This window comes from Saccostrea echinata, unplaced genomic scaffold (genome assembly GCF_033153115.1).
Source record: "Saccostrea echinata isolate AGI-Se365-2 ecotype Australia unplaced genomic scaffold, CSIRO_AGI_Sech_v1 ptg000006l, whole genome shotgun sequence".
Lineage (NCBI taxonomy): Eukaryota > Metazoa > Mollusca > Bivalvia > Ostreida > Ostreidae > Saccostrea > Saccostrea echinata.
Genome location: NW_026889755.1, coordinates 9,206,656 through 9,278,744, shown reverse-complemented (window position 1 = coordinate 9,278,744; position 72,089 = coordinate 9,206,656). Strand labels below are relative to the sequence as shown.

General features: G+C 34.7%; 5 protein-coding genes across 5 annotated transcripts; 1 reads left to right on the top strand and 4 right to left on the bottom strand.

Moving 5' to 3' along the window:
- Positions 1 to 4,781: 4,781 nt before the first annotated feature.
- On the top strand, positions 4,782 to 7,704 carry LOC133180348 (uncharacterized). The gene is made up of 4 exons (XM_061314893.1): positions 4,782 to 4,913; positions 6,688 to 6,879; positions 7,047 to 7,283; positions 7,441 to 7,704. Exons 1-4 carry the CDS (start codon positions 4,782 to 4,784, stop codon positions 7,702 to 7,704), a joined length of 825 nt encoding a protein of 274 aa, XP_061170877.1.
- Positions 7,705 to 28,306: 20,602 nt separating this feature from the next.
- On the bottom strand, positions 28,307 to 29,927 carry LOC133180347 (uncharacterized). Its single transcript, XM_061314892.1, has 2 exons — positions 29,252 to 29,927; positions 28,307 to 29,064 (listed from the first exon to the last, which is right to left on the bottom strand). Exons 1-2 carry the CDS (start codon positions 29,925 to 29,927, stop codon positions 28,307 to 28,309), a joined length of 1,434 nt encoding a protein of 477 aa, XP_061170876.1.
- Positions 29,928 to 33,903: 3,976 nt separating this feature from the next.
- LOC133180345 (probable ATP-dependent DNA helicase RecS) lies at positions 33,904 to 36,067 on the bottom strand. Its single transcript, XM_061314891.1, has 3 exons — positions 35,770 to 36,067; positions 34,771 to 34,924; positions 33,904 to 33,985 (listed from the first exon to the last, which is right to left on the bottom strand). The coding sequence occupies exons 1-3, from the start codon at positions 36,065 to 36,067 to the stop codon at positions 33,904 to 33,906; spliced, it is 534 nt and encodes a 177-aa protein (XP_061170875.1).
- A 27,591-nt stretch (positions 36,068 to 63,658) lies between these two features.
- On the bottom strand, positions 63,659 to 66,078 carry LOC133180508 (uncharacterized). Its single transcript, XM_061315013.1, has 6 exons — positions 65,964 to 66,078; positions 65,395 to 65,527; positions 65,028 to 65,224; positions 64,666 to 64,782; positions 64,478 to 64,573; positions 63,659 to 64,360 (listed from the first exon to the last, which is right to left on the bottom strand). Exons 1-6 carry the CDS (start codon positions 66,012 to 66,014, stop codon positions 64,049 to 64,051), a joined length of 906 nt encoding a protein of 301 aa, XP_061170997.1. The 5' UTR covers positions 66,015 to 66,078; the 3' UTR covers positions 63,659 to 64,048.
- LOC133180344 (uncharacterized) lies at positions 66,014 to 70,652 on the bottom strand. Its single transcript, XM_061314890.1, has 6 exons — positions 70,588 to 70,652; positions 70,221 to 70,500; positions 69,567 to 69,662; positions 66,424 to 66,794; positions 66,122 to 66,212; positions 66,014 to 66,018 (listed from the first exon to the last, which is right to left on the bottom strand). The coding sequence occupies exons 1-6, from the start codon at positions 70,642 to 70,644 to the stop codon at positions 66,014 to 66,016; spliced, it is 900 nt and encodes a 299-aa protein (XP_061170874.1). The 5' UTR covers positions 70,645 to 70,652.
- Between the last annotated feature and the right edge of the window lie 1,437 nt (positions 70,653 to 72,089).

Below are 72,089 nucleotides of genomic sequence, written 5' to 3'. Positions count from 1 at the left end.
TGGTAGTAATGTAGAGTGATTTTATATAAAAAGATATGAATAGAAAATTTGTCTTTATATCATTTGATTAAAAGTATTTTATTCGGAAATTGGGTACCCTATGTAACGAGTTCCATACCTTTACCTTATTATTATACACCCCAATTGTTTTAAAGTCGGATTTAGCGATCCAATGGCCTGTGTTTTTGATGGTACTGTGATTTAAGTTTTGAACTTCTCAATATGCATATTTTGATTGTCAATGTTACACCAAATTGCTCCTACTTCATAGGTGTCAATCCTAGTCAAGCATAGTAATTATTGTGTTATCAAAACGGTTCATTTGTTTTCATTCTTTATTAAACGTTCCTACATAAAAGATTGACTGTCTATAGCAAAGGAAATATCGTTAATGCAAGAATTTCCACTGACCATATTGTGTAGTCTATTTAATATTTAATGTATAAATCTATTCCCTTTTTTTTCTTATGATTAACTTTACGAGTTCTTATTGAGCATTGACACCTTTGCGCCAATATGAATGATCTATGAAATGTTAATAACCGATCATTTACGAATATTAGGTAATTTAAAAAACCCTTGCTAACCCCCTTTTGGGTCATGTGATGGGTACCTGCTACATTTAAACTTATGTAAATGACCGATCGTTTGCGAAAGTTTTAATGCGTAACGCGGACAAAGAAGATGCAAAATGGCTCGGCGGACGATGGTACTGTGCAAATGTTTAATTTTTATTGCATATTTGTTTCCCGGGGTAAAAGTTGTTTTAACAGCAAGGAATATCGCGCATGTTGTAAAGATGCTCCAGGAGAATACGAATGTGGACCTAAATGTTCTTGCATCTCATTGTACACTAAATTTGTCACGCTACACAGTTCAGAGTGTCTCCCGTGATTTTCATGCGTTTGCTTTTCGCATGAAATTGATGCGAAAATCATACAAAAATCATGCAAAAAGTCCCACATACAAATTTCATGCGTATGTCATTACACAATTTTCATACGAAATTCATGCATTTTTCATGTGACCATAATTTCGCACAATATACATGCTAATTTAAATTTATCAGTTTTTAGATCTACTGGTCAGAGACCAGAAGAGCTTATGCGATAGTAAGGTGTCCGTCGTCCGTCCGTCTGTCTGTCTGTCGTCTGTAAACAATTTTTCAAAACGCAACTCCTCCTACAGTTTTGGTCTCATTTCAATATAACTTGGCACACAAGTTAACTACACTAAGATACATAATTCTGTGTATCGGTTTTTGATTTCGATGAACGGTGTTGCCATGGTTACTAAAAATAGAAATTTTTGTGAAATACTTTCAAAATGCTAATCCTCCAACAGTTTTGGTGTGATATAGTATATCTTGGCAAACAAGTAGACTATACTAAGATGCATAATTCAGTGTATCGGTTTATAATTTCAATGAATGGTGTTGCCATGGTTACTAAAAATAGAAATTTCTGTGGAAAGCTTTCAAAACGCTACTTCTCCTACAGTTTTCATTATAACTTGGCAAACAAGTAGACTATACTAAGATACATAATTCTGTATCGGTTTTTGATTTCCATGAATGGTGTTGCCATGATTATTAATAATAGAAAGGACAAGGTATGGTAACGGCCGAATCTGGCCCCTTATTTGATGTAAAAATCAGAACACAGTTAAAATTGCGATAGTTTGTAGTTAAGAACTTGAAATGATGCTTGTTTTAAAATCAGCAATAGTTTTGATTCAAAGCTTACACGGAGGCTACAAGAGGGTGCAGAAGTAGGATATTTTCCCGAATTTCCTCAATTCTGGTGGAATTTCGAGAAATTTGAGATACTTTTCACTTCAGGAATCATAGAGCACAAGCTTGCCTATATGAGATTTTTATACTTAAGATACATTTGATACTAGTGTTTGAAATATAAATTTGGTAGATAGGCAAGATTGTGTTCTATGTTTTCTGAAACACAATGTGCTGTAAAATCTATGAAAATTTGCATAAAAAATGAGAAAATTCTGAAATTAACATTTTCTGACCTTTTGTGTGACCTCTGTGTATCCAATAACTTAGAACCAATACTCATTTTGTGGTAGGGGTGACAACAGGTTTTTATTGATAAATTGTTGCATCATTCTAAAAGACACCCCAAACCAGGGGCCAAAAAGGGGTCTTAGCCTATCTTGTCCTTTCTGTGAAATACACTCAAAACGCTACACCTTCTACAGTTTTGATCTCATTTCATTTCAATATAACTTGGCACACAAGTAGACTACACTAAGATACATAATTCTATGTATCGGTTTTTTGATTTCGATGAATGGTGTTGCTATGGTTACTAAAAATAAAAATTTCTTTCAAAACGCTATCCACCTACATGTTTTGTCTGATTTCAATATAAATTGGCATACAAATAGACTACACCGAGATACATAATTGTCATTATTGCTGTTTGGTTTTGTTGAATGATGTTGCCATGGTTACTTAAGTCGAAATTTCTGTAAAATTATATATTTTAAAAGGCTACTCCTTCTACAGTTTTATTCTGATTGCAATAAATCTTGCCATAAAAACAGTCTAAACCAAGGATCATTATTCTATTTATTTCTGTTGCAAAGTTTCAAGTCCAAAAGCTACTTTTATCTCCCTTTATAAGTACAACCAGTAGAGCTACAGCATAAATATTTTGCGATATTCATACATCATGAGGAAAAACAATGAACAAAAAAAATCGAACATTTCAATGTTTATTTAAATGTATCTGCCACAGTGAGTAATAAACAAAATTGCCAGTCTCTGATGATCCTATTATCGTACTGTTTGGATGTTCCTTATAAATTCATTGACATTAAAGATGGCTGTGTTTAAAGGCAGTTTTTCAGTCTTTTTTAAGGCTTTTCAGGCTTTTGTCCTGACAAGCAGTTCCTACAAAGAATTTCAATCATAAAAATATTACTACCCATTCTGATATTTCAATTGTTTAGGTCAAAGGGGCTTATTCCTAGAATAGGATGTCTTTAAGTACAATAAATCCCATAATATCATCTGAAAGGTCCATGTTTTGTCAACTTGTTTATGTTAAATGGTCCAACATGTATATGCTCTGAGCAAAACAAAAGACCCTGTTTAATAGTACATTCATAACAGCATAAAAGAGGGATATATGTAAGACATCCTACAGTATGTTGTTATTGGAACCAAATGTACAAATGAGATATAATATTTCATTTTAGTTGTGATATTTCGATTGGATTACAATGAATTTAACAGTTATAACAATTCTGAAAAAATGGATTTTTTTTTAAATTGCATAAAATAATAAAAATAAGTGAATACATCAAATGCAAGTTTAGTTATTGCAAGGATTTTTTCATAGTCCTCAAATTAATCCCCAAGAAGATTGAGATACACTGTAGAAGTCGTGTTTACAAATCTCTGCACATGTGTGACAGTCAGAACAGTACACCCAGTAAAAGTAAAATTCACTTTTAACTACTGTCTCAAGATTTAGTAAAGCCTTCAAATAGATGTCGCTTAGCATAAGAAAAGCATTATGTCTTGCAATATGTACAGAACCATTCGATTCACCTGGCCGTGTTACGTTGAACCTGAAATGAAAACGGAATCTGAATTTCGTTGCAAAATGAATATTAACAAGAACCTGCAATATAAACACAAAATATGACAAAATATCTACAGTGCATACATATTCACCGTCGTTTCAGGGGATTAGAGCACAATCATCCAAAAGGAAACTCTGGAACAAGCCACAGGGGGATGCACTTTTTTTTTCTGTGACAGGAAATGTAAGTAAAGCCTGGTTAATTCGGCCAGTCGATTTCGTATTCATCCCAGAATTGGAAATTTTCTAAATTACATAATTTTGGTCCTTTAAATCTTTATTTTGAAAATATATTTCCGCGTCAGAGTCGAACTTTGATGACTACGTGTTATATACTTATTTTACGGAACCAAATGATTTTTTATGGAATGCCCTACGTCACATACTACGTCATCATGCGGCTGGGAAAGGAGACAAGAAAGAGCAGAGTGTTTTCAACTGCATATTTTCTGTAAGTTTGTCATATTTTCATCATTATCATTAACCAGATGGATGTAATATACTTTATTGGCAATATATGCTGACAGCTTAGTAAATAGATATATTGAAATCTTCAACTTCAACGTGGATACTCGCAAAAATCCAATGAGGACACTTATTAGCGAGGACTATGCAATCTGATTAAAATCAGCTGTTATGATACGCTACCGCTTACGAATATCTGTATCAACTCGTTTGGAGGTGACGTCCAGACGACCTTTCCAAGAGCCAGTCAAATTGCCGCTGGCGAGATTCGTCTAATGGAAGATTTCCCATGATTCTTCGCGATAATGTTTACAATAACCAACATGGCTGCCCAGTCGAGTGGCATGGCTACTCCCAGAAAAACGTTAAGTCTGGGGAATATATGCATTTAATGTGGATTTTCTTTTATTCAAGTGTTTATAGACTCAAAGGGGAAAGAGATTACACAGAAGTTTTTCGATTGAAAGCTGAAATTAACAGAAGAGCGAATAAAAAATTATCAATAGTTCGCTTGGGGTAGAGGTCTGTGATCCTGCTGGTGAAACAGGTGTATGTCAAAAGTGTTTCCAGACCGTTGAGAGGCTAAGTAAAATGGAAAAAGAAGTATCCAAACTGAAATGTAAATTAAAATACTCAGCAGAGAACGTAAAAGATAATTTTTTACTTTCTCTTCCGTCACCGAAACGTTCGGTGATAACTAAAAGAATGTTACATAGCCCTGGTATTCCTCAGCTGACCAAGAAAGTGACCTCCCTCCTACCAATTACTTGTGTTCAGCCCATTAGTATTCTACCCTTTTCTGACCTTACTAAAAGAGGACTACCTGTCACCAAGCAAGTAAAGCCACCAGTCCAGAGATCACCCGGAACTTCCTTCACTGATAGGCCTAGTTATACAACCTTACAAGGAGAGAAGTAGGGCCTGAGGTATACTGTACACTGAATTTTCATTCTTTACGTACGTTACATACTTTTTTGGTATTCAATCATTTTCTTTACAATTTAGGTAACAATATGATCATAAGGTTACTTATTATTAAAATTCACTAATAAGGTGAGACTGCAGTAACATTTGTTTTGTCCAATGAACAGAGTGAAAAAAATTAGACCTATATCAATTGATGTCACACATCTGATCATACTGTTCTACAGTATTCCTCAATTTATATGAACTGTTTTCTATTACTGTTTCCAAGTAGTTTTAAAGATGTGCAAGTGTAACAGGCAATGGTATGAATTGACAATTACTATAAAAAGTGTCAGTGATGATTCACTTGTTAAAATGAGGTCCCAGTTACAGTCTGACAGACATAGTTTCCTCCCTGTTACACTTCACTTGATTGTATTACTATTTCATATATTTTTGGATACTAATTTCTGTTAATCATGTTCAAGTTCATTTATTTTTAATATTTGGTTCAGATGACCACACTGGAAGAGGACCGGGTAATAACATTCAAATATAATTATACATATTACCATGTTGTTAAAGAATTTTAAATTTATGCCACTGGATTGAAGATCTTGGGAGCATGCTTGTCCTTTATGAAAATCTACCATTCTCTCCAAAAGTTAAGCAGTTCTAATGAATTACCAACAAAAATTTATGTTATAAATTCAAGTCTGGATAATCTTGTAAAATAATTTTAACATGGTTGGTACATCCATATACTTCATGCAAGCCATATTTGGCATGTTTCATAAGGGAAACTGGCCAACTGCCTAACCACAAATATCTATTCTGACAGTTACATGTACTTATTTACTTCAAAATTTTGTTTAAAAACTTTTGTGTTTCTGACATTTATCATTAAGAATGGCCACCTTAGCTTCAAACATTTCTTGTTTATTTTTCAAATATAATTTTACTTTAAATATTTATCATGATCAATTATGTTCAGTAAAAGAATGATTTATTTTGTAAGTAATCACAACTGTTAATGCATTGATTTTTGCATGCATATATGTTGTGTACACATTTAATGTACACGGCTTTTCTTGGATAAATCGATTGATTGATTATTACTGTTTTACGCCAAGTCGGCAATATTTCAGCCATATTTCGGCGGTAGGAATTTAAGGCCGCTTAATCCGATAGAGACATATATTTTTCTTACACAATAAAAGTACGTGATTACATAAGAAATATATAGAAATAAATTATAAGACTGATTTTATCGGTTGTTACAACAATCCTCACGAGAAAAACATCGATCAAAACCCTCACTGACAAACAGAAGTTCCTGACGGGAAGTTATGAATATTTAAATAGAGAAGACCACGTGACTTCCGATAGCCAAACAAATATGGATGTCGAGGTGAGGAACACGTGAAATTGCTTTCTGATATTTTATATTATTTGCTGGTAATTTGGTATGATGATACGTTTAAACGTGTTAGGATGTTTATATAGTTCAGAGATAAACGGCTGAAAAGATAAAATAATTAGTATTATTTCTTAATAGTTCCATTTCGGAACTTGATGTGGACGCGCGAAATAACAGAGGGGCCCTCAAGGGAAAATTAATATATTTTGTGGAAAAGATTTTAAATAGTCTAATAATTATGATAATGAACATTATTGAACAATTTAGAAAAAAAAAATATTTCAGTCATCATCTTCAACTGCGGGAGATTCCCCTATACGTCGTGGTAGACATGGTAGAGGAAGACCGAGAGGGCGTGGGCAGCGGGGTAGGGGATCGGGTCGAGCGCCACGGGGAAGGAGATGGAGAGGACAATCTGCAGAGAGGAGAGATGTTGTGGCCCTGCAGTTAACACGCAACAGAGTTGATGTAGCAAAGGTTATTATTTTTTTAATCGTAATTATCTGTTTATATAGATAATTATCTGTTTATATAGACATATAAATTATGCAATGTACATATTGCATTCCTCGAAGTATTTTAATTAAGAAAATTTTATCCAGTCAAAACCTCTGACTGATTTTTTTTTCTTTTCTTATTATCAGAGACATGTCCACAGCTTGAATCTTGAGCAGTGCCGAGAAATGTTGGTGCAAATTGCCTCAAGATCCGCAAGTTTCATATTGGATATCATAGAGGAAGCTCATCCAAGACCAGATCCACCTCCACCCCTTCCCGGAGTACCATCTTGGTGCACATGCAGCAGATGTAGGGAGATGCCTACACAAGTGGAGAGAGTCTGTTGCGGAAGATCCCCAGAGCAGTGCACTACTCTTCTGCCTGTATGATTTCATTTATTTATTATTTACTATAGTAATGAGTATGAAGCCTTCTAAAATAAATGTCAAGGTTCTTAAGACTTTGTATACATATATTTTAACTACTTGTTTAGCCTTAATTGATAGTTTCATGCAAGTTAAATATTGCTCTTTTTCTCAGGATTTTCATGTGCTCTGCCTGGATGAGGCAGTGCTTGCCCTTGCCCGCCTGTACCGGGAGGATGTGTTGGCACTTCCGACAGATGAAGATTACAACAGGGCCAATAGACAATCGGCGTATCGACAGTACATTTTATGGACCTATGGTAAACTCGGGACAGGGAATAGGAAAGTTATCCCTAGCTGCATCACCTGGAGGATAAGGGACAAGTATCCAGAAGCATCTGGGCAATACGTTGGATTCATTCCTGGGAGACTCGCTTAAAGTTGACTAGTTGGAATTTAAATAAAGTTTTATTTTGTCATTACATTGAATATGTACAGTTTTTTGTCTCCTTTTCATACAAACTGAAATTTTAATATCCGTATTAATAAAATTTTATTTTGTCATTACTCTGAATATGTATAGTTGTTTCATTTTCATACAAACTGGTATGGTGGCCAAAAATTGATAGTGATGCCGAACGTATTTGCAAGAATTGTTTTGCATGTCAAGTAGTTGGAGGTCCGTCGTCACCTCAACCTTTACGCCGTAAAGTGCTTCCAAATTATCCGTGGCAAGCTACAGCAATCGATCTAATGGGACCTTTTCCAACAAGAGAATCAGTATTGGTGTATGTGGACTAGTACAGCCGTTTCTTTGAAACTTTCATTTTGAAGAACACAGGATCAACCAAAATCATTGAATGTCTGGAGGAAACTTTTGCTCGTAAATATAGTTAATAATGAGGACCTTAGATCACTAATTTTATAAGGTCCTTAATATAGGAAACCCGATCCTTTAACTGGCGTCGTAATTTCATACATATTATGGATTCTGTAGAGGATTACGCCAGACGTTGGGTCAGACATGAAAAAGAAGACCTTGACACCTTGTCAGAATGGACTAAATGTATCAGATGTGTTAAAATCTCCCATCAAACGATTGAAGTGCCGTGTGAAAATCTTCTATCCTTCTGTATTCAATAATTCAGAAGTGAAAAAAAGAACTGGATAGGATCAGAACGTACTGGTCCCTGCTGACAAATCAGGTAACAACATTGTCTTTGTTTGTAAGGCTCTTTATATGAATTGTATTTTAGAGGAATGGGATTTAATTCTACAATTGGTAATCCAACTTATACCCATAGCTCCCTTTGTAAAGAGGAAATTCTTCAAAATCATATGTCAGTTTTGAATATTTTTAATATTTCCAACATCCAAAATGAATTTGACTTACCATATCTATATTGGATTCCGAAACTTCATAAAAATCCTTACAAACAAAGATACATAGCGGGTTCCAGTAACTGTTATACCAAGCCTCTTTCTTTACTCCTCACTAAGATATTAACAGTAGTGAAGGAGAAACTTCAACAGTCCTGTGCAACAATATATCTGAGAAGTTGTGTGAATCAGATGTGGATACTAAAAAATTCCTAGGAACTTTTGGAACATTTGAAATCACACAATTTTAGCAAAACAGCATAAAACTTACGACTTTTCAACTTTATATACAACTATTCCAAGCGGTAAATTAAAGGCCAGACTTTCTGACATTGTTGACAGCTGCTTTTTCAATAAAAATGGAACTCTTAAATTTACTTGCCTTGTCATTGGTCATTTGCAAAGTAACTTTGTTTAAAAAAGCAATCTAATTGTACACACATGTACTCTGAAGTTGACTTTAAAAAGATGCTCGAGTTTCTGATTAACAATATCTATGTGGTTTTTGGAGACCAGGTTTTCCAACAATCTATTGGAATTCCCATGGGTACCAATTGCACCCCGTTATTCGCAGACCTATTTTTGTATTCATATGAAGCAGAATTCAAAATCTTTTACGTGAAAAGAAGAAAACATTTAATGGTATTCAACTCGACATTTAGATATTTCGACGACGTATTGTCAATTAACAATGATTATTTCCATTCTTACGTACAAACAATTTCTAAAACGAGGTAAGTTATTGACAAACATGTTGACGAAACAAGAATATCAGCAGTCTCGTTTAAATCACCATTTCGTAGGTTCTATGGTCGATACAATGACCCTGTCAGCAAATACAATCTTTCATTAAGTCAAATGCTGACTGACTTTTATCATACTAATTATTTTAATTGTTATGCCATTATTTACACACTGAATTCTCAACGTTTTTTTCGTTATTTTCTGATCATGACAAGGAGCACACGGCGGGTATAACCGGTCGGCAAGGGGTCACCTCTCCATGGTACCTGATTCCACCTCTGATGTCTTAGAGGTCCGTGATTGCTCAGCTCCTATTTTGTAATGTTTAATGGATATTTGAACTCGAATACTGTTCGTTATCTCCACATATTTCACACGAAATACAAAGGCTGCTAAACTATGACCAGAGGCAGTGAAACATCCCTTCATGTTGGTCATTTAAGCAATGTCAAGGTCACAGGGATTGAAGTTTAAATTCTTGGCCATAACATAATTATTTAATTGTATATTGAAAATAAAGTAACTGCCAAAGATCATACCGCCCTAATGGTTGATTATGAGCATAAGATACTAGTATGACATTTCTAGATTTTTTATATATATTTCTATGTAAAACTTTGATCCTCTATTGTGGCCCCGCCCTACCCTCGGGGGGTCATGATTTGAACAAATTTGAATCTACACTACCTGAGGATGTTTCCACATGAGTTTCAACTTTCCTGGCCCTTTGGTTCTTGAGAAGAAGATTTTTGAAAGATGCTTTTAATTTTTCACTAATTCTTGGTATTCTCCCCTTGGAAGAGGGCGTGGCCCTTCATTTGAACAATTTTGAACCCCCTTCACCCAAGGATGCTTTGTGGCAAGTTTGTTTGAAATTGGTCCAGTGGTTCTGGAGAAGAAGTCGAAAATGTGAAAAGTTTACAGACAGACGGACTACAAACAAAATGTGATCGCAGCTCTGTTAGGCTTCATAAAGGGGGCGGTGCCTAATTTCTGCGGGAAAAGTTCACTGTGACATCACACAAATATAGCAATTCCTCATAATAACAGAAAATGAAATAATTTGCGAATCTAAACTGCATAAAAGTAATGAACTACATCAAAACTTACCACTGAATTCATTTTTGTCGCTAGTTAAATCCCACACAGCAAGATATAAACAAGTCACTGATCGCAATGCACTTGTCGATATGACGTCATCATGGTAAAGTTTGACGCATTTTATGTGCAGTGAGAGGCGGATCAATAATTTTTTCACTGTGAAAAATGCATTTTATTATTAAACTGGATATTATTTGTAAATCTTAGGTAGACCATTAAGGAGGTTGGATCCTGCCATCAAAAGTAATGAGAATTTTTTATCAAGTATATTTTTATAATTTATACACATAGTTTAATTAAAAATCAAAACAAAAGATGGGGGTCAATGCACTTCTTTTGGCGCTACAGAGCATTTAGTTTGACCTTTTTGCACTGTAAATACGTCTTACACATAAATAAATTTTTAAAGTTTTTCCTCTAATATTTTTTTATTCAAATAAATTATGGGAACAAACACAGTTTTATTTCATGTTGAATAGACACATTAAAATTTGTGACAACGAAAAATTTTTCAAATTACTCCGCATGTTCAATTATTTGACCTTTTTGCACTCAAAAAATTTCATTTTACTGGCATTAAAAATTTAACAAGCCAAAAAATCATTTGAAATTAATTACATTTTATTGAATTTAAAAAGAATAGTTAAAAGTATTTTATATATTCAGAAAAGAAAATAAAAAGTGGAGGTCTGTGATGTTAATTGTTAGATATTATTAAAATAGTGCTAATTTTAAGCTTAAAATAGGGACATTTTTTTTCTTGATTTTCACAATATATTTGCTATATTTATCAAATATAATGATAGAATTCATGACAGTTTATTTGATATATAATTTAGGACCAGTATAAAACAGTTCACTACACAAAATAACTCTGTGTGCAGACTGCATGTAAAAATAGGAATCTAAACTTAACATACTTTAAATACTTCGAAAGAGAAAAAAATGATCATTTTCTTCTAAAAAACCTTCCGCCACAAAATATAGTTCCTCACTTAATGCTTTTGGTATGGAATTTTATCATGAAGTTTTGACTGAATATAGTTTAATTGGCATTGTAGAATTCAAATTTATTGTAAGAATTAAAATTTTATGCAGAATTTTTGAAATATAGGTTAAGATATAAATCTGCTCAAACGCTCAGGAGCGAACCTCGTTAATACAAATCCGAAACACTTGTTTAGTGTCATTATTTAAAAACTATCGAGAGAATGTATTGAATTAATTCTACCGTGTTTTCGTCAACAGGGTGTGCATGTTTCACGCCGAGGTGCCTCATGAAATCGCCTTTTCGCAAGGGCTTACACTTAATAGATCTTGACCATTTTTTGAATACACATAATGGACATATTCCTTAACTTGAAATGTGCTGCTGCTTTCCTGAAATCGATAGCATAACTTAATAAATACATAAAATACTTGGTATAGGTCACACATATTTCGACATTAGCAAGATAACATGAAATTTAACTAATAAAATGCGAATTCTATTTAAAGCAGCAGCACTTTCCATAAACTACAGGTTATGTAGAAACAATCACTTTAATTTTTAATTTTAACTAGGGTATGCCCTTGCGATGTTGAAATTTGTTTGTGACCTACTTACAGTACACATTACATGCATTTATCACGTGACTATCAAATAACGTGACCAAACCAAATTCAGTACAGAGCGAGGTATATAATGTTATTTCAAAGAATGTTAAAGTCATAAGACAATATAGTACCTAGATATAGACAGCGAAATGCAAGCTTATTCAGTCAGACCCCATAACATGTTCTAGGTATTTTATCCACAAAGTTCAAAAGTTTCTTTATGATGTTTTATGTAACACGACCCGACCAATTGGTAAAATTAAGGACTATTTCTATCGTGTTGAGTTTCAGCAATATGCTGGTATGGGTAAATGTTGCTCTTTTAATTTCTAAGCATACTGCTGAAGGAGTTGCAGATTTTATAAATTTATATGTTACATGCAAGAAAGGTGATGACATAGCAGAATTTGTTAACTATCAAACACACAGACATGCTCATACATGTGGGAAGAAGAATCAGGCAATTTGTCGATTCAGGTTCCCATTGCCAGCTTTAGACAAGACAGTGATTTTGCAAGAACTAGGGAAAGAAACAAAGGACTATGAAAAAACTAGAAAAGATTTTAAAACTATTGAATCAGCACTTGAGGAAATTGGGAACAGATGTTCAGATCGATTTTCAGGAGTTTTTGCAATCTTTGAATTTATCTTGTAAGGAATATGTACTGGCTTTAAGGTCAGATATAAAGGAAAGTCAAGCCAAGGTATTTTTGCAAAGGATTACATCAGAAATAAGAGTGAATAATAACATTGAAACTTTGCTTAAATGTTGGGAAGCAAATACGGATATCCAGTATATCCTTTATCCCTATGCATATGCAGCATACATTGTATCTTACATAAAAAAGGGACAAAGAGGAATGTCAAAGTTGCTAAGACGTGCATATGAGGAAGCCAAAAAAATGCCTTTGAGGAAAGCCACAAGAGAGTTTGTATTACCACAAATGTTGAAAGCATAAATTAACATAATTTACATAAATTTGCATAAATTCTGGTTCTACATGAATTTTGCATTAATTAACAAACTTTCCTTCATTTATATAAATTAGCATATATTTGCATAAATTAAGAAATTTACATAAATTAAGTATAAAATTTGCATAAATTAGCATAAAGTTTCGTTGATATACATAAATTTGCACAAATTAGCAGAAAGTTGCGTTGATTTACATAAATTGGCATAAAATGTCCTTAATTTGCATAAATTAGCATATCTTTTCATAAATTAACATCAAATTGCCTTAATTTACATAAAATGCCCTTAATTTGCGTAAATTTAGGTAAATTGTATTACTCTTATTATATTTATGCAAATTAACGTTATTTTATGCAAATATATGCTAATTTCTGCAAAGTAAGGACATTTAATGCTAATTTATGCAAATATATTCTAATTTATGCAAATTATGGAAATTTTTATGCAAAATGGGTAATTTTATGCCAATATACGAGTTTTGTGAATTAAATGAAACTCGGTTCTAAATGACATGCCCAAAAACTCCACATCTATTGAGGCCTTTAATATCAAAAGATACCAAAGACGACTATCTACAATGGAAAAGTACTGCTTAGCAGAATATATAGCATTTTTCACTTCCCAAATAAAGAAGATGGATATTATTTTTTTAAAAAGGATTCAGAAGCAATGTCTTTTGAGTTACCAGAAGATAGTTAGAGCTGGAGACAGTTGACCCTGATGACATTGATGGCAATGAGATATATATAAAGAAAATAGTCTTGAAAATACAAATTATATGGTTGTAAGTGAATGTGAAGTCCACTTTGCAAGGGATGGTTCTATTTTGAAAAGAAAGAAAGTTCCACGCATAATATATTCTGTTAGGTTTAATGAAGATCATGATCAGGAGAATTATAACAGAGAATTAATAATGCTTTGTATTCCATGGAGGAAGGAAAATGCTATCATTAAAGACTGTAATTTCTACAAAGAAAAATACCATTCAGTGTCATTGAGCAATCAGAGAGAAATTTGTACATTCAAATGCAATAAGTATCTCTCAACTTGAATCAGAAGTACGGACATACTAAGAAAATGGTTTTCCTGTTATAGAGCTCCAGCACAATGATGACCAAGATACGTATGATGGAACACAAAATTCAGAGGAATTTGGTTGTTTAAACCCTGGTCCTAATGTTGAACAAAATTATGATTTAGGGGTAGAATTTGAAATTGGTAGAAGACAATTCCCTTGTAATGATGAACAACTTTCAGGGGAAATATTGGATAATGAGTACAGGAATATAATTCAATCCTTAAATCAAAAACAGAAGGAATATTTTTTACCATGTTCTTCATTATATTAAGACTAAGGAACGACCCATTTACAATTTCTTGTCGGGAGGAGCAGGAATTAGAAAAAGTGTTCTTTTGAAAGCTCTTTATCAGGCTTTATTGTAGTTCTACTCTCATAGACCTGGTGAAAACCCAGATAACTGTCAAGTTCTGGTTTGTGCTCCAACAGGGAAAGCAGCCTACAATGTAGGGAGACTTACTGCTCATTCTGTTTTTAATATTCTTGCAGATCAAGGATTTAAATTCAAACCATTAGATATGCAGCAACTGTGTACATACCAGACAAAATGCAAATATCTGAAAGTAATATTTATTGACGAAATTTCAATGGTTAGAAAGAGAATGTTTAATTTCATCAATCTAAGATTGCAGGAAAATAATGGGAAGTACCAATCCATTCGGAGGAGTATCAGTAATAGCTTTTGGAGATTTATTCCAGTTAAAGCCTGTAATGGATTCATGGGTAATTGCCACAGGGAATAATACTGGTGGTGAACTAGAAATTTTAGGTCCAAACTTGTGGAAAGATTTGCTTTCAGTTTTTAAACTCGCTGAAATAATGAGACAAAAGGATGATCTCAGATTTGCACAGTTGTTAAACAGACTTCGAGAAGGAAATCAGATGCCTGATGATATTGAACTTCTAAAAGAAACAGTGATATTGTGTGACAATGAAAGCACAATAAAATTGCCACATTTATTTGCAAAGAAGACACTGGTAGCATTTTACAATGGACGAGTTTTTGATGAGTCACATCCTAGCAAAAAGACTATTGTAGAAGCTATTGATTCAATTTCTGGAGAAATGTCACCAAAAATGAAGACAAAGATATTGTCAAAAATACCATTGGATGCATAAAAAAGAAAAGGATTGTCAAAATATTTACATCTTGCAGAGGACTGAGTGATGGTTTCACTGCTGCATTTTTAAAAAAAATTTTGGTCAGATTTGAAACATTTTATAGTACCTGCCATAAATGATGTATTTCAGAAAAAAGAACTCCCTATTTCTCAAAGACTAGGGATAATTACATGCTTACCAAAAGGTGATAAGACAAAAGAATTTCTGAAAAATTGGCGGCCTATTACACTTTTAAATGTGTTTTATAAACTTATATCAGGTTGTATTAGTTATAGAATAAGATACACCCAGGACAATATTATATCAATTACTCACCTTGGATTTTTAAAAGGAAGATACATAGGTGAAAATACCAGATTTCTTTATGAATCTAGAAATATACCGGGGTTGCTTGTACTTATAGATTTTGAAAAAGCTTTTGATTCAATATCCTGGACCTTTGTTTATAAAGTATTAGAATTTTTTGGATTCGGTAAAAACATTATTGAATTAGTAAAAATTTTAAATACAGAATTTTGTGCATCTGTTCTTCAATGTGGATTTTATCTGAACAGTTTAATATCGAACGCGGATGTCGTCAGGGAGATCCTGTTGGTTCACCTGAATCACTTTTGCAGCATTAGACACAATTGTTTTTTCTCAAAGTTCAAAGGACTTAAAATTAACAGCTCAAAAACAAAAATTGTTTGGATAGGTTTAAAAAAATTCTCTAAGTTTTTTCACCATTCTCGTTGGAAACTTGATTGGGGTTGCACAACTTTCAATTTACTTGGAATTAATTTTTCAGTAGAACTAGATAAAATTATTGATATTAACTATAATGTTCAAATACCAAAACATCAGAGCATTAATTCAACAATGGAGAAGAAGAATTCTTACTCCTATTGGAAGAGCCACCAAAACTTAACCATCTATTTATATCCTTACCAAATCCAAGTAAAGAAACCTTGTCATTATTGAACAGAGAAATATTTGAGTTTATATGGCAATCAAAATGTGATAAAGTAAAAAGAAAAATTATTACTCAAGATTTTTTACAAGGAGGATTAAAAATGTTGGATATAAATAACTTCATTATTGCCTGACGCCACGTGCGTCAGGCAGTATAAGGATTAATATTTCAGGGATCCGAAACTAAGCGATCATTCTTAATGAACTAGATTTTCTGCAAGCTGATTTACATCGGAATTTGTTAACTGCATTTAAACAAATACAGTTTGCAGAAGAAAGAATCATATAACTGTACGAACATGTCCGTGTAGCATTTTTTCTGCGTTTCTAAACTAGTGGATCAGTCCATTTGCCTTCTACGAAAGGGGTGACACAATCATTTCGCGCCAAGTGTCACATGTAAATTATCTTCGCGCCTTTTTCTTGGGTTTTTCTATTGAATGGGTGTGATAACTTCTATGGAAATAAATAAAATTTATTCTTTTAACATGATTCTTAAGCTCCAGATTTTTTATTAACAGTACATTTTATCTCATTTTTTTAAGAGAACACATTGTATATGGACAAGCAACACTAAAGCAATGGATTTGCTGATTATTCTTACTATTTATTCCATAAGTGGACTAGTCTAATCATAAACAAACTCCCTCCACCCAGTCAATGGGACATACCTTCTTGATTCTGTTTTCCACCTAGCCTTTCTTTCAACATTACATTCATTGATGATGTACGTTACAAGGTCAGGTTTTTTAAAAAAGCTTAGAAAGTCAGCGATTAGCATATTATTTCATGCTTTGTGATGAACAAGGGTTTCATTTTAATACAGTGACAAGAGTGTAGGTCAGTACTCGTAGAGGAATGGGCTTCACTCCCATAAGGTTTTAAGTAAAGAATCGGCAAAATGAAGAAGACATCAAGATCTGTTCTGGTTTTCATTTCATAAAAAAGCACATTATTTTAATTATGAGAAAGGTCCTGAAATCGATTGAAATCTATCACTGACCATGAAGAAGTGCGCCCTCTAGTAAGTTAAGAGAGTACATGTAATATGAATTTCTTTAAAACGAATCATCTAGCTATTTTCCCAGAATTATCAGTGGCGGATCCAGGAATTTCATAACGGGAGGGTGCAGTAGAAGGCAGGGTTTTGGGGGGCTGTATTGAAACCCCAGAGGGTCCAGAGCAAAGCTCTGATGGGGGTTCGGGGGTGACGAAATCTTACAAATAAGAGGTGTTTTTTCCTTGATTTTAGGATAATGAACTAATAATAATGAAGTTCTACATATAAAAAATTCAAACGGGGGGGGGGGGGGGCACGCCCGGTGCGCATGTGCTGGATTGATTATAATCTACGCTAGCGCACTTGCACTTTCATCTCAACGTAACTAGTCAGCCCGTGCGCTAACTAATAAATGACCAAATAGTGGAATGTCTTAGATATTCGTTAATCTGTAGTATTTGGTTATGAAATTTGAGAAAGTCAACTTGTATAATGAAGTATCGCAACTATGTCGCTCCTTGATGATGGAAACGTGTTTAGCACCTCTCCTGCATATACGTTCCATAGATATTGATTGATTAGTCAGGCAAGCTTTTTGAAAAGCTATTACTTGTCTCTCTTAAGTGCTCCTGGATGAAAAGATTAACAAAAAGCAATCAACCATGGATTGATATCTTTTTGGCAATAAATGGTAAAAACATATTGACTAAACCTTCTATGCCCCCGGATCGAAAGATCCCGGGGGTATATTGTTTTTGTCCTGTCTGTCTGCTTGTCTGTCTGTTGTCAACTTTAACCTTGCCCTTAACTTTTGATTGGTTGGAACTATGACTTTCATATTTCACACGTGTATTCCTTGTGACGAGACCTTTCTTTGGGTACCATCATATTTGACCTTTTGACCTTGGAGTTTGACCCACTTTTGCAAAATTTTATGAGACTTTAACCTTGGCCATAACTTCTGAACACATGGTGCTTGGGGTTTCAAATTTCACATGTGTATTCTTTGTGACAAGGCCTTCCTTTGGATATCAACATCTTTGACCTTTTGACCTTGGAGTTTGACCTACTTTTGAAAAACTTTAACCTTAGCCATAACTTTTGAATGGTTGTTGCTAGGGCTTTCATGCTTCACCTTTTGACCTTGGAGTTTGACCTACTTTTGAAAAACTTTAACCTTAGCCATAACTTTTGAATGGTTGGTGCTAGGGCTTTCATACTTCACATATGTAATCCTTCTGACAAGACCTTCCTTTGGATACCAACCACTTTGACCCTTTGACCTTGACATAGGAGTTTGACCTACTTTCGAAAAATTGAACCTTGGTCATAACTTTTGAGTGTTTGGTGCTACGGCTTTTATACTTCACATATGTAATCCTTGTGTAATCCTTGTGACAAGACCTGACCTTGACGTTTTACTTACTTTTAAAAAACTTTAACCTTCGCAATAACTTTTGAACAGTTGCAGCTAGGGCTTTCAAATTTCACAGGTATACTCCTCGAGACAAGACCTTTCATTGGGTACCAAAAGTTTTTTATCTTTTGGCCTGGATTTGGACTTGCATTTGAGAAACTTTAACCTTTGCCATAAGCTGCCATACGGGGGCATCAGTGTTTCACAAACACAACTTGTTGATTTTGGTGAAGAGTTTGTATCTTGTTTGATTGTAAAAAATAATGATTGTTGGAAAGATGTGTTTAATTCATGGCTATTTTACATGAACACACTCAATAACAATTCATATATGAAAACTAAGTATCTGAATTTACCTGTCTGGTATAATCCCAATATAAGAAATGGGAAATAAAATAATGTTTATAAAGACCTAGTATTTAAATGGTGTCAAAAGTGTTTGTGATTTCTTAAACAATGAAGGAAATTTTTTACCTCTCATTGACTTTGAAAATAGATTTCATTTGTTTAATGTTTGCATTATGCATTACAACAGTATTATCTGTGCTATATCCAGGTATTTAAAAACAATGTCTATAGACAAATCATCTGTTACGAGACAACGTACACCTTTTATTCCTTTTTATTCTGAAAATATTATTGTTTACGAGAGGTGTACAAAAATAATTTACAGAAATTTGAATAATAACCTTGCCACTCCTACATCAATATTTAGATGGAACCAGGAACTCTCAGTGTTTTGGAATCTGATATTTGTGTTCAAGATGTTTTTAAGGCTTTTTTTAGAACATCTATGGATACTTCTTTTCAATGGTTACAATATAGAATCCTTCATACAATCCTTCCAGTGAAATATTATTTGAAGAAAATAAATATTTTATCTGACGACCACTGTGCTTTTTGTAAACAGGAGATAGAAACAATGCAACATATAATTTTGAATTGCACAAAAATCTCTTCATTATGGAGTAATCTTTGTATGCACATTTTTACAAAAACTTCTAAAAGAGTTGGGTTTAACATGTGTAATATTATTTTTGGTGAAACTCCATTATCCTATCATAACAGGGTGATGAATTTTATTATTCTACATAGAAAGCAATATATATTTTCCTGCCTGAAGCAAAACAAATTACCTATGATTAATGGGCTGCAACATTATTTAACTCTTAAGTACAAAATAAAAAAAAAATGCATATCAATTCAAAAATTTGAAATGAACAATTTTGAAAACTTATGGTCACCTTGGATTAATATTTTTCAGTTATAAACATTTATTAAAGCACCAACAATAATTATTTTTTTCAAATGGAATATTTGTATCTCACTGTTATTAATTTTCTTTTATTTCATTCTTGTTTAAAGTCAGAAGGGGAAGTGTGAATGTGTGAGAGAATGTGAGCAAAAATTTCAGCATGTTTCTTGATATGTCTCTTTTTCAAATAAAAAAAAAAGTAATTAACTATTTAACACTGGTATTAAAAGTATTAATCAATTACCACTGAACTCTTCTTTGCATTCAACGAAGATTTTTTAGCCAAATTGCCATTAGTATTGAATTAAATGGGTGTAAAATGTAGGCGGGAATCGATAGTTAGCATGCGTGATTCTTACTAGAAGACAATTTCCACTTACATTGGCTACTGCTAAAGCAGTTCTTAAAGACCAAGGTTGTACATTTTCCAGTGCTGTTATCCATTTAGCCCCCCCCCCCCCCAAAAAGAACACATGTACTATGTAGGCTTAAGTAGAGTACAAAATTTGTCCTCGCTTTACTTCCTTGATTTTTCCGAAGAAAACATACAAGTTTCTAATGGCGTTGAAGAGGAAATTTGCAGATTGCAAAATCATGCAAAAATAGCTTTTTCAATCTCTTTGCTGTATAACGGCAAAGGATTTAAAATTATTTATCATAATACACAATTATCATAATAAGCATATTGCTGATCTTAAAAATGACTTCACTTTAAAGGATGTAGATGTCCTGGGATTGTCTGAGACACGGTTAAAGACAGAGGGAAGTTCAGCATTATATAACATATCTGATTACAAATTGTTCCGATGTGATGGCATAGGTGGTAATGCTGAAGAGAGACCATACCATGGAATAGCCGTCTATCACTAACTTTCAATGGCTTTCAAAATTTTGTCAAATTTTGGAATAGGTAGTTTGTGGGAGTGTTGTTTACAAAGGTAGTGCTTTGTGGCTGTGTTTTCTTTACTGTCCTCCAAAAGATGCAACCCTGCAGACATTTAAAAAAAATCTTTGAAGAGTTGTTCCATAAGTGTGGGAAGTTCAAAGATCCTATAATTGTTATGGGTGATTTTAATAGAAATCTGAAAGATGATAAGTCTTTTGTTGAATATTTGAATCAAAAGTATTCATTCAGACAGCTTGTGCAGGAGAATACTACCGATTATGATACTTTACTGGACCAAATTTATACAAACGTAAATCCTGAATATATATTTGATGTGGGCACTTTGGAAGCATATTACTCTGACCATAATAAGCCCATTTATATAATTCTTTCACAATGACATATTTTTTTTAAATGTTTGTCATTCTTTAGAAATTCATTCAAGTATATGCTAGTAAGTAAAGTTTCTTTTTTTTAAGCAAATTATTTTCGTTAACCTTTACATGTAAGTAAGGCATGCGTATTAAGATACTGTTTGCATTACAGATACCAACATTACAAACCTTGTTGAAGATGAAAAGGGAAGGTCATTACGTCCTACAATCAGTGGAAAAGTATGTAGCGTGTCCAGAGAGAAAGATTACATCAATGCAAATAGGGAAGAAAAGAAATTTGTGATCCTAGGTGTAGCTGATGCTACAATGGCCGTAAAGTGTACACTTCTGACCTAACCAAAATGAAGGACCTGGAGGAAGGAAAATCTGCAATGTTGTTCAACATCATCATCAAGGGTGAGAATGCCATAACTTTGACATCAAAATCAAGAGTATTAAGGATTGGGCCTGATACTGTGTCTCAAGAAATCGAAAATATGGCAAAAGAGATGGCCAATCCCCCAGCCTCTGCAGGGGTGACTCTGAAAGAGGTGGAGAAATTACCCGGGGACAGGTTGTTGCTGTAAGTGTGTTATGTTTACTTTTTTTGTATCAATGTTTTTTCCTTATAAAAAATTTACTTTTATTCACATATGGCTTATCACAATCACCTGATAGCACAACAACCAAATTAATTGGTTGACCATTGATACTAGTTATAAATAATTGCATTCTACAACTACCGTCAAGGGAAAAACAAATTTAAACACTGCCTTTATAGTTTTAAGCTCACCTGAGCCGAAGGTGTTTCAATGTCATATTTTACAAGTTTTCATTGATTTGTGGGTTAGATCATGAGATTTCCCTTTTAAAGTCTCAACTGTTTATTAGATATTACTTATAAAATGTGTTACCAGTTTTCGAAGAATCTACATGTTCTTTACTGTAATACTTCATTACATGTTATATTGTATAAGTATGTTGTGACAAGTAAGGAATGCATTTTTTTTATTTACTATTTGCGTGGCTGAAATATGATTGAGTTAATATTTCGGTTCTTCTTTCTGATTGGTTAAGGATGCAAGGCAGCTATAAGTCAACGTTTTTTTTTGTTTTGTATTTTTGTTCTAAAATTAAAATTTGTTTAAAGGAGAAGTTGAAAATTTTTCATTCACTTCCTTTTCTAATCAATTTTGTAGAATAATTTACATGTGAGTGTGTCATTGTTAGTAAACAGAATTTAGTGGTAGCCCTAACAAAAAAGTACTATAGTTAACTATAGTTTACTATAGTTAACTATAGTTTACTCTAGTATCAAAGTTTTTTCACTATAGTAAATCAAAGTATTTTTACTATGGATTTCAGATCGTTATATTTTTTGTTCTTCAATTCATACATGCACATTTTTTATTTTAAATTGAAATATTATTTGTATATTCACAGATTATTTCCAACTTTTACATTACTGTTTTCGAATTTTAGAGATTTTAAGCTTTGAAATCTAAAACAAAGTTAAAGATTAGAGATTCATAGTAAATCAAAGTTTTCACTATTGTTAACTATACTAAATTTTTGTAAGGGAGTGTTCTAAATAAGTTTCATGAAGTCTTAGTTTTGAGCAATATATTCCATTAAGTGGTCCACCTAAAATCATCACAAGATCAATTCCCATATATTAAAAATGCTTATTTGACTAGAAAGGATAATATGTTGATTTCGATAACTGAACAGTTATCCAGTAATATTTAAACTTCTGAATACCACTCAAATTTTAGACGACAAATGTTTCCTTATTATAAAACTTGTTAAGAAAATTTCCCTTTTTGATAATTGTAAGATTTAGTCATGAGCATGTTTGTTTTTTTTTAATTTGTTGTATTGAGTACTGAGTAGTTGTATCAGATGTAATTTTTATTTCATATTGAGCAGTAAAAGGATAAGGCATATTTATGCTGTTTTGTCTTAAACTTGATTTTAAAAAGTTCAAACAAATATTTTATTATAAAGCATAGCTTGAAGCCAAATATTTTTTGTAAACTATGAATACACTTGCAATATTAGCTAGTCCTTTTGAAAAATCTAGTCATAAACTTGTATTTTCTGTTGTTGAACATTGTATTGAGTATTGTAGCAGATTTTGTTATTGACTGCTTTCAGTAGGAAATAGAATTATAGGTATCTTTCTAGTATAGCTCCTTGGATTGTAGTTTTCATCTTTATTTGTTTGTTTTTAATTTTTAAAAAAATGTTTTATTTTATTTTTAATGTGAAATGGTATAGTGATTTTCTGGGGGGGGGGGGGGGGGGGGGGGGCAACTGCAAGTTCTCTTTCTTAAGGTCAGACGACACGTTCCTTAATTTGTATCTCTTTGTATTTGTGATTTCTAAAGTACACTAAAAATTGTGACATTGGCAATTCAAAAGATTACCCCAAAGGATTATATAAGCAATATGCCCGATAAGGTACCTAATTTTTTTGGGAGGAAACTTCTTCACGTAGCAATACTTCAGTGACAAATTCTTGGGGAAAATTATATATTTTCGAGGAAGGTGTCATCTGACCTTAACTGCCAGTTTCAGTTTCAGTTGTACAAGTTTATATTGTATTTCTTGCATTAAAAGAATAAAAATAATCTTTCATATCTTTTCATCATTAACTTTGATATATTTAATGTGTAAATGTTGAAGTTTCAACATTTTCAACTGTTGCAATTAAATGTGTGGCCCTGTTGAAGACATGAATAGTTTAATGAATGAGGTTTACATGTATGATGTGGTCAAAAAGTAGGGGGATAAAAAGGTTAATATATTACAATTCGTCTGCAACAAATTCAATGTCAAAGAAACAACCAGGTCATCTTTAAAATAAAAATGTTTGCTTGCCCTCTCCATCTTAGGATAAAAAATTGGGTTAGTAGGGGGGAAATTTCTTTAATTCAGAAACACTTCCGAACCTGAAATTAAAAAGTTATAATGGGATGATAAAACTTCAGAATGAATAAAAAAAAAGTTTTCTGGAAGTTATAAATCTTTTCACTCAGTTGATGGGGAAAGGGTAACCACACTATTCTTTGAAGATGCAGCATCTTGCAATATTTCTTTTAGGAAGTAGTTGGGATGGACCAAGGTATTTTCCAAACCATACTTAGGATGTTGAAATTGGTGCTAAATTAAAAAGTGAAATCCTAGTATTAAGAATCTATACTTATAAATTTTGCAAATAAACTCCGAAACGGGTGCACCAGAGTTCTTACTTACTCCTCTAACAATACACTAGATACAAGCTGATGTCCGTAAACTATATTTAGATTTCACTCGCATAGTAAGTATCGTACATTAAATTTAAAGTCTACTTTCATTTTCTATAAACAGCCATGAAATAGCTAAAACGTGAGTACGGTGGCGTTTCCGGTTGGCGGATCTAAGTTACTGGCAGTTTTTAATGAAACTGACAACAAGCAATCGTTTATTTATTACATATAACGTCATCACTGAATTATTCAATCAAAACTCGATTTAAATGATATAAAAGAAATAAGTTGTGATAACCGATTAAAAAGGGAAATGTGCAAAATATTTTCGTCATTCACCGATCTTTATATTGACGGAAGCTTCTAGAACATCATATAGCATCGAGCCCGATGTTAAGAAAAAAAAAACGAGGCGATTATAGCTACATGACCATAAAAAAACCTTTTGTGTAAATGGTCATAATTGAAATAATGGTAAATCACTGATAACACTATAAGTTGTGAATATAATTATATATCGAAAGACTATTACATATACATGTATGTAGTAGGTTTTCCTAATAAATTTATCGGTAAAATTTGTATATATTCCTTACTGAGAGCATCGTGGCAACGAACCCCAAGTACAATTTGTACTTCGTAATAAACTTGCTTACATGAAAAGAGAATATTAATGAATAAGGTATTGTTCAACTACTTAAAGATGTAAAATTTTGCGCTTTACTCAATACACATTTAATTTCTGAATACAATCTTTTATAGCTGCTATAATGTAGCCCTCTCCTTTTTTTGAGGGGTGGGGTGGGGGGTGGGGTCAGAGAGAGAGAGAGAGAGAGAGAGGCCAGAAAATATCAGATAAAAAAAAATCAGAGAGGGCTACATTACTGTAGCTTAGTCTTTTGTATCAAATACTCGGCCTATTCATAGGGCATTAAAATCTTATTTTTACATAGGTACTTGGTTCTTGGTTTATAAAATATGTATGTACCTTATTGATAGGTAAAAAAGTAAAGTACACTTTTACATATCAATAAGGTACAAACATATTTATAAACCAAGACCCAAGACCCCCCCCCCCCCAATCAATTTATTAGTAAAATGTGCATATTCGTTGCTTTTATCCTTGACGGAAATGAAATAAGAGCATCTGAAGTACAATATCCATAACATAGTATAACAGGTTTCACAATAAACGTCAATTAATGAAATTGCTTTTTTTAAAGTCTAAAAAATCAAAAACAAAAAAATAAACACAAAAAAACGGGGGGGGGGGGTAGGTAAATCTACTTCATGCGGGATTTTGAACAAAGTATTTGTTCCTGCTATAAGCCTATAGGCTGTCAGTAGAGAACTACAATATATTTTCTGTCGGTAGTGGTATAAATTGAATTTCCCGCGCTTGCGCGGGATTTCATCTAGTCGTTTCCTATGACTGTAAGATTCTCAATAACACTTGTGCACAGTTGCCATCTTTAATACACAACGCATGACGTCACAGTTACAAGGACAATAATACAGTTCACATGACAAGCGGCATAACTCTGTAAATCTTGCTACATCTCCCTTTTTTAAGATATTTGTGCGTTTACAGTTTTACAAATCAGAGAATCCTACTGCTAAATAAATATACTGTAAATTTGAAATGTCCGAATTTAGAGTTCTGTGTATTTCAGTTACTCATAACATGATAACAGTAAAACATTTCTAAAACAAATCCGCCGCCTTTCAAAACATCACTGGACACATGAATTAACTTTAAACAGAAAAAAGAGTTTGGAAACGTCCGTACATGTAGACTAACACAACAATGAAATTATTACAAGCGTTAAGTTTGGTATCTTGCCGGTAACACTGACGCTCTTCCCGACCTTGTGAATCGGACTTTGGGATTTGAAATTTTCACATTTTCATTATTTTCACATATTTTGACACTTTCACTGCCTTTACTGGCTGACAGAACTCTTAACTACCGAAAACACTCCTCGAATCTGTATGCGTTGAATCTGCCTGCATTGGTGGAATGATCACTACTTCGTCTTCTTCCTCCCTAGAATTTTCTGGAACACTCCTTTCCTTGTTTTCACTAAATCCTTGTGATTTCTCCTGAATATGCGGTTTCCTGATTTTACTATGTATGATCTTGGTTCCTCGCATTGTTTGACGACTTGTCCTGGATTCCATGAAATTGATGATGATTGATGTGAACGAATTCTAATTACGTCTCCTTTTGATAATGGTGTTCTTTCTTTGGTATTTCTATCATAGTAGTGTTTTTGCTTCTGCTGTTTAAATGGTAGATTTTTCCTGACGGATTTCCCAGGGAAGTTGTTGGGTGTGTAGACTGACGATTTGGCTGGAATGAAAGATCTGGTTCTGCGACCCATCAGACGTTGCACAGGTGAAAGTCCCACACCAGGAAGTGGTGTATTGCGAAGCTCTAAAAGAGATAAATACGGATCTTGATGGTCTTCAATGGCCTTTTTCAGAAGTTTTTTGGCTGTCTGTACGGTCCTCTCTGCTAGTCCATTGCTCTGGGGGTACCTTGGAGATGATGTGATGTGCTTGAAACCGAAGTCTCTAGCAAAAGCTTGAAATTCGTAGCTTGAATACTCTGGTCCGTTGTCGCTAACGAGTTTTTCTGGAATTCCATATCTAGCAAAGTTTTGCAGGAGACATTTGATAACTGTCAGACTTTTGGTATCCTGTAACATTGACAGTTCGAAGAACTTAGAGAAGTAGTCAACAAGTACTAGGTAAGAGTCTCCATTCAAGTAGAAGAGATCAGTGGCAAATTTTTGCCATGGTCGGTTAGGCACTTCATGTTGTAAGAGTGGTTGTTTCTGCTGTTTATTTCTGTGTTTATTGCAAATTTTACACTGTTCTACAAGGTCTTTAATTTGTTGACTCATCCCAGGCCATTTAAGTAATTCTCGTGCTCTGCTTAAGCTTTTTTCAATTCCCATGTGGCTTAGATGAATTCTTTTCAGCATTTCATGACGCAGAGATAATGGAGTAATGATTCTATCTCCCTTGAACACAAGTCCGTCAGATATGTTGATCTCATCTCTGAAGTTCCAATACAGATTTAACTCCGGATCAATTTTCTGTTTGGATTCTGGCTAACCATTAATCACGGTTTTCATCAGTTTCCCAAGTATTTCGTCCTTTGCAGTTTCAGCCTGGAAACGTTCCACATTTTCACATGTCATCGGTTTGTTCTCGAGTATATGAACCTCAAAGTCATCTTCTGATTCATCGTTTCTTAATGCTGCGCGACTAAGAGTATCGGCAATGTAAAGTGTTTCTCCCGGTAAGTACTTTACTCTCAAGTCATATTTCTGGATTCTTAACATCATTCTCTGCAACCTCGGTGGTGCATTGGATAATGGCTTTTTGTAAAGACTTTCCAGTGGTTTGTGGTCCGTTTCTATGTCCACTACTTTCCCATACACGTAATCATGAAATTTAATGAGTCCAAACACAATAGCGAGTAGCTCTTTTTCAATTTGAGCATAGTTCTGTTCAGCTGAATTTAAGGATCTCGACGCATAAGCTATCGGTTGATTTCCTTGTAGAAGACATGCTCCCAGTCCTACAGAAGAAGCATCTGCTGAAATTTTTACTGGTGCTGACACGTCATAGTATTTGAGAACAGGTGCACTTGTAATTGCACATTTCAACTCCTCCAACGCTTGTTGGTGTGTCTGTGTCCAATGCCATTCAACATTCTTTTCTAGAAGTTGACGCAATGGTCTGTTCACTGTTGACATATTGGGCATGAATTTTCCTAAATAGCTAATCATTCCCAGGAATCTTTGTAGGTCTTTCTTGTTTTCCGGACTCTTCATCTCAATTATCGCTTGAACTTTACTTTGACAAGGCTTCAATCCATCGGGTCCAAACACATGACCTACGAATTTGACTTCTGGCTGAGTTTACATTTTTGTCTGTTGAACCTCAAGTTAACTTCTTGTGCTCTTGTTAACACAGCTGAAAGTCTCTGATCATGTTCTTGATTCCGTCCATAAATCAAAATGTCATCAGCTATAGTACTACACCCATCAATGTCGGAAAAGATTTGCGATATTGATCTCTGAAAAATTTCCGGCGCACTAGAAATTCCGAAGGGTAGACGTTCAAACTTGTATCGCCCGTAAGGAGTATTAAATGTTGTCACCCAAGTGCTCCTCTCTGACAACTTGATTTGGCAAAATCCTGAGGCAGCATCAAGAGTACTGAAAACTTTTGCATCTTTTAGCGTTGCGGCTACCGGTACCTCCTCAACTGTTTTCAGCGGATATGTTCCCGTTGAATTCCGCGATTCAAGTCCCTTGGGTCCAAACAAATTCTTTACTTTTTCATTGGGTTTTTCTACAATGACGATCGGATTAACCCATGTTGTTGGTTTTTCTACTTTCGTGATGACTTTCTCACTAACCATCCTGTCTAACTCTTCCTTGACTTTCGGTGTTAAAGCTTGTGCAGTTCTTCGTGGAGGGTGAACTTTAGGTGTAACGTTTGGATTCACTTTAATGTCATATTCTCCTGGCAAACATCCGATTCCAGAAAATAAGTGTTGGTATTCCTTGATGACACTGTCAGTACTCGCAGTACTTTGATTTTCATCGACCAGATTTACACGTTGGACAAGCTTCAAATCCAGACAAGCTTGTAAGCCAAGTAAGGTACAACATCATGATCCACAACATGAACTACAACATCATAATACTTCTGTTTGTATTCTAACGCAACGTGAGCCTTGTCAATAGTTTTGACTTCATCCTTGGAGTATGAGATTAATCGCGACTTCAATTTGCTAATATCCTTGATTCCTACTTCTCCGTGATCACATTACACTGTGCCCCTGTATCTATCTTGAAGTCAACGGAAATGTCATTGATTTTCATTCGAACCATCCAGTCCTGTTCCCTATCCTTGTTCGTGGTCTCGATCCCGTATGCTAGGAATTCGTCACCTGACAGTGAATCTCTGTCTGCATCCGAATCGGACTCATGCTGGAGCATGTGTACACGGTCTCCCCAACTTTTACACATTTTTTTTTCGAAATGATTCATTTTCCCACATTTTCTGCACTCCTCGCCGTACGCTGGACAGTTTCCTCGAGCATGAGAAGTTCCACAGCGCTTACATTTTCCTTGCCGTGGTTTGCTTTTGTCTCTATCACGTGTCAGTTTGTTGTTATTATGACGCGAATTTCCTCTGCCACGCCTGAACCCGCCATGTGCTCCTTGCGCGCCCACGTGATTTATAGCTTTCTCATCTGCGATATTTTTAATTTGTGATTCACTGGCTTCATTAGCACGACAAATGTCTATAGCCCTCTGTAATGTAAGGTTTTCTTCTCTCAACAGTCTCTTTTTTACAGAGTCACTCTTGATCCCGCATACGACCCGATCTCTGATAAGAGAATCTTGCAAATTTTCAAACTCGCAACTAGCAGCTCTTTGTTTTAGATCAGTAACATATGTATCTATGCGCTCACCTTCTTTCTGTACCCTGGTGTTGAACATGTGCCGCTCATATGTAATGTTCTTCCTCGGGTTGCAAATAAGCATCGAATTTCTCACAAATGTCCGCGACTTTTTCTTTATCTTCGTCATCCCAGGTAAACGTATTATAAACCTCAATGGCTTCAGCGTCAACCACGTGGAGTAAGGTCATAGCCTGCACTTTATCATCTTTCTCCGCCGTTCCGGACGCTATATTATATATGTCAAATTGCTGCTTAAATCGCCTCCAATTCTCCTTTAAGTTTCCGTTTAAGGTCAGATGACACCTTCCTCAAAATATATAATTTTCCCCAAGAATTTGTCACTGAAGTATTGCTACGTGAAGCAAAAAAATGAGGTACCTTATCGGGCAAGATACCAGAGTATGATATTGCTTATATAATCCTTTTGGGGTAATCTTTTGAATTGCCAATGTCACAATTTTTAGTGTACTTTAGAAATCACAAATAACCAAGAGATACAAATTAAGGAACGTGTCGTCTGACCTTAAGTTGAGTGCGGCTGGAGGGTTTAACCGGTCCATTTTTCTTCTGACACCATGTATGGTTCTCAATAACACTTGTGCACAGTTGCCATCTTTTAAGACACAACGCATGACGTCACAATTACAAGGACAATGATACAGTTCACATGACAAGCGGCATAACTCTGTAAATCTTGTTACAATGACCTTTGAGAAATGAAACTCAGATTTGCCCCTAGCACTTTATATATACCCAGGAATACGCTTAATTAACGTATGTAACAAACTGTTCTCAATAATTTTGTTTTTTCACTTGTGCCGATGGTATTTTCGTGCAACAATTAGGAAAATTTATGAATGTCCGTCACTTAATTAACACAGTAATGTGACATCACAAATATGCCTTTTCTCAATAACTTTTAAAACTGTCTTCACAAATTTACTGCACAAGTATACATGAATTCCAAATTGAAATAAAAATCTAGCTCAAAATGTACATGTAATAGCGTATTTCTAATGCATATTAAGCATTCCGACAGCCTTAACATAGCCGCGTAAACAGTCTACCAACTGACTCAACTTTCTGTTGTTGGACCATTGTCGTCTAACGGTTGTTCTTTCAAATTGCAAGATGAAAGCCTCCAAACTTGGCTAGTCAGTTCCTTTGAAGATAGCCATCTTCGGTGCATTTGGACATTTGCTTCGTGATCTCCAAGGTCACCATTACTAAGTCTAACACTTGTGACGCCTGAGGGACTGTAGAACTCGGCTGTGTCCATATGCGATGATTGATTGATTCTATGTCCCATTAGAGAATTTATCACTCATATACAGACGTCACCATATACCGGTAAAGGGCTTCAAAGTTTGACCTTTACTCGGCACTCAGGGCCATTGAGCAGTGAGGGTTCTTTATCGTGCCAACGTCTGCCATAAACGGGACCTCGGTTTTTAAGGTCTCATCCGAAGGACCCGCAACTTTCACTTCAAAGTGCCGAGCGCATGGCGGAGAACAGTTGCTACCCATTTTTCATCGACTTATGTCAGTCGCGGCCGAGATTCGAACTCACGACCTCCTGATCACGGAGCGAGCGCTCTACCGACTGAGCTACCGTCAACGGTCCCATATCCGATGAAGAAGTGGATCTAAATCTATATTTGTGCCGTGTCTTTCTCTTAGATGATTTGTTCTGGCTGTGTGCAGCTACGGGAGCCATTGACCCCACAGTAGTGCTTGCTGTATTGGACACTTCTGGGGCTGTTGACGCTACACTGGTAATCGGCGTTGTTGACATGACTGGATGAACATCAGAAATTTGCTGTGTGCTATCATTCAATTCATACTGATTGCCCGTGGTGTGCAGATTTCCATAAGATGGTTCAAATGGAGTCCAATCATCATTCAACATACTACTCGTTGGCTTTAGAGGAGACATGGCATCCAAAGCTTTGAGAAATGGCACAACCTTCTCAGAGGTACTGTAATAGTTGTACTTTTCTTCTGGTAATTCATGTTTGTCCTATACTCGGCACTTACGGCCATTGAGCAGTGAGGGATCTTTTTCGTGCCAGCACCTACTGCGACACGGGACCTCGGTTTATACGGTCTCATCTGAAGGACCGGTCTCCACATCTCACAGTGGAATTCGAACCCGCGACGTAAGGATCAACTCCTTACGCCGCGACTCTAGAGCAGACGCTCTATCCACTGCGCCACGCGGGCGACTCCAGGGTTAGTGTTTCTCTTCTTATAATTTCTTTTTCCTTTTTTAAATTATATTACTTTCCATCTTTAAGTATAATATTGATTGATTGATTGTATGTTGTTTAACGTCCCTCTCGAGAATTCTTCACTCAAATGGCGACGCCACCATTACCGGTGGAGAGCTGCAAATTTTGTCCTATACTCGGCTTTTACGGCCATTAAGGAGTGAGGGATCTTTTTCGTGCCAGCACCTACAGCGACACCCGACATCGGTTTATACGGTCTCATCCGAAGGATCGGTCTCCACGTCCCACAGTGGGATTCGAACCCGCGACGTAAGGATCAATTCCTTACGTCGCGACTCTAGAGCAGACGCTCTAACCACTGCGCCACGCGGGCGACTCCTGTTATAGTCAAAGAAAATGAAAATAAAGAGAAGGAGTAAGTACTCATACAAACATCCTCACCCATTTATTGCTTCCTTCCTTGTAGATCTCATAAAGATACAGTGAGTTTATTCTCTCTCTCTTACTAGATCTCTCTCTTTCTCTCTGTCACAAACTTTAAAACTTTCATTTCTTACATGTTTCAAGTTTTATTTTTATGCAAGATTCTCTGAAATAATATTTTTTTATTATAATTGTTTTCTTCCTTGTAGATCCATTGAAAAGGACAGGGAAATGATCCAGTAAGTTTATTCTCTCTATCTCTCTCTTCCTTTCTCTGATTCTGTCTCAAACTTTAAACTTACATTTCTTACATGACTCAGATTTCATTTTCATACATGTTCTTTTTTTTCGCTTCAAATACTTTTTTTTTCATTCTTGCTCTCTTCCTTGTAGATCTGATGAAATGGAAAACAAACCAGTAAGTTAACTCTCTCTCTCTCTCTTTCATTTATTACATTTTGCAAATTCCGTTTCTGTGTACCTTCTTATTTTTATTTTAGATACACCCAGCTTTGAAATTGAAGAGAGTTGGTGTAAAAAAAATTAAAATAAATTGATTGAAGAGGTGTGAAGTTAATTTGGGCCCGGCTTTTAAAAAGTAGTACAGATAAATGGTGTTATCAAAAACAGTGTCATCACTATCAGCATCACTGAGGTCGGAATCAAAATGGATATCTTCAATGTCCTCCTCAACACATTTCTCTAACATCAGTTTAAATTTACTACAATTGCCACAGTTGCAGCATTTTTTACAGAAATCACAACATGAGTGCTTTGCCAATTCACCAATTACAGTAAGTTCAGTAGTTGAAACAAAGTTTGTCATAATAGCCTGGTAAGCCATTCTCCTGCATTTGCTTGATTTTACTACCGTCTTCACTTCTTCATCCATATTTTGGTATTGATAAGAGTGATGAAGAATAACTGCAACAGAGTCTTTACCATCTCGTCCAACTCGACCACATTCTTGGAGCAAGTACACCAGGGTTGGTGGGGGTCCATACAAAACAACACTATGACATTCCACAACATCTACACCCATTCCCAAGGCACCTGTCGCGACAACAACTCTCAACATGAAATCTTCTTTTTGAGTCAGTTGACGAATTACTCTAAGTTTTGTCTCGTTAGTTGTCTCTGAATGGAACATTTCTATGTGTCTTGACAGTTCTGGAACTTATGTAATTGTAAATGAGAGAAACATCCTTTATGGAATTACAATACACAAGTGTCCTTGGAAATTTCTCTTTGTATTTCAAAAGTCCTTCAACCAGCCAAAACATTGATGACTCCACATTGTGTTCAATTTTTTTAAATATGTACTTAATATTTGCTTTATTTGGAGACACAGAAACAAAGTTAGGACATTCTGTCATGTTCAACACTTTCAAAATCTTCTTCATTTTTTGTGTACAAGTTGCACTTAATGCCAACATAGCTGCTGTCGGGAACAAGGATCTAAGTTCACCTATATGTCTGAACCACCTTCTAAAGGCTTCCTCTTCTTTTTTGTCAACTGTACCCCTGAAACATAATATATATATATATATATATATATATATATATATATATATATATATATATATATATATATATATATAAAGAAGTCTGAGCCAAAACTCACTAGTAATACCCCCGCTGTAATGTGACTGAATAGTCACTACTAGTAAGTGAGAAAACTGAGACGAAAAATTGTTATGTGCATGGTACGGACAGTCATGCACAGATATTAAAAAAGGAAGTTGACATCTGATTCATAGAAAAATGTATCCCACCATATGGCATGCCTTAACAAAAAAAACTGTTCTAAAATTTCAAGCATCTATGAGTACTTGCTGAGAAAACTGTGATGAAAAACTTGTTACGGACAGACACACAAACAGACAGACACACAAGGTAAAACAGTATACCCCCCTCTCCTTCAGAGCATGGATATAATTATAGAGAATTAAAATGCTTAGTTTAAATTGGGCATGTGCCCCGGTGCATGGGCACTATTACTTTAATTTGTAATACCGGTATACTAGTATCGGTACTTGTATATAAATATTATCAGTAAGTGGCTTGTCACTTATTCATAGAAGCAGCAACATAAAATTAAATACTTATTCACCATTTACTTGTAATAAATATGGTTAACATTTCACTCAATCAGTATTTGTATAATTTCTTAATTAAGAACACTCTATTAAAAACTTTGTTTTTCTTTTATATCATATTACTTACCATGTAGCAATGGTGTGAAATTCATCTATGACTATGACTTTCACATTCAAAGATTGTATAGCCTCTCTGCATGTTTCACTTCCGACTAAGAGTTCTGGGGATGCAAATACCACATCAATGTTGTGTGCTTTCAGATCAAAGTCAGCTTTGCTACCTGCAAAATTGAAAATTCAGCATTCTCATTTTCCAAATTCTGTTAGGCCAAAAAAATAATAGTCTTGTTTCCTGCTACCTGACCGACCCTAATTTTTTGCACCCGACCCTAAAGTTTTTTTTTCAGTGTAGGAAAAAATTTTGGGAATTTCATGTTCCAAAACTGAAAAAAATATATCCTCAAGTGGTATTTCATGAAATTGTATGTTTTAAATATGGACTTTCGTAAAATACCACTTGAGTTGTGCATCAAAAGACATGAAATTTAATTTTTAAAAATAATATTGACCTATGAGATGTTTAAATTGGTTTTGTATTAATTCATATCCAAAAAATACAGTTGGAAAAAAATAAAATAAAAAAAATATATAAATAATTTTCTACCTACCTACCCTTTTTTTTCCAGGCTGGTAGCAGGAAACAGGACTATTATTATTTTTTTTTTTTTGGTCTTGCTATATATATAAATAAATGTAGTGTACAAAACATGTTTGAACATAAATATTATATGTATATTTATCTCTGCAACATGGCAAGGTTTTACGCGTTTGGATTTCAATGTTATACAAAATACAGGCGTTTCCATGTGACGTGTCAAACAGTAATAGAAAAAACTACAGTGGCCGGGAAAGGTTATGTGTACGTTCTGTAAATGTATTTTTTAAAATTTACATCAATATCAGCATGTCATGGTTTTCGACAGTATCATGATGGGTAATATGACTTATTTTCAACTGTAAATAACAGCTGAATAACACTGCGTTAGTTTTCGATGGACATGCTATGTTCTGTAGCAGGTCAATCTGGATCCCAAGCAAAGATGTCGGATGGTTTTAAATGACTCACCTATATATTCAGCGGATACAAACTGAATCTTCTGTATCCGCTGCACCTTATCCTCCATAAGAGCAATGAGGGGACAGCACACCAAAACGACAGCTTTCTCGTCTCCTTGTTGGTGATATATAGGTGCAAAGATTTGGTATGGTAGTGATTTTCCATATCCAGTTGGCAAAACAGCCACGCAATCTTCGCCTCTAAGAAGATAATCTAATAACTGACGCTGTTCTTTTTTCAGTTCCTTAATATTAAACTTGGAGAGAACGCTTCCGATAATGTTTTCAATATCTCTGCACGTGGCCATGCTTGTGTTCTTGTTTACCTCCAATTTTGAAGAGCTATACCCGCTCGTAAAACAGATAAAAGCACTTTTATGATTGGTTGATATTTTTTGATCGCATGCAAATGTAGAGGTCGTGTGAAGATGACCTCCTTGCGATGCCTGTCAGACCCTGACGAGTGAAAGGAGAAGGGGGGCTGGTTTTAATCAGACTGCTATATGTACAAATTGTACTGGACATGTTTATTTTTTAACCATTGATTTCATTTTCCAAGTCGGTAAGAGGATATTAAGAGAAAATGTGCTTCCCTCCACTCATTCTTAATGACTAAGATTTATCTTAATATGATCTTACTATGACTTGAACAAGTGTCATACATTAAAACTACAGAGGCATTAAACCAAATAAAAAAAAAAATTATTACATAGCGAAAGTACAAAGATACAAATGTAATTTCATACTTTTTAATTCCAACTGAAAATGGAAATAACAAATGACAAATAAGTTAAAAATTTGTCTGTATGAGTGTATCATACAAATCGACTTCACCATTTTTTAATCTAGGCGAAGAAAGTTAAATTGTTCATTTAATTGTCGTTGTGAAAATGATAACAGTCACTTTGACGGTATTTTTTGGTTCGTACTTGCATGTGCGTTTATGAACAGGAAAATATACATTAGGTGTTTTTTTTTTGGCATTTTGTTGGGTCAAACAACATCTGATAAAAAAGACGACGTAGAGTTCGACAACTTTGTTCGGAATAACTAATTCGTTTTTTGTTTAGTCTTGCCTCCTTATATTTCGACTGAAAATTTCAATTTTCTAGGTCTGCAAGACCTCTTTGGATTTCTAAAAAAAAAATTAGAAAATCTTTAATCTTGCAAACTCGGCACCATACAGTGTAGAGGAAGTTCCTGCCATCAATTCATCCTCTTTGGAACAGCGTTGCTGCTCTACGAGGAATTGTTTATTATACCAGAGAAAGGGTCGTACACACTGAGAAAAATTTCTACAGTAAATACATGTACTTAGATTTACTATGGAACTTTAGAATTTTTTAAAAAGATATTGAGCCTTGATATTTGATAGAATATATGATGCAATTGTTTGAAATAATAGGTAAATGTACATGATATATATTCCTAAATTTTAATATACGAAAATTGCATGTAGGAAAAAAAAAAATAAATAAATAAATAAATAAACGTAACTATCTGAAATTCATATTAAAAATGCTTTCATAAACTGTAATTAAACTGATTTACTATAGTGAAAACTTTGATAGTATAGTTAACTGAAGTTTACTATAGTACTTTTTTATTAGGGCACAGTGCAGGCCAGGAAATTGTTCGATAGGCAAGCGCAAGCGACCACAATTCTGTCGAATGGCTGTAAAAATATGCTTTAACATTGGCAGACCACTATATTGTCAAATTTTTTGTAGTTTGAATGAAATTTTTCAATTGTCTCGCTTTGCACCATTTGACGCCAATCTGAAAGGTGGACAAAGGCTTCGGACTGATCTGCTCCGAAGTTCCTTTTTTTAATTCCCGCTTAAAATGGTTCCAGCAGTGGAAATCCTGCATTTGTGGAAAGTATCTTGGCATTGCTTTTGTTAAGGTTTGCTCCCTTTTTCTTCTGAATTGATTCCTGTTGGTCGTTAAAAGAGGCACTCTTTTTGATAAAAATTCAAACAGTCTGTTGTGAAACTTTTGTAGTTTTCTTTCATGCATTAAAGAAGTTAACGGTATCCACGGCTTTCCATTCAAAACACATACCAGAAAAATTAATGGAGAGACGTAAAAATCGCCCAAGTTGATTGTAGTTCATATTGTAGTGTCATACACTAGACTTAGTGGGGTATTACATTTTAGCGATTCTACAAACATGTTTATGATGGCAAACATGAAAACGGTAATTAAATCAGGAAATACTGCAATCTCAAAAACAAAGCCTTCGAAATGATACGCGAGCTGCATCATATTGTATATGTCATCCTTACTCATTGTCTGATTGGATTCAGATATGGCCTGGTGGTTTTGAGATTTCTTGGGTTTATAACACCTTGATACTCTCCAAAAAAATGCCTTAGATGTCTTAAGTTAATTTATGACTGATTTGGATTGATTGAGTGTATGTTGTTTTACGTCCCATTCGAGAATTTTTCACTCATATACAGACGTCACCATATACCGGTGAAGGGCTTCAAATTTTGACCTTTACTCGGCACTTACGGCCATTGAGCAGTGAGGGATCTTTATCGTGCCAACGCCTGCCGTGAAACGGGGCCTCGGTTTTTAAGGTCTCATCCGAAGGACCCGCAACTTTCACTTCAAAGTGCCGAGCGCATGGCGGAGGAACAGTTGCTACCCATTTTTTATCGACTTAGGTCTGTCGCGGCCGAGATTCGAACTCACGACCTCCCGATCACGGAGTGGGCGCTCTACCGACTGAGCTACCGTGAACGGTATGACTGATTTGGATGTTATTCATATTCTAATGGATTATTTACCTTAGCATTATCATGAGGATTTAAAACATGGATTTTTTCATCGCCAGCACAGGCGTCAGGCATTCTTCTAGGACCCTTATCAATATAATAAGCAGTCCTCTTAAATTCGTTTGAGGTGTTTAGTTTTGCGCGTCCTTTGCCAGCCTTGAACCAGATAAACGTATGTAATAATTGTTCGTTTAAAGACCTATCCTGCACTCATCTTTCAATTGTTTATTTTTGCCAATTAAGTGCCATTGGTACTGATCGCATGACAAGTCTTTGTATGCTTTACATTGAAAATCATATTCCCCGGCTCGTGGCTTGACAAGAGGTTCATCTGCACCAAACTGTGGTCTGGATTCAGAGAAATCTTAATTATTTCAGATTAACTGAGACTGTCTTTGGAGTATGGAATGCAGTCGCTGTCAAACAGTTTGATGCCTTTGGTAACTAGATGGACATAAGCGATGTTCCAAATCCTGAAACGAAGGGGAAAATTGTTAAGTCGTTGAAAAGACCTAATTCATAAAAAAAAAAAAACATGTGGAGATACTCCAAAAATCATTCTTTTAATTGGTAAAAACTTTGAGATAAAATCTAATTCTTACAAGATGCTGGCTTCAATATGCGAAAATGTCTCGAATTTATATTTTACATCTAGAATACGATTTGGCGTTCACGGTAGCTCAGTCGGTAGAGCGCTCGCTCCGTGATCGGGAGGTCGTGAGTTCGAATCTCGGCCGCGACTGACCTAAGTCGATAAAAATGGGTAACAACTGTTCCTTCGCCATGCGCTAGGTACTTTGAAGTGAAAGTTGTGGGTCCTTCGGATGAGACCTTAAAAAATGAGGCCCCTCGTCACGGCAGGCGGTGGCACGATAAAGATCCCTCACTGATCAATTGCCCTAGGTTCCGAGTTTAAGGTCAGAATTTGAAGCCCTTCATCTGTATATGATGACGTCTCAATATGAGTGAAAAATTCTCGAATGGGCCGTAAAACAACATACAATCGCGTAAGGTGAGAGCGTATCAGGAACCCTTTACAGTCAACAGCAATGCTCTCGCACAACTTGCAGGTCTTGGTTAGAGCGAAACGAATGTCCAAGCACATACCCTCTGAGATCGCGCATGAAAAACTTTTTTCCCCAGACGTTGTCATCAACTCATCTCTCCGAACAAAAAGATACTACTACCCTCCCTTCTGGCCCTCTCTAACCATTTTACTCTTACATGATTTGGAATCCCTCAAATCCGTAACCAGTTAATACTACTGAACAATTGTGTCGCAGATGGTGCTTTTAGATGATCCATCTTCGAAAAGTGCAGGATCTTTCACAAGTCTCTTTGGGTCAATTAAACTTCCTGATGATATAGTGCTTCTCAAAAATTTGATATAATGTTCATAATTACATAAGTATATTGGCTCCTTTTTGCCTCTAATTTCTCTGTTTTCATTTTCATGTCGCCTATATCTTCCTATTTCCGTAAAACCTAGCATTTTCTGATTTGATCAGAATTCTAGTATGTAATTTGTTGTATACATATAAACTGTTTTATTTTTTGCCTTGAAGGTTTGTTATTCATTTACAATTTCATATTACTGGGAGATAAACTTGGTTGGTACGAGATCAAATCTACCGAGAAGCCCCTTGGGATCCACCTTATTTGATCACATGACCAAGTTCTTTTCCCAGAGAACTTATGAACCTTTCGTTTTGCTAGGTCACACGAGTTTACTCAGGTGACCAATATATTGCAATCTGTTTTCGTCCGTCGGCGTGAGTCGTCCGTCGTGCGTTAACATTTAAACATTTTCAGCTCCGTCTCTGAAACCGCTGAACCAATTTCAACCAATTTTGGCATATAGCATCTATTGGTGTAGTGGAGTAAAAATAATAAAATTCATGGCTCCTGCCCCCCTAGGGCCTTAGGGATGGGGCTAAAATCATCAATATGAATGCAATGATTAAAAATCATCTTTACTCCTGGACATTTATTTAACTGCATTGCAACTAACGTTGAACAATGTCCTGTGACGGCACAATATACATACAATAGAAAGGGAAAGTCATAAATCAAAATTGCGCGAGAAACATCTGAAAAGATTGTGAGAGTTACAATAATTAAGTAATCAGATCATACATATTTAAAATAGACTCTAAACGGTGTAAAGTAAATTACTACATATAAACATAAACATGAAAAGTGAAATAGAATGGACACACATGCAAAACTGCTCATTAATATTATTTAAGGACAATAGTGCTCCCTTTTGTTTATACCAAATGGTATACAAGTATTTTACTTTTTCTTCTATAGATCCTCTCTATATTTCCGATAAATGTCATTATTGTACAGTTTTTCAATACCTATAATGCTGTAATCATTTAATGTGTGAAATTCGGAGTAAAAAAGGGGAGCCACGGGTCATTGGTTTCTCTTCTAATGAGTGGGAGATTTAACACGTCTTTGGTATAAAGTCCCACCAATTTCTCCCACATACACAATCTTGTTACATTTTTTTTTTTACAAAAAACTCCATATACAACATTGCAAGATTAACAATTAATATAATTTTTGACGTGATATATGTTTCCCTTTTTGTCCTGAGATTGGCTTAATTGTTTTAATAATATATTCGCAAAGAATACGTTTCTTAGCACCACACGGCTCACACAAATTGTCTTTCTTAAAAAATAAATTATTTTGCTTTTTATGAACCAAAATGTCTTTTAAATTGTTGTCTCTTCTAAAGGCAACATGGGTTTGTGTTTGAAAGCGCTCCTGAGATGATAAGAAATTTTTAAAGTATTGTGAATATTTTGAAGTCCGTTTGAGTAAGCAAGTACTTAGAGAACACGATCACGTTTATTCTTATATCTCAAGAGATCCGAACGGTTAAGTTTATCCACTTTTAAAAGTTGTTTTTCCTCTTCGTTGTTTGAATAGTCGCGTTTTCTTAAGTTCGTTTTCACCTTTGCCCGTTTATGACGATATCCATTCTCTCTGAAGCATATTCGACGTGATCGTAGGCCAAGGCCGAACGGAATTTTTTCGTTTTGTAGATTCGGGATGGCTGGTTGTTTTTGTTGAGATACATGTGTTTGCCAGTAGGTTTGCTGTACATGTCTGTTGAAAGAAATCCCTCTTCGAGAGAGATTTGAAATTCTATTTTTATTTTTGAAACACGCAAGTCGAGTTGAATGTTGGGGTGTATACTATTGGCAGTTGCATGAGAGTTGTGTAGTTCAACTTCTGTCCCCGTCCAGATTCCAAAAATGTCATCAATGCACCTCAGGTAAAAAAATGGTTGTTGTGTACAATTTTCAAAAAGAATGCGTTCCTTTTCTCCCATATAAACACAGGCGTAGTTTCGTCCAAGTTTTGATCCTATAGCAGTGCCTTCACTTTGCATGTAATACTTGTTGTTAAAGCTAAAATTATTATTATCTAGGACAGCATCCATCACTTCCAATATACTGTTGGTGACAATTTTTTTTTTCTGTCGTTCATTTAAAACTTTTTTCATGACTTCTCTAGCTTCTTTTCTTGGTATACTTGGGTATAGTGCTTTAACACCCATACAGAACAATATAGAATCCGGCAATGGTTGATTTAGGCTGGAGAGTTTCTTTAAGAAATCGGTTGGATCCTGTATGTAACTCTACTGAACAAGCGTCTTCATGCAGGAGATCTACTTTCAGCAGCCAGCATATTACTGTCAGGGAATAATTATCAGAAGATTGTCCTTTTTTCAAAATTCTTGAGATTACCATTTGTATGTCCTACAACATATAGCAAGATACAAAAGACCTACTTAATTTCACCTGGGGATGAGTACTGGTGCAATCAGCAGGAAGATATATTAGCAGAATTTAGAGGGAGACCTATTGCAATTCTTGGTAATCATTCATTCTTATTTACATGTACATCCAACATAAAAATTTCTTTCTTTTTTTAAAACTATTCTGCTTCACATTTCAGCATTAAAATGATTTTTATGTTTTAATAAGAAAAAAAAAATTTTTTTTTTTTTGACAGGAAATGGACGAATGGACAGTCCGGGTCAAAATGCCCAATACTGTACATACACGTTTATGGAGAATACTACTAAAAGAATTCTGTTATCAGTCATTCTACTAAAACATGACCAATTAAGATTTTTTATGTTGCTTGCAAATTTACCGTTGTAATATCTTAGTTATAAATTTAAAGGTCGATTTCAACTCTAAGACTTAAATTACACACATGGTAAATATTCACCGATATATATGCAGTTAAAGTTTTGATATGAACATAATGTAATGATGAAAAACATATTCAACTGCAAATCTTAATGCCGTTCCATTTTTATACAAATTTCAAGATGAAAGTTTCAGCCGTAAAATCGTTCCGAATAGAGTGCAATGAATGTCAAAAAATGTCTTTTATCCTATATGAAAAGAAATCAAACCACTTCTCGCAAAGAAATTAATAGATCTCCTTTCATGCGAATTAATAAGTATGTCGCTTAAAATCGATTAACTTCCGTAACGATTTTGTTTTAAATTTCACGCATAGAATTCAGATTTTAAAAAGAACTGAAAGTAACCACCGTAACCTTTTATCATCGATTCTAGTTGCGAATCAGCTATTTTACACGATTACATATTCGACATAACAAAATGAATTAGACAAAAGCAGTTGTCTCTCTTAAAAATTTAACTTCCGTAATGGTAATTCAGGAAAGTTTTTGCATTTAAGGTATAAAATTTTTGATTATTTTGGGAGCGAAATGCTTCATACTTTTGTTTAATATCCTAAAACAAACTTTGATTTTAACTATTGAAGAGCATTTTAACTTTTATTGCTAGTAATTAACGTCCGTAACGAATAACTTCCGTAACGATATTTTTCCCAAAAATTTAAATTTGGATTCATGCGAAACTTCATGAATCATACTTATGCGTTCTTTACTGAACACCAGAAACGAAAAATTGGTCAAATTCAGCTTTATTTAAAAAAAAAAGGCTTGATCAAGCATTAACTTCCGTAACATTACCTAAAAATCAATGGTATCTTGAAATTGTTGTAAAAAGTTAACGATACCAGATTAGTGGACAATTCTTTGTTTTCTAGTTCACTGATAGGTCCTTTAGAGAATTATTATGTTGACTTTGCTATTTGAAACAATTTTTTTTCATGTATTTATTACTCTGATTTAGTCCATTTTATCGTAGAATGACTGTTATAACTATGGACAAAAGAATGACCGATCGGAAGAGTACTGATCTAGAAAAGGCATGTTTTGTCAAAGGATTAGTTTCTTCTTCAAAATGACATTCACGCGGCAAGGATAAGGTTGTTCGTAAAATATCAAACTGTTGAACAAAAAATGGTGAAATCAGGTAATGTATCATGTTGTAAATTTTGAATTTACTAGGGGGAGGTAAATGCAAAATTTACAACATGATAACTGTTTAATGTAGCAAGATTTTCTGATGATTCAAGAAGCACTTAATCATTTGTTTTCCTTCTGCTTACCTTGACTTCCACAATTGTGTTTGAAGGAATTGTGTATGATTTTGAGGCATAACCTGCGTTTGTTTGAATTGGACAGACATCACTACCCAGGTTAACAGACTGGTGTTGGTATCAAAATTTAGCACTACTTTGTTAGTCTGCATGAAGTCTACACCCAATATGAAAGAATGATATAGGTTTTTTATAACATGCACAGGAAATTTATTAACATTGCCCTGAAATGAGATGGGTAGCACTATTTTTCCTAACACCTTGAGCGTTTGCCCTGAGACACCTTTTATGAACAAAAATTCAGGTGAGTCTAACTTTGTATCTGAAAAAATTGTTTTGCTCAAAAATGACTGAAATACTAGCACCTGTGTCTATCAATGCAAAAGTTTTTGTACCAAAAATTGAGATTTTCACAGTATTTTTCTGTACTGTTTGACTAAAATTAACAGATGCACATTTATGTTTAGGGTTAACTTTTTGTTTAGACACTTTAAGGCTCTTATCCTGAAATGGTACATTGGTAGCACTGTTGTTTCATTTTGTAAATTTGCCATTGAGCCCACTCTCAGAAAGACCTCGAGCAGGCTCGAGTCCCTATTGTTTCAGGCTGAGGCTTTCTTAAGTAAATATTCTTTACATATTTTTTTTCAGATGACCAATCTTACCACACTGGTAACATTTTTCATTCTTAGCACTATTAGATCTAGAAAGACATGACTTACCACATCCGATGCAGTCTCTCTTATGGGGGTCTCGCTCATTCTTTGGAATTGTGGTTGTTGTTTCTGTGGTGGTTGTTGACTGCGTTGTTGGGTGGTTGGCTGGGGACGTCTGGTTGTGTGCCGCCACAGGAGTTTCCATCATCATCTGAAGAGGCTATCGCGACGTTCACCGAGGCGTTGATGAAAGGATATAATAATTTTATTGTCTAAAACATATGACCTTACTGATATGTAATTTTTAAAAAAAAAGAATTTGTTAGTATTTTTTAGAAAAACAATTTGTCCTGACTTGAAGTGATTAAAACGCATGAAATATAAAATATTTTAACATACCCAAATTTTTGGTGGTGGGTGTTTCAGTGGTAGAGATGTCCTTGCCCATGTATAATGAAGTAATAGAAATTCTGTGGGTTTCTGCTGTTGAAGTGTCTAAAAATGATGAAAGGATATAAAAAGGTTTTATTGTTTAAAACATATGACCTTACTGATATGTAATATTTTCTTCAAAACGAGTTCTTAATATTTTTTTTAGAAAAAACACTTTGTTCTGACTTGAAGAAGTGATTAAAACACAAAATATTTTAAACATACCCAAATTTTCAGTGGTGGGAGTTTTAGCGGTAAATGTGTCCTTGCCCGCGTGTGATGAAGTCTTAAGAATACTGTGGGTTTCTAAAAAATGATGAAAGCATATGACCTTACTGATATGCCATTTTTTCAAGAGTTGTTAATCATTTTTTAGAAAAAGCATTTTGTTCATACTTGAAGAAATGATTAAAACACATAAGATATAAAAACTTACCCAAATTTTCGGTGGTGGGTTTTTTAGTGATAGGAGTGTCCCTCTCCCTGTGTGACGATGGAGTTTTAACTATAATGGTAGTGTGGATGACGGATGTTTTACCTAGATTAATAAAATATGATACTATACTTATCTAGATTAATCAAAAATATGATAGCAGACTTTTTTCTCCTTAAAAGGTGCTATGTTTAGACCCTTCATTTGCGTAAGTTTAGTAATTATACAGAATACATTTAGTTATACAGTTGTCTTCACTTAAAATCATGGCATGGGTCTATAATGCTACAGTGTGTTACGTAATAATAGTCATATGTATATAGGCTGTATACTAACCTGTATTCTCCACATGGTCCTTTTTGTATGGTTCTAAAAAATATAAAAAAAGTTCTGACTTGTAGATTGATGTTAAAGGGACATCGAGCCGGATCATATATCATTATAAGAATTGATTGATTGATTGTATGCTGTTTTACGTCCAATTCGAGAATTTTTCACTCATATACAGACGTCACCATATACCGGTGAAGGGCTTCAAATTTTGACCTTTACTCGGCACTTACGGCCATTGAGCAGTGAGGGATCTTTATCGTGTCAACGCCTGCCGTGACACGGGGCCACGGTTTTTAAGGTCTCATCCGAAGGACCCGCAACTTTCACTTCAAAGTGCCGAGGAACAGTTGCTACCCATTTTTTATCGACTCAGGTCAGTCGCGGCCGACATTCGAAAACTCGCGACCTCCCGATCACGGAGCGAGCGCTCTACAGACTAAACTACCGTGAAAGGTCCATTATAAGGAAAAAAAATTATCGATCTCTCAACCCATTTGAGACGTAAAACAATGTATATACCCGGTTTGTTTGGAACTCACGGTCAGCGTGGAGAAAGTTCGTGAAGTTTTTGTGACGGACTGTAAGATCAACAGGGTCACGGTGACCGGAAACACCAATATCTACACAATATCCATAAAGGATTTGAACGGACGAAACGCAGCACAGTTAAGGCTGCAGTAAGGAGGCGGGGCGTAATTTATACGGTAAATGCTTACTATGACATCACACAAAAATATAAGTTCTTCAAATTAACACAAAATGAAATGATTTGCTATTTTAAACTGTTGAATAGCTTTAAACTTCATCAACACTAACTAGTGCATGCATTATTGTCGTTGGATAAATCTCACACAGTAATATATAAACAATTCACTGATTGCAATGCACATGTCAATGTGACGTCATATCGTAAAATTTGACGCAGTTTGTATGCAGTAAGAGGCGGATCAAGTAATATTTATACAATGAAAAATGTATTTTGTAATTAAATAAAACATAAATTGTAGATATATAAAAGGCCATTAACTTGGATGCGATGTCTATTTTATGATTTTATTCATGTACTTCCCGTACATTCCCTAGACAAGCGATACTGCCGTATATTTGTATGCAGATTCATTGAAGGGTAGTAGAAGGGTCGTAATAAATCGATATATTGCAAGGGCATACCCTCAATGAATTATGACAAGCTTTTTCACATAAACTCAAGAAGTATGAAGATATTTGAAAAGTGCTGCGAACCTGTTGAAATCTTGCAAATGAATTAATTATATCTATATTTAATGTACTTGACCAGCAAAATATTCAACACACGGTCTAACAAATGTAATTTTAGCAATTAGATAGTAGAATCTATATAGGTTCGCAGCACTTTTCACAAGCTACGAAGAGTGTTGAAAATAATTATATGTTAAACTTAGATTTTTAACTCGGTTATGCCCTTGCAATATTAGAATTTATAGATGACCTCAATACTTCAGGTATATTTGCTAAAATCACGTGACTGCCACATCACGTGACAAGTCTAAATAAGAAATCTAATCGTCCTCAACATGTAGTTTTCAACCACATTGCATTTGTCCGATAATAGTAAAGTCCTAAAAAGAAACGCCCATCCTTGTAAAGAATGTATTTTCTATCTAAAAAATTCGCCGATATTTCCATTTGGCACCTTAACTGTACTGCGAAGTGGACGACCTTAAAAGGGCCGTTTATTGCCTACTCGTAAGAGCGACTCTTGACTGTTTTGCTTATTGAAAGCATGAAGAGGACCATTCCCGCCTCGTTGAAGTGTGTTTCATCGGGAAGGTAATGCCTGGGAAATTTGACGTCTATTCTGATATAGTTTCTGCCAAGGATTTTCTTCATCTTATTGTTGACAGTCCTCCGTCTTGTGTCAAACTCCTCTCGCTGCATAGATATTCGAAATTTTCCTCTAGAAACAATCTCTGTGAAGAAAATCTCAGATTGCCGGGGACTAAAGTCTTGAATTTGGTGAAAAAGGCTAGTCTTTAATTGGTGGAAAAGGCTTGTCAGACAGCCAATGACTGTAGACGGCTCGGCTCCACAGGAAATGTCGTTTCCCCCTAAACACCCGAGTACGATGTCCGGGCTGTACCTCAACATCTTGGAGATGAGATTTGGACAGGGTTGAGAGGCCGTCATGCCACCAACTCCAAACCACCCTACTTCAAATGGCATAACAAAGTCTGTCAAGTTTGAAGCTCGCTTCATAGGAGGAACCGAATATGGCGACTCTCATGGTGGCTATAAAATAAAATTGCAAGGTTCAAAATATTTGTCGGTTTGATAAAAAGCTAATTTACCTACCGGGTATGGAAAATCTCTCCCATATCAACTCTATTTACCAGGAATACGTGTTCTTGGTGATTATTGGAGTAAGAAGAACAGCAAAGTCAAAGTTTGTTGCCCATTAACTTCTATAATGGAGGACCAAGTGAATAAGTTGAAACAAATAACACTTGTTTCTGCAGGATATTTAGGTATATTTCTAATTAAATAAATAGGATTGTCACTAACTTTTACAATAATTATGTCGCCCCGAAAGAAGTCGGGCGACATATTGCTATTGTACGCATAAAAACCTTGTCCGGGATTTCTCTCGCAGATGGCTGGGACAATCTTCCTGAAACTTTCCACAAAAGACGATCACTAGCTGTACTTGTGCAGTGAAGACTTTCAGTTTCAAAATGGCTACCGTTGCCATGGAAACGTGCGAAAAGTGACGAATTTTGTCCGGGAGTGTTCTCTCTGGATCCTTGATTATTCATCATGAAATTTTTAAGAAATGATGATCAGCAATTGTAGTTTAGTAATTGTAGTTGTGTGATTCGCATTTAAAATTTTCAGATTGTCGATTGTTGCCATGGAAACACAGGAAAAGTGAAAATTCTTTAACTTCTTTCTCAGTAACTGCTCAAGCAATCATTTTTAAAACCTTAATGGATGATTCCTTGCATTGTGTCAAAGCGGTTTATATTTAAAAAAAAAACTGGAATTGGCCGCACACAGTTACCATAGAAACAAAACAGAAACAAGATGTGTTTGTGAAACACTGATGCCCCCGTATGGCAGCTTAAGGCGAAGGTTAAAGTTTCTCAAATGCAAGTCAAAATCCAGGCCAAAAGATAAATAATATGTTGGTACCCAAAGAAAGGTCTTGTCTCGAGGAATATACCTGTGAAATTTGAAAGACCTAGCCGCAACTGTTCAAAAGTTAGGGCGAAGGTTAAAGTTTTTTTAAAAGTAAGTAAAACCTCAAGGTGAAAGTGGTTGGTATGCAAAGGAAGGTCATGTCACAAGGATTGCATATGTGAAGTATGAAAGCCCTAGCACCAACCATTCAAAAGTTATGGCCAAGGTTTAAGTTTTTCAAAAGTAGGCGTAGGTCAAACTCCTATGTCAAGTTCAAAGGGTCAAAGTGGTTGGTATCCAAAGGAAGGTTATGCCACAAGGATAGCATATGGGAAGTATGAAATCCATAGCATCAACCATTCAAAAGTTATGGCCAAGGTTAAAGTTTTTCAAAAGTAGGTCAAACTCCAAGGTCAAAGGGTCATACTGGTTGGTGTCCAAAGGAAGGTCTTGTCACAAAGAATTACATATGTGCAGTATGAAAGCCCTAGCTCCAACCATTCAAAAGTTATGGCCCAAGGTTAAAGTTTATCAAAAGTAGGTCAAACTCCAAGGTCAAAAGGTCATAGTGGTTGCTGTCCACAGGAAGGTCTTGTCACAATGATTACATATATGAATTATGAAAGCCCTAGCTCCAACCATTTAAAAGTTATGGCCAAGGTTAAAGTTTTTCAAAAGTAGGTCAAACTCCAAGGTCAAGGTTAAAAGGTCAAAGTTGTTGGTATCAAAAGGAAGCCTTGTCACAAAGAATATACATGTGAAGTTTGAAAGCCCAAGCACCAACTGTTCAGAAGTTATGGCCAAGGTTAAAGTCTCATAAAATTTTGCAAAAGTGGGTCAAACTCCAAGGTCAAGGTCAAATATGATGGTACCCAAAGAAAGGTCTTGTCACAAGGAATACACATGTGAAATATGAAAGTCATAGCTCCAACCAATCAAAAGTTATCGGCAAGGTTAAAGTTGACAACAGACAGACAAACAGACAGACAGGACAAAAACAATATACCCCCGGGATCTTTCGATCCAGGGGTATAAAAAAGTATTATGCTCACATATGTTCTCAGAGGTGGCTTGAACAATCTCAATAAAACTTTACAGAAATTATAATTAGAAACTTTAGGTGTGCAATCCACATTCAAATTTTTCTAAATCCCTACCATTGCCATGGAAACGGACGAAAAGTGAAAATTCTTTAATTTCTATTTTCTCAGTAACAACGCAAGCAATATTTTGGAAACTTTAACAGTTTATTCTTACTACTGGATCAAATTGTTTTCCGCAAAAAAATTGGAGCAGGTCCATCTCTTCAGCCACTGGATCGAAGTCGTATTTTGGTTCACCGTAGTTTTGTACTCGAGCGTTCTCGTAGATGGCTTTGAAAATCTTCATGAAACTTTACAGAAATAAAAATCACCAACCCTAGTTGTGCATGGGATATTTTATTTTTGCAAAGTTTGTCGCTGAGGCCAGGTAAGGAACAAATGATTTAAGAAAAGTCGCGGTCACGTGAGCATCGTATGCTATCAGTAGTTTCTTTTCATCAAAGTACTGAAAGGACTGATACGAGTTGATGGTTATCCAAGCTTAGCTAATGGGTATTGCTATAGTGATGAAAAATGAAATGTCTATTTAGAAACAGAAATTTAAATTTCCATTTGATTTCTGATGTCAATTTCATGACATGATGCAATGTATTTTAAAATCCAATTAACAGATAATACTTTTTGAAATTATAAGAAAACGATATTTCTTTCTTTTTACAATATAATTATACAAGTTATACATTTATTGAACATCGCTACCGTATTTTCAGAAATGAAATGAACTTGCACAACTATCATAAAATATATTAAGACCACAATTTTGGATATTCCTTATAGCGTATGCAGCTAGTATGTTTTTGATAAGTGTCGTTTTTCTCTGATAATTTTTTTCTTGAGTAATGCTTTATTTTCACATGCAGTTTTCAAATAAAATTCTGTTAACTAATAAATGTAAAGTCAAAGAAGTTATTGTACATTTTTACTACCCTGCCCCTTACACACACACACACGCGTGCCTCACCCAGAATAACAACAACATAAAATATTTCTCTTAACCCGGAATCGCCCTCTGATCGACTTTAAATCTACTAAAGACCCAAAATAAATTTTCATGAAAATGTGCCTGCCTTTGACTCAATTAGTTCTAATTTCTGTACAGATGAACAGAGATACAAAATTTACTTTTTGCAAATCAAGTTTCCCTAATATATGAGTTTACATGCCGCTGCCGTGATGCTTTTTCTGTTGCATGCGTGTAAATCATATTTACGATTATTTCATCTTAATATAAACCATTGTATTAGTTAAATTACTTCCGGTATCAGTAGTGACTAAAAACTAGCGACATTATTCCTTCAATACAATCCGATTCTCCGGATATGTTAGTATTAGTTACATGTATAAACACCTGTGTTCTAATGTATTTCATGTTCATCAATCAGAAATAAAACAAAAAAGAGGTTTTTGAGGAAATCAAAATTTTTATTAATCACCAATCCTGCCTGTCAAAACTATTATCTCCGCACAACAATCCTCCACAATCCAAGAGTCGGTAGTCCAATCCCAGCAACTGGACCATGTGCTTTAAAAAACTTTAAGACAATTTCTAATACATGTGTAAAGCCAGTTCGGGGCGACATACGCTATTGCTTGCAACAGCAGACTTTCTAGTTTTTCTTTCTTTTCAGAGTGATGGCTGTACACAGTCAGACAAATAAGAAATTTCTTTAAAATAGTGTTGCAATTTCATTCTTGTAAGTTTTTAAATTATTCCTTTGGAAGACTGAAATTGAGATTTAATAGTTGTATTTTATCAACATGACCAATTGGTCTACTTCACATACATTTTACATGACTGGATCACTCATTTACTAGACTGTCTCGGTCGGACATGTCTTCGTGTCCAACTCTGAAAAGTGTTTACAAGGTTTTTTTTTTTTGCTTTGTTTGTTTGTTTGCATTTGATGTGTTCAACAGTTTAGGGCCAATTGCCCAAATGGGTTTCAAGGAATGCAACTCAGTGCATTAATACTACATGCAGTTTATTTTTAAATGTAGAGCATTTATAATGTAGGGTCAGTGAAGCACAGTTTACACTGCTTTCTATTTTACTTTTATCGGCCCAGAAGTTGACGCGTGTACAGTCGTTGGTTAACCATGTTCGAGAAAAGTCATAGCAATTATACCAGCCACACATGGAAGTAGCTGTTAGTAGATGTAGAGTAGTTTCCTCAAAACATAGGTTCTCTGGTATTCGTGCGTTTATTAAAAACAACCCTGCTCCCTTCGGAATAAAGCTTTGGGCAGCAGCTTCTAATATGTCTGTCTACGACTTTTTTGTTTATCTTGTTAAAAAGAACACCATATTTACCGATCGAACAAAAGGTATTGGAAATAATGTAGCTTTTAGATTGTGTGAATTCCTTCTTGACCAAGAGTATTGACTTTGTATCGATTGTTATCCATCTATAGAATTTGGCAAAGAATTGTTTTCAAAGAAAGTTTACCTTGTTAGTGTACCGAAATCAAATAGTTTATTATGAACTTACGGACATAAAAAATTGGAAAAGAGTAGCAACCTGTGGTGGCATGCAGAGTTGATGAAGTAGTATTTGTTCAGTGGAATGACTGTAGCTGATACTTTTAATGTCGCCATTACACCAGAGTTCAGCTACCACTGTTTGTGAACGCACTATGAAATCTAGATTAACCTGGAAAAGAAAAAAACCTGTAGTAGGTTAGATAATAATGAATGACCGGGAGCTGTTGAACTTTCAGACAAGTTACTGTAGATTCCTTGTTTTACGCGAGTGCTTAATATCGCGAAATGGCCCTTAGACAACAAATCGCGAGAAGTATAATTCGCGAGTGGTCGCTTAATCAAGAGTTTTTACATGGATTTCAGCACCATAAAAATTAAAGCGAGTAATTTTATTTCGCGAGTGGTTCTTCTCGCGTAATTACGCGATAATTAATTCCTCGCGTATCTTTAGGAATCTACAGTAACAAATAAATAGCTACCTTAATCATCGGTAAAAATGTTTGTTTTTTCATGTACTTGATATAATAGTTGTTCATTTTTACATTCCTTTTCCACTTTGCAAAACGCATAAAAGTCAGTTTACAAATTATTCTTCAGGTTTGGACAACTTGAATTCCGTGAATCACTTGCTTTGTCACTCATGAGTTTTATTCTTATATATATTAATTGATTGTATGTTGTATAATGTCTCATTGAAGAATTTTTCACTCATAAAGAGACGTTACCGTATGCCGGTGAAGGGCTTCAAACCTATTCCTATACTCGGCACTTTGGGCCGTTGAGCATCCTGCCAACGGCTGTGACACAGAAATAGTGTGCCGGCTCCCTACAATGGACACATTTGGTGAAGGTTTTCATCACGTTCTCAATTGTAGAACGTCAGATTACCGGACAGTCGCATGGACCTTTATTGCCGCGAAGTCAGAAAGACCAGTCGTTTTTCACGTGAATATTTATAGCATCAGGCGCTTAGACGGCTCGTTACCATACCAAACCGATACAATGTATATTGTATATTTCATGTAAATAAACACCTGTATTTTAACACTTTAAATATATATATATATATATATATATATATATATATATATATATATATATATATATATATGATTTTTCTGTTTATTTTTAAAGCAATTCTCAATATTGAGAAAAGTTGAATATTTTCTTTATAGATGACGGAACGTTAAGCACCGGGTATTCTGACGGTGATCTGTCTGGGATGTCATTCAGTAACTCAGACAGAGACGATCAAGGAGAAGAGGAAACTTCTGTTGCCTCAGAATGAGAGTGTTCTGTAGCTTTGTATTATTTTTTTTTACTTTATCTTGAATTATATTAGTAGGAATTAGGTGGTCGAAGAGACTTGCCTGGATTATTCAAAACCGTCTATTGAGCGATATCAACGCTTCATTTAAGCGGAATGTTTCCGGCAAGGGAACTTAAGGACTGGGATGATGCTGGTCCTTAAGGGCTGTGCGGACGACCCTATGGACCGCTTGCCCATTCAGGACTGTCAAACGTTGTTGGACGGGATGTTTGTTTCCATGTTAGTGCCGGTGTATCTCCGTAGTTTCTCCGAGATGACCGAGGTACGGTTGTCCGGAGTACCATACCGTCCGATCGACTGTTGGTTGAGTCGGACAGCCCTGACCGACCTTTGTGGGTTAGAGTACCGGATGGACCCTAAGCACGTCAGGACAGTTTATCAGCAAAAAAGCTTCAACCAGGGGAGAGGATGTCGCCCTGCTTGCAGGGAGAGTTTAAAAGGATTGAAATTTTTATATAATTTTCCAAATCTTGCTCGGTTTTCTTTAGAGCTGAAATATACGACTTTATGTCTATTTTTAAGGAGGCATTCTTGTCTGGTTTCTGTACATGTCTAAATAAAACATTCAAAGTACATTTCCTTAAATGTCTTGTACATTTAGGTGCAAGTAATTTTTCTTTCCCCCTGATAATTGTATAATTTTAAATAGATGGTAAACCAAGATTGAAATCTAACAGGGACTATAATTTTGGTAGAGCGAAGGCGTATGAAAAATCTCCTTTGTTGTTTATCAAAATTACTACAGAACAATGATTTTAATGATTTTTTTTTCTAAACAATGAAAGACTTTTAGAAGTTTTCTATTGTAACTAAATAATAATGGACTAAAATTTTAAAATATATCAAAACGATATGATTTTCCAAGCAAACTTCAATCATGTTAGCTTTTGAAAGCTTCCAATCCAAGCAATAGAAAGTGTTTTTCTCGTAAGTAAACGGTCAAAACTTTTTGTTTTTGTATCAGTTTGTATCTTTATATGACTACTTTACGATATGTGAAAATAAGAAAAATTTAAATATTAGATGCATATAATAATGACTCATAATCTCTAAAAATTTGAGAAATAAGAGGAAATTCAATATCTATTTCAGTTAAAACATTTATGTTAATTTGGTAATATCACCTGATAGACCTTATATGGTAAAATGTTTTTATGTAAAAAGAAAAACATTTTATCTTTTGAAATAGGAGAAGGCACCCACATAATTGGTAACAGTAATATTTTTATTCTTAATGTTAAGGAATGACTTTGACCTGACCTTTTAAAACAAAACGGCCACATTTCATCTAATTGATACACTCACTTGGTGATACTGTTCTCTTGAATCTTTGAAAATTTCATTAATTTTTAAATGTAAGAAACATGAAACAGATCTCTCCTTAAATGCATTTCAAAGTGTTCTCATCCCATTAATAACTATTCGCAAGTAACTATTTGAATTAAAAAAAACCCAAAAACTTCCTACCTATTTTTTTTCTATGCCGAGTCGGCAGAGGGCAACATGACGTGGCCCTTCGTCAATGGTCTCTGGACTGCTGAATGGATTATTACACTTTCTGTCTGCTAGTCGGTTTAAATATAAATACATAGAATAACATGTTAAAACACAAGGCATCCTCAAGTTGAACTGCCTACTTGGTACTTCAAACATTTTCTGACAGAGACAAAACCTTAATAAAGTGGAGATTTTAAGGTGTCCTGCTCCCTACAAAGGAGACTGCTAGTTTAACGACTGTCACCACGGCTTCCTGAACGGTTTCTGGCCCGTCCTTGGAGTTGTTACAGTTACATGTATACATGCAGTATCTGAGAGAGATAAAGACTTTGGCAATGACCGGGGCAGCTTAACTTGTTCATATTTATAATTTGTATTTTTGTTGTTGTTGTTTGCTTTATAATTTTTTTTTTTTTTTTGATTTGTTATTTATTTTTAATATAATTTCTTGGCACAATTTTCAACAAGTATATGTTTTACATATTGGTTGGGTGGATTAAACTTTTTCTGGGATTTTGACGCTGTAGATTTATTTTTTTTCTGATATATTTGGTTTTATCAATTTGAAAAAGATTTATACTTATTTTCTTTTATTCTACAGATGACGGAACTTTAAACACCGGGTTTTCTGACGTTGATCTGTCTGGGATGTCATTCAGTAACTCCGACAAAGACAACAAAGGAGAGGAGGAAACTTCTGTAGCCTCAGAACGAGACTGTTCTGTAGCTTTGTAATAATCTTTTTAAATATCTTATATGTAACAGCACTTTAGACACTAGAGATATTCGCTATAATTTTCTTTGATGAACAACACTACCCCAGACACAAATAAAGATGTGTATAGTTGGGAAGTGTCGTTGAGACGTCATAACTTAATTTTGCAGGGCTGTCAATTTTAGATCAATATTCGACACTGATTATGGCCTTTGAACAGTGGTAAACCTTTTCATATCATATACCTAGTAGATACATGCGTTTTGGACTAGGTGAGACAGCGTCTCGGAACAAGGGCTGTCTCGCCTTCAAATTTCAGTCCATTATTTTTGTTTATTTTTGTGAATAAAGAGTAACATTTATAGTAAAATGTTAAAGAAAAATATTTTGTTTATTAAAATTAGGTCAAATCTTTAAAAGTAATTTATTTATGCTAGAATATAGAGAACATTGTTTTTAAAAAGTGCATCAACTGATAGTACTTGTGACGTAAGAGAGGTAACTCTTGTTTACCGAGAACATCAACACAATAATGATTTGAAAAGAAATGGACGTTTATTTTCTTTGACAGTAAGACAATAGAAAGTTTTCTCTTTAAGTGTCATTTTAATGTAGTATATATTTGAAGCAAAACGAGCAGTCACTATCTCAAATCTGTAACAGTTCGTAGAAATTCTTGTAACCCGGTTCGATTCAAAGTGAAAGTAAAGCTATCTAAAAGTTTGGGATCCTTTCTAAGGAAAGGTGACTGAATGGGGTTTAATCAATAAGCATCAGGTTCCACTGGAAACATCGATCGAAAATAATGAAAGATAACTCTAATCGTACAACATTTTGTTGGAAAAATTAAATCCCTTTATATCTGTTCTTTTATTTGCTTTGGTTTTAGATATACGGGACGTACTTCAGTACCTCAGACAGAGATAACAACAGGAGGGGAGGTAACTGTGCTAGACAGAGATAACGACAGGAAGGAGGTAACTGTGCTGCTTACTTACCTCAGACAGAGATAACGACAGAAGGGGAGGTAACTATAGAGGAGGATGGTGGTTTAACAACTGTCACGACAGCTTCCTCAATGGTCTCTGGTCTACGGAATCCTTGATCAGACTTTGGTGAAGAGTTAAAAACTAATGATGCCTCTAAGACGCTTGAGTTTAAGTAATATTTTACTTTTTCCTGAGGAGAGAGTATGAAAAACACATGGAGATATCGGTGTGATCAAGTGTTTAGAAAAAGCAGCACCCCCATGTTGACTATCAAAACTATACAGAGCAAGTCATAAAGAAACTTTAGGGTTTAAAATATCAAAGCTTCAATTCATTCTAGCAGAAATGCTATCATCCTTCAATTAAAATTATAGAGTCAACAACTACCAGGTTACCTCAGAGTTTGATTCTAAGCCTTCAAGGGAAGAGGGGATCAGAACGTCACTACCAGCTCTAACCGTTGCTTCTGAGTCCTCAAGGGAGGAGGGGATCATATCTTCAGCACCACCTCAGACCGTTGCTTCTACGACTTCTAACAATTCTAAAAGTGTTGGGATGATAAAACAATCGGCATCCTGACAAAGATCAGGAATATGTCTCTGTATACTATTGATACAGTTTGTTCAACGTCCCTCTCGAGAATTTTTCAAGGCATATGGAGACGCCACCACTTGCCGGTGGAAGGCTGCAAATTTATACCTATACTCTGCACTCAGGGCCATTGAGTGTGAGGGATCTTTAACCTGCCAACACCTACTGCGACAAGGGACCTCAGTGTGTATGGTTTCATCCGAAGGACCAGTCTCCACTTCCCGCAGTGGATTCGAAACGCGACGTAAAGATCAGCTCCTTACTCCGCGACTCTAGACAAGACTCTCTAACCACTGCGCCACACGGGCGACCTATAAATAGACATCACCAGAGGTTGAGGAAGTTGTGCCGCATTACATGAAAGGGGGTTGTTGATTTTACAGCTGTTACACCGCCTTTCTTAATGGCGCCTGGTCTCCGAATACTGGCTCAGTCCATAGTCTCCTACAGTAAGGAATCGGACATCTTTGAAGATATTCATGACTATGTGCATTTATGATGGGTTGATCACAGAGTATGACGGCCTTGTTCAGTTTGGGGCGTATGTGTACTTTAGACGGAAAAAACTACAGGTGTGGAGGAAAATATAACCGTCTTCCATTTCATCTAATAATTTTTATCAGAATTCAACATGTCTTCTTTTAAGAAAAAGATAGCAATTGGTCATCTTTCATGGCTAAGTGGTTCTGGAGAAGAAGATTTTTTAAAGATTTTTTCTAAGTATTTCTTTGTAAAATACAGATCCTCCATTGTAACCCCTGGTGATTATGGTTTTAACAACCTTGAGTCTATACAATCTGAGGATGTTTCCATATAAGTTTCATTTTACTTGGTCCAGTGGTTCTTGAGTTGAAGATTTTTAAATGATACCATTACTTTTTCACTAATTCTTAATTATCTCTCCTTGGAAGAATGCATTGGCACTTCATTTGAACAAACTTGAATTATCTTTACCCAAGGTTACTTTGTGGCAAGTTTGGTGGAAAATGGCCCAGTAGTTCTTGAGAAGAAGTGGAAAAATGTGAAAAGTTTACGCACAACGCACGACGACGGACGTAAACAGACAGCAATTGGTCACCTGAGTAACTGAGGTGATTTAATATAAGCCATTAGAGAATCTGACGGTTTCCAGGTTCAAGAACATCATTACTAGTGCACTAAACATGGACCTAAGAAATGGTAAGGGCACGGACTTTAGGAGGTTATATTCCACAACCTCCCTTGCGACCCCAGCCAACCCGCCCTTTACTACAACACCGACAGCCCCTCCACCTGTAAGAAAACAGGGTCTGATGGATCGAAACATCTTCGCCAGTTTACACAACTCTACAACTCAATTATCTCCCCGTTGGTACCAGCGCGGCCAACTACCGCGGGAGGGTATCTTTCGTCTGCTTCGTTTAATATTCCAGCCGCAACAGCGACTTCACACACTCTGCCACCAATGACTTCACGCACAGTCCCCAGTGTAATAAAACTTGCGCCATACAATCCTAAAGAACTTGCCACACAGTGGTGGCACTTTTTATGCAACTAGTGGCTTATTTTAATATGACGGAATCTGCTTCTCTTGTCGCAATTCCTTTCTACCTTTATACAATACCAACACAGTGGTACTTTCAATTGTCAGAAAGAATAAAATCTTCGTTGTCTTATTGAAAAAAAAAATACATGGTCGAATTATGATGAAATTTATTAGATGACATGGAAATGGAAAGAGGGCAAATAAAGGCAAACAGAACCTTTTATACTCGCAATCCGTTTCATTGATACCCTGTTTCTCTCTAGGTATCTTAATCTTCTTTAATTCCACCAGGTACTCTAGAATCATGCCATCAAGATTAACTATTGTTTATCGTTATGTTGTATAGGATTCCATACTTTATCTACATGAACTTAGTATCATTATTTAAAGTTAAATTTTCTGTCTTCTTTTAAGGTATATTTGCTTGTTGCATAACAATATCATTTTTTATTACGTGCATTCCTTTACTTTATTATAATGTTTTCTGTGTTCTTTTGTGATATATGCTATTATAATCATGGTAGTTATATTTGAATTTCAGATTATTCTGTGTAATTATCTCTTTCCATTTCATCAAATAAATTTTATCATAATTCAACCTGTCTTCTTTTAAGGTACGAGATACTGGAGTCACGAGGATTACTACTCAAAGTTTGTGAACACCCTAACCATGCTAAATAAACTAAGCCATACTCTAAACTCAAACCCCACCTGCTACCACAAAGAAACAACATAATAATCCTAAAAAAAACTATCCCTTGTCGATAACTCACACCCGCCATGAGACCTAAGTATTGATCAGGAAGACCGAGTAATCCGTAGAGAAAAAAACAGGTTAAAATACACAAGAACCAGGAATAGCAAGGACCTGCAAAGGCGTGACCATTTTAATGCAACTTCTTGTCAAGCCCCACCAATCGCATACGGATTCAATAGGAACCCCAGAATTTGCCCAAAAGCTCTCTAAAAGGCAGAGTACTATCTTGGTACGCATCGAGCAGCTAGGTGTGCAACAAGTAATTATTATCCACAGATTCAGGAAGTACATGATACATTTACTTGGCTTGGAACAACTTTAACATGAGAGGGCCAGAAGTCGCATCATTATATTCTTTAAGGACATACGCAACGTACCTTACCTACTGATAATTTTTCAAGATATTCTTAATTTAAGATTATAGTGCCATCAGATGTTCGTCGACAAAAAATCAGCATGCATTACCAGGGGTTTTGAAAAGATATCAATTGATGAAAATTCTTGTATAATTCAAAGAAAAATACACAAAAATTACTAAACACATATTTTTTGATGTTTTGTTTATCCAAACTTGTTTTAGAAGAAGTGTACAACAGCTTACATAGACATACAAATGTAGCACACAATTCCTTTAAGTATTGGAACTCTTCAACTCCAGGGAAAAAGACAATAAAGTTCAAACTACGTTGCGTATGTCCTTAAGATGTATACCATCAAACAGCATTAGTTTCCCATTTACCACCTTTTAAAGGTCACCAACAGCAGTTCTTAGTCGTTTTCCATGGTTATCAACATCCATCAGATCGGTACCAGGTCTGATCGTTGATTACATCCAACATGATCAGTGATGACAGCATGAACCATTTTGTGAAAGAATTCGCCATCAGTTTGTTGACATAATACAGACAATCAGCATGTCTAAGGAGTGTCCAACCATGTGCAGGCATTCTCGTTGACCTTAAATGGGTTCAAGTCCCGGCAACCTTTCTTTTTTCCAAATATTCAATAATGCAAGGCTTTAAATGCACATGTACTTTCAAATCAGATCGTTCTAAGCTTTTAAAACATAACGGATTTCCTTCCTTAAACAAAGGAAATGATTAACGAATCTCCCCCGCACGACTTGGCCAATATTTCAACGAGTAGAAAAATGTTAGATTGATCATAACAATGTCGGTTGTATGTTCGTTCGCCCTTGACGCCGTTCGCTCAAATTCTCGTTCGCCCAGAGTCCGACCGCCCAAAAGTTCCGTTCGCCCTATTTAATTTGCAGAAAGTTAAATAATGAACAAATGGAATTTTTAATAAATTTTATGTACATTGGTACATAAATTGCACATAGACAACAGACGTATGCATATGGTCACACTTCGAATTTCATTTTCCTTCTTCTTATATATCATTTTTAGATCATAGGTTTGGATTTTAATTATCAATATTCAAAGGTAAAACCTTGCCCATCCGCTACTCAGCTCCATAATGGGCCTATTAACGTCTCAGTCTTTTGTTTTCAATACATAACGGAGATTGTAAAAGAAAAAATAATTAAAAAAAAAACGGATATGGACCTCCAAATTACAGTGACATTATTAAGTATAATCAAATCAATTAAGGTCAGACGATATGTTCCTCAAATGTCTGTTTTGTTTACCTTCGAATTATGTGGAAAATATTCAAAGTTTTAATTACCTTCTGATTTCTAAACTAGTTTCTAATTGTCTTTAAAAAAATGAAACACCAAAAAATGTGTTATTGGCTAATTAAGTTTCTTAGAAAAGGATTTAAGAGTAAAAACATCCTCTGGTATCTTGCACAAATGCCTGGTAAGGTACCTCAATTTTTTGCGAGTAAACATGCTAAAGTAGCAATACCACAATGACAAAATCTTAGAAAAAATTATATATTATTGAGGAACATATCGTCTGTCCTTAAGCGTGTAAAGGCATAATCCTGTTATTAGCATCGTGATGCTAATAATTATTGACGTTTTTTTACGTAACGTCAGAAGCGTTAAAAGTTGTTAAATATAAATATTTAATGATTTTCAATGGTTGAAAATAAAATTTAGATAAAAATAAATAATAAACTTGTAATCGCGATGCTAATTACAGGAGTATATATAGAGAGACGAGACACATTTACATACCTGTAAACTTATTAGCATCGCGATGCCAACAACAGGAGTATATATAGAGAGACGAGACGCATTTCTATACCTCAAAACTTATTAGCATCGCAATGCTAATAACAGGAGTATATATAGAGACGACGTTTCCAAATATCAAGATAATAAGCTCCACAAAGGGAAGTATTCCCGGGAAAAAGGGTTTCTTTGGGGGACTTCATCAGAACAAATGGGGCTTGGAGTTTTTTGGGGGTATCACTCTAAAAATGGCACATCTTACTAAGGTAAAATGCCCAAAACTTATTAGCATCGCGATGCTAATAACAGGAGTATATATAGAGAGACGAGACACATTTACATACCTGTAAACTTATTAGCATCGCGATGCCAATAACAGGAGTATATATAGAGAGACGAGACACATTTACATACCTCAAAACTTATTCGCATCGCGATGTCAATAACAGAAGTATATATAGAGAGACGACATTCACATAAATACCTCAAAACTTATTAGAATTGCGATTCTAATACTAGGGCTATTATACACAGAGAGAATTTTACAAAATAAAGATATGATGAAGAAAAAAAATTGTTTCTCTTGTAGTGAATTTAAGTATTTTTAAAAACATGTACACTGTAAAAATCGTGTTTAGATGTTGAACACTTTTCTTAACACATTTGTGAAACACAGTTTTTCACATGTTCTAAATCTAAACATGTTTCCCACTTCAACATGTTATTTAAAGTGCTTAGAGTCTAAACGTGTTAGAAGTCCATGTGTTTAGGAATTAAACACCTAAACCCTTTCTTCATGTTCTAGTTTTAAACATGTTTAGATTCTAAACACAAAAGAGGTATCCTTGCTCTGCATGAGAATATATACTGTTGCATTCATTATTTGTCCAAAAATCCTGAAAATTCATGTAAATGTCGTCCTTGTTCATTACTGTATATACATGTCATCCCAGAAGCATTACAGTTACAAAAAAAATCAATAAGAATATACTTCATTAATCTAATTTATTAATCAAACTAATCTATTGATATCAAATCCATGCATCACTCAAAAACATATGTTATTCTAATACTAAAGAAGTACTTGAATATGTATATTATGTCTTTGAAAAGAAATTATACTTAAATGAGGAATCCAAATTCTAAACAATTCAAAAATTGAAACGAAAAATTATTTTCAAACTTTCACTTTTTGACAACATATCGAGTTCTTGACTTCTAAAATTTCTAAGATTATCCTTTCTCAACCAAAGACATGTTTAAGTCAAGTGTAATGAACCTAATATTCACAAAATATACATAAAAACTACATGTATTGATCTCATTAAACAGAACAATTGAAGAACAGTATATAATTACCTTTTTATAGAGGCAATCTACCATAACGTGAATACAATAATTACAATTAGTTGCATTAAAAAGTACCAAAAAGAAAAAAAAAGTATCAATGTCATGAAGTACAATTAATAGGAGTCAATACATTTGACATAAGTAACATAACATTGAACCTTATCCTCAAAAGGTTATATCTTGGTATCTTTTTAGATCTGATATACTAGTAAACAGGAATGTTTCACACCAGTTAACATTTTTGTAGAACATGCAAAAAGAAATGACAAAAACATATTCATAATTGACTACAAAGTATGTCTAAAGCAAACATAATTAAACACACCTATGTTTACTAATATTTCATTCAAATGAAACAAATCCATTGAAATGTAGATTGAAACCAATTTATAACAACAAACCAATGGTGTTTTCTTGCTTACAACAAAGTCAGGTTTTGTCAACAAATAGTACAAAATGTAGAAATTTGAACTAGAAATAATGAGATTCTACAGTAGCATGATTCACTGTGTAGCGTCAAGACGCTTGCAGAATTTCATGTAGTTTTGGGAAACAAAAAATTTATTCTCCCTGTCTTCTAATATGTAATGTTGCAAAAAGCCCAGAAGTTGAAAATGTTTTGGATATGACAAATCCCATGCATAGTAGGAGTAAATCAATCGTAATAGTCCATCCCTGAGTATTCCCACATTTGTGTCAACCTCCTGGCCTGCTCCCACAATATACATATTTTGAATCTCGTTCCTTTGGTTGAGAACTGCAACTAATCTTGGTGGGTCGTCATGCTTTGTTTTTGAACCTTTCCACTCACTTGCCTAAAAAAGGGACATAAAAACTATACATTGTACATTTAAGAGTTTAACATGGAAAAATGATAAGTTTTTTCATCTAAAATTTATTTTCTTACTACTGATACTGGCTTTATTTCATACCTTGCACGATGTAATCAAGGGAAGCTGTTTGGTACCATGCTTGTACTTGATTGATTCCTCCAATCTGTTCAAAAGCTTTATTGTAACTTCTGGAATCTAATAAAAGAAAAATTCTATTACTATGTGGATTAAGGTATAACAAATTTTAAAATACTTCAATACTTAATTAAAGTAAGTATAACACTCACAGAGTCTGAGTTTTCCTCCATGAATATTTGGGACACTTTTCTCATTACTTCATCCCAGTGAGCCAAAATAGCATCTTTTTTCAGGTTTTGTTTGATAAGGAAAAACTCCTTCTCAATCTGAAATAAAGAAGGGTAATCTTAGCAATACCTAACCATTTCTGTTTTGTATATTAAGAAAAATACCTTCATCTATAGAGTGCTTAAAAATGCAAGGGATACAAACAAGATCCTAGAAAAATAGCCAACAGTTAAAAAATATGCTTTACTGCACTATACGTTAAATTAGAGCACACTGCATTAACATTGCAAAAATCACAAGAAAGGAAAATTCATTAAATTAACAGCAGATATAAATTACATACAAACGCAGCTTTTCCTAGAAATGGAAACTTCTTGATGAGATGTTCCACAGATCCCCCATGTCTTTTTTCTATAAACAATCTTCTCTGTTTTAATGTATCTCTTTGAGTCTTAGCAATAAGTGCATTGTCTCTTAGTTTGGTTGGTTTTTTAAATTCCTCCATCAGTACATTTTCTGCTTCTTCTAGGGTCATTCTCTCTTAAAAAGATATTGATGAACATTAGAATAAAATGAAAATTGACAAGATATTATTGATTTGCAATTTAGCTATCTTCAGCAATAAATGTTATTTCTGTGTGTCACCTGTAAATAAAGCAATCTACCCATGCAACCCTCTCTGCCTTTTGAAAGATAAATATTTCGCTTACCATCTGTTGAGGAGACTTTTTTCAAGCACACTTTTGGCTTTTTCTCTGCTGTGTGTTCAACAGCCTTTCCTCTTGCATTCCATCTCCACCTTATGTGTCTTACTTTTTGTGACAACTTTTTGTTGAAGTATCCCTAGAAATACAGAAAATATAGAAAACCATTATCTGAGATTTTAAAACATCTATTATATAAAATTTAAGCAATATGAGCTGCAACTTTGATGTCAAAATTTTCTGTTGCAAAATTGCCATTAACTATTTCAAGGACAGAGAAAAAGAACATTTATAAACTTCTGTTGTTCATATTTGTAATAGAAAAACTATTTACAAGCTCTTAATGATGCAAATTTACATTATTGTCATCCTGTACAATATATAGTTTTCTTAAATAATACTAAATATTTGATTGTACAGAGATCTTTCTTTTGAAACAATTTAATACTTTATTTTAGTCTTATTAATCATAAAAGGTTTAAATTACTTCCAAATTTATCATAATGACACATTTTAATAGCAAAATAAAATTCTCAAAAATGCAGCTCATACTAGTATTGCTTTAAATGGTTTACCCAAGGATCTTTTGTGGCAGAGTGTCCAATACAGGGAAACTTGGAATACATTAATCTTCCAAAGTCGGTATATATTCCCTTTGTTTCAAAGTTACCAACACTTAAAACATGATAGGCTGTCTCTTCGACCATTTTATCCCATTCTTTGTAGATTTCACCCTTTTCCAGTAATGATCTAACAACGGGAGAGTATGATGGTATATACTGTTCTAAAGACTCAGTGGATGTTGGTTTTGACGGTTTACGGCTCTGTAATTTAAAAGGAAAAAAAATATTTATTACACATATTAATGTTTTTAAATTAATTAAAGAACATTGCATTTGTCTTTTTGCAGCTTTTTAAAGTACTGGTAGAATAAACTAAAAACGTATCAATTTAAAATTTTGCTTTCAATTTATTAAATCAACATAATTTCAAATTATTTCTTTGGAAACATTTCACTGGATATAAAGTACTCACTTCAGCTGAGCTTTCAAATGAGGTGCCTTCTACTTCAACATGTTCAAGATCTAGGCCACCACTTGCAATCTCAGGTAATGTTGCCACTGGTACCTCATAGATTTGTAAGCCTCCTATTGGCTGAGGTGTTGGATCATCATTTGCAGACTGTGTCGTAGTAGGTTCAATTTCTATGGTCTTGCACCCTGCTGAGTCCTCCTTATATTCTATAATGCGATATCCCTCAATATTTTGTTCACTTTTTTCTTCATTTCTTCTAATTTTTTCAATAAGGGTGCAAATTTTCCTTGCTGGTCCAACTTTTCCAGGTATCATCAAAAAAATGTCACTCTCCTTCATATTTATTAAACTGAATCCATCCACTTCATTATCTGTAGTGGCAAATTAAAATTTTCATATAGAGACAATACTTCCTATTAATGTCTATGTGAGAATTCAGGCTTCATTTTAGGATTAACACCAACAAAAATCTACATTGAATAACATTACATACATTTGTCCCCTTACTGTATGACTAATCTGAGGCCATTTGTATTTTATACTTAGTGCAGGTAAACAGAAAGTTTCCTCTGTTAGTCTACATGCAAAAGCATTAAATATGGGGCAATATTCAATGATATTTAGTAGTTTGCATTGAAAGTACTTGATGTTATTTAAAACATATATATCACTGATTACGCAAAAATCCAACTCATCTTCATCATAATTCTTCAATAGTACACTTCCAATTCTGTATGTTATCCCTTTTAGCTTTACACAACTGGTCTGAAGAACTGTATCAGGAATATGAGTTTCATTTCTATGTATTGCATCTTTCATACCATCACACAAGTCAGCAAATTTCATAGATGACCCAACGCCTACTGAATCACCAGAATAAAGATATACTTCAGATTTTCCATTTTGTACACTAAGCTGTTGTAGACACATCCACTGCTGATGATATGAAGCAACTGACAAAGGTAGTGATTTGAAATTTTTCCACTTCTTGTTTTTAAAGAGACTGTGTTTGGCTTCCATTCGAACACACCAATGATTTCTGCCTGGGCCAAAGTGAATGATTTGATTCGGAAAATGGCAAAGATAATGGAGTTTTGGTGTAAACTGAATATCTGGATATAACTTGGAAAAATTTGAGTTGTGGTCATGTATCAGTTGCTTTAGTATTGCAATTGTTTTATCAGAAGCAATAGGGGAAATAACAAGAAGAGTGATCTTTAATAGTCTGATAAAATTTTTCCAGTGTTCATCATCAGGCTGAATTTTTTCTCCAATCATAAAAGGTAAGAGTTCCATAAAAGTTTTTGTCTCTATAGCAGTCATTGGAAAGGTGTTTGGTCTTCTCAAAGATTTCATTTCTATCTCCTGTGGTTTATCTGTTGATTCTTCTGTTGTATAATTGAAAGTTCTTATTACAGTATTGAGATAAGATAGTGAGAAATATTTTGTCTTTTCAATAAATGTTTCAAGCATTAACTGAATTTCTAATTTGACTATTCCCTCTAGAAGAACATGCATTGGATCATGCAATATGCACTTGGTTACTTCAAATTCAGGAATCTTCAGTAGTATACTTCTTCCAGTGATGCCATATTGCTTAGACCAATATTTCTTGGTTTCTCCCTTAATTTGGTCCAATACATCACACCTATCTTTATGCTCTGCTTCATCCCTTTTAATAAAGTCATCCTCTGAAAAACTTGATGCTAAATTGTCATATCTTACTTCGCAGGTTCGACACGGTTTTTCTGCCATTCCAACACCTTCTTTAAACCCTCCCATAAGCTGTGCAGCTGGAGTGTCTCCTAAAGCACAGTAAAGCATTCCATAATATTTTTTTCTTTCTTCTCCAATAAGGAAATGTTTTCCTTCATGCAAAATGTTCAATGAATCCACAAAATCTTGAAGAAGATTTGATAGACCATACTTTCTCAGGTCTGTAGATTTTCCAATCGCCAGTAGTTGTGTTGCCTGTAATTTGAAACGATTTTCCGGCCCAATATTCAGTAGAGTCCAATAAAATACAGAAAGTTTATGTTTTTTGAACCAATTGGATTCACAATTTCAAAGTCATCATGGTAAAGGCAAAATAACAATGCATCAGGATGATCTCTTAGAAAAGGGTTCTGAAAATGTGCACCATCTCTAATGTCAGAAAATTGAAAATCAGACCTCTTGGGAGCATGAAGTTCTTGCTGTACTTCTGGCATCTTTAAAATCTCATGGAGTTGACAGAAAAATGGAACATAGTATCCCAAGACATCTTTTTCTATGAACCGGTATTTGTTTTGCAATTTCACATTTACACGTTTCTCTCCTAATTTTACAGCAACTGGTTTAACATAACCAAGGTATCTTTCAAAATATTTTTCTCGCAAATATTTTGACTCTAATCCCTCAAACATATCGTCTGAAAATATTTCATCCAGGTCAATTCTGGCGAACAAATCTTCCGGCATTTGTGACCGTATATGTTCTTTCATTAAGCTATTTCGAAAGCTATTCATTTGTTTCATTGATACTAAAATGTCATCAATGGCTTTTTGAGATAAATTGTGCTGAGCCACTAGCATCAAGATAAATTGTGCTTCCCATTTTTTCATAAAGTCTTCAGTCTCTGTTTCTATATCATCCTGATCATCATTAATATCTAGTATATCATTGTCAGAATTTTCAGCCTCAGGATCATTGGCATGCTTTCTGTAATGATGGGTCCTCAATCCTGCCACAGTTTTAAAAGAGGCCCCACATCCTGCCCTGCTGCAATGTACTATAAAGTTTGGTTCAAACTTATGCCTTCTTAATAAATGTCCATATAACCTATCTTTGCTGTGGCAGAAAAAAGGGCACATGCGACAGTAATTTTGCAAGCTCATATTTCCCTAATTGGCATGCACATGCATTCATCAAAATGAACCTAAAGAAAAAAGAAATACAAAATTGTATATGTCATCTGGGGACATGAAAACAACACAATCTACTAACTATAGGATTAAGTAATTTTTAAGAAAAGAGATGTTTTGTTAATTTGTTGACTAGTTAAACTTGATTAATAACTTGCATTGGCAGGGAAAATAGAATGAATTTGATAATATAGAACAAAAACTTTAAATGTGCACTATAAAACTGAATTAAATATATACCTTTGAATATGGAACTTGTCTCAATGCTGATACCATTCCCAATCAGCCAATTATAAACATCATCCAGTGAAGATTTCTCATCAATAGACATATTTCCTAAGTTAATGAAAAAAGAAAATTAATGACTTCATTTAAAAAAATATAAACAATTTACAAAAATTATGATAATTTGTATTTGGCCTTTTTACAGTATTTGTATTCCATTTACTGAAGCCACATCACAGCTTTTAAATGAATGTTCAAATACTGGTCCTTTCAATGTATGTACACCATGCGACTTTATCAACATTATACACATTTCTCATTTGGCAAGAATTGATGAAATTTGAATCAACATGTTGGCACACCAGCACTATATTTACAAATGAATCCTGATGTTATGAAGGGTGACTATAAAACTGAAAGCAACCCCTCCATAAAATATACAACTTGACCTGAACATTCTGTACCCATATTCTATATTTTGCCTATTTTTAATTGGTAGAACTACATGTACTGTATGTTCAAAATGCAAATGGTGAAGATTCAAGTCACTATTGACTGATAGACAATATAATAATTATATATTAATAACTATGTCAAGAAATCTTTGTACATATATAATAGATTTCAGTATTTAAAGGCAGAGAACTGCAAAGAAAGAAATACACATACCTCTTTCTTTGCTTCTTTTTATCACAAATTTAACAGTGTCATGGACCAATTCCGAGATGTCGTACGCCCCCAAATCTCTCAATTGTGGGAATGTTCCCACTAAGTAATAAATTAACCTGTCTGTCTCTTCCTCTGATAGGTCCTCTGCCTCTATCTTCAAGGAACCCAGTACCTCGGTGTTATTGGCACGGATTAATGTCTTCGATGGCACATGATTTAAAAGAAACAGTTCTATATCTTCTTTTATTGATGCAGCATATTGGTCCATAATCTGAATAAACTGGAAAAAAAAAATATATACTAATTTTCATATGATTCCCTCAACTCTCACTTTTAACTATAAATAAAAGTAACTGATTACACGTACGATGATGAAAATGGACAGGAGATTGGTAAGAGGTAACATTTTGCCATCGAGGAGCATGTTTACACGAATAAAATAATGTGCCGTCCAAACCCGACCTGTGAGATGCATACCGATCCCGATTTTCATTAAATAACGTTTTTATGATTTTAAAAATTATAGTATCTTTACTCATTAATCATTGAACATGTTATTCATGTCAACTTTCACAAATAATTTTACGTAGCAATAGGAATACAAAAAAGGGGTTTTAAGCAAGAGCATGTCATCATTCTTCTCGTCGACCAAGCCGCTGATATTTATTTATCATTTGACTGCATAATGGGAGTAACACGGCTCTGATTTGATATACTGTACATTTTTTTTCTTGAATTCAGACAATATATATATATATGAACAGGATGAGGGAATGACGCTCTTGGCGAGTCTGATTACAATATCCTTTCTCACATAATCTCCATATATATAATCAAAATCTATATATTGTAATATGTCCTTTTTTTATATATAAAAATGCTTAATTATCTTGAAACAAATAAAGTTTTCACCTTAATATATTAAATATTTTTGTACATAAAACAGGCATAACATTTAAAAACAAGAAAATAAACATTACCAAGATAAGATCCCTCAATCATGTTTCCAACATGGCTGCATGTGGTCGCTTGATTACTGACCAATTCCTTTGTCCTCAGAAAGTGGCGCGAATTGCATCATCCTGTGATTGTGTTTACATCTTAAACATGTTTAGCACAGAAACGTTAGTTACTTGGTAACTCCAAACTCTTATCTATATCAACATGTTTAGATCCTAAACATGTGAAGTTTAAACGCGTTTTGTTCCCTTCGCGTTTAGCATGTAAACATTTTCTTGAACATGTTAAACCTAAACATGTATATATTGTGTTCAAAATCTATACATCATTTTTACAGTGTAGTAGAGCATCATGATTTCAATGTCTTCTGTAAAAGGTCGTGTACGGGACTTCTTTACAGTGTCATGCCACTAACAAAGGCCTTTTATTCCTCACCTGTCCTGGAATACATTCAAATCCGTGCAGAAATCAAGTAATGGAAATAACGACCATTGATCTTAAACGGAATAAACGAGAGTACTACTCAAAAACTGTAAAAGTACATATTACCTGTATTATGTAATAAATTGTAATTTTGTGAACTTCAAATACACTTCCCTTTTAATGTAAGGAAAGGAACTATGACTTTTGCATTATTTCTATTGCCTTAATTAGAATAAGTACACTTATTCCGTTTCTAAACAACAGCAATGTGTGGCAAAAGATCCCCCTTTCCATATTAAGAAAATTAATGTAAATGTGCATTTACTGTTAATCTTAATGCATTGCAATTATTCCGTTAAATCAATTCTGGAGAAAATTCTTTTTCGCCTATAACGGGTTAAAAGGTGTATTCCTTCAATACAAATAAAGTTATACCTCGCAGAGAAAGAAATAATAAATAAATTAATAAAGAAATAAATGTTACAT

Bases quoted from the DNA above. Each gene is read 5' to 3' on its own strand.
- LOC133180348 (XM_061314893.1), top strand. From the start codon at position 4,782: ATGTTACATAGCCCTGGTATTCCTCAGCTGACCAAGAAAGTGACCTCC. The intron at 4,914-6,687 runs GTAAAGCCACCA...AAAATATTTCAG, and splicing joins GACTACCTGTCACCAAGCAA to TCATCATCTTCAACTGCGGG. The intron at 7,284-7,440 runs GTATGATTTCAT...TCTTTTTCTCAG, and splicing joins AGTGCACTACTCTTCTGCCT to GATTTTCATGTGCTCTGCCT.
- LOC133180347 (XM_061314892.1), bottom strand. From the start codon at position 29,927: ATGTTCAACACCAGGGTACAGAAAGAAGGTGAGCGCATAGATACATAT. The intron at 29,065-29,251 runs GTAATGTGATCA...TTGGCTTACAAG, and splicing joins GATAGATACAGGGGCACAGT to CTTGTCTGGATTTGAAGCTT.
- LOC133180345 (XM_061314891.1), bottom strand. From the start codon at position 36,067: ATGGCCACGTGCAGAGATATTGAAAACATTATCGGAAGCGTTCTCTCC. The intron at 34,925-35,769 runs GTGAGTCATTTA...TCAATTTTGCAG, and splicing joins TGTATCCGCTGAATATATAG to GTAGCAAAGCTGACTTTGAT. The intron at 33,986-34,770 runs GTAAGTAATATG...TGTTCCCGACAG, and splicing joins TTTCACACCATTGCTACATG to CAGCTATGTTGGCATTAAGT.
- LOC133180508 (XM_061315013.1), bottom strand. From the start codon at position 66,014: ATGTATTCCAAGTTTCCCTGTATTGGACACTCTGCCACAAAAGATCCT. The intron at 64,783-65,027 runs GTATGTAATTTA...TCTTTATTTCAG, and splicing joins TTCTAGGAAAAGCTGCGTTT to ATTGAGAAGGAGTTTTTCCT. The intron at 64,574-64,665 runs GTGAGTGTTATA...TTCTTTTATTAG, and splicing joins TGGAGGAAAACTCAGACTCT to ATTCCAGAAGTTACAATAAA.
- LOC133180344 (XM_061314890.1), bottom strand. From the start codon at position 70,644: ATGCTCCTCGATGGCAAAATGTTACCTCTTACCAATCTCCTGTCCATT. The intron at 69,663-70,220 runs GTATGTGTATTT...TCATTAACTTAG, and splicing joins AAAAAGAAGCAAAGAAAGAG to GAAATATGTCTATTGATGAG. The intron at 66,213-66,423 runs GTGAGTACTTTA...TTTAAATTACAG, and splicing joins CATTTGAAAGCTCAGCTGAA to AGCCGTAAACCGTCAAAACC.